At 35.1% G+C, this 72,089-nt stretch overlaps 1 protein-coding gene and 1 long non-coding RNA gene across 3 annotated transcripts; both read right to left on the bottom strand.

The window, feature by feature from the left end:
• Positions 1-9,235: 9,235 nt before the first annotated feature.
• On the bottom strand, positions 9,236-13,282 carry LOC107860856. The gene is made up of 2 exons (XR_001671629.2): positions 13,064-13,282; positions 9,236-9,462 (listed from the first exon to the last, which is right to left on the bottom strand). It is a non-coding gene; the product is annotated as an uncharacterized LOC107860856 (long non-coding RNA).
• An 18,121-nt stretch (positions 13,283-31,403) lies between these two features.
• On the bottom strand, positions 31,404-48,576 carry LOC107857594 (photosystem II stability/assembly factor HCF136, chloroplastic). 2 transcript variants are annotated; one of them, XM_016702413.2, is made up of 9 exons: positions 48,086-48,576; positions 46,075-46,310; positions 42,717-42,847; positions 41,961-42,093; positions 41,406-41,528; positions 33,188-33,262; positions 32,155-32,270; positions 31,719-31,803; positions 31,404-31,641 (listed from the first exon to the last, which is right to left on the bottom strand). In XM_016702413.2, the coding sequence occupies exons 1-8, from the start codon at positions 48,405-48,407 to the stop codon at positions 31,737-31,739; spliced, it is 1,203 nt and encodes a 400-aa protein (XP_016557899.2). In that variant the 5' UTR covers positions 48,408-48,576; the 3' UTR covers positions 31,404-31,641; positions 31,719-31,736. The 2 variants fall into 2 exon arrangements, with proteins under 2 accessions (XP_016557899.2, XP_047262431.1); XM_047406475.1 differs by lacking the exons at positions 31,404-31,641; positions 31,719-31,803; positions 32,155-32,270; ... (1 more) ...; positions 41,406-41,528; positions 41,961-42,093 and having other exon boundaries at positions 42,827-43,684; positions 48,086-48,572.
• Between the last annotated feature and the right edge of the window lie 23,513 nt (positions 48,577-72,089).

The raw sequence follows: 72,089 nt of genomic DNA, 5'->3' as shown, positions 1-72,089 counted from the left end.
CCAGTAGAGGACTGAAACTCTCTTAGGGTTCATCCTTCAATAGAGGACTGACACCCTAGTCCTTCAGGACATCAGTAGTGGATCCACACAGCTAGTGTTGGTGTTTGTGGCAAAGTACTTACACCCTTTTAATTGGGGTTACAGGTTGAACCCCATTTAGCTCAGATTGGGGTATGTCGATTAAATGTTAGATCCCATAATTTTAGATCAGTACCCCAATTACATCAGATTAGGTTAGCATGGACAAGTGTCCATATATCAGTTATTCAGATCATTTTAGTACATGTTTATACTTGGTCTTGCATTCGTTTTACTTGTTCATGCACTTATGTTTAGTACCTATATGTTCATCAGTTAGTTCGTATCCCGCACACCAGTACATTCAAAGTACCAACCGTATACTTTATTTTGTGCTATATTGATTTCATAATATAGGTTCGAACGCTAAGTTTCTAAATTACACGTAGTCCATTCCTGTATCGCCCAGCTGCAGCATTGGTGAATCCTCAGCCGTTGAGGACTATTCATATTTTTTACCATGATTTCTATTACCTTATTTCATGTTATTTCAATAGTCAGAGTTAGATGGGGACCTATCCCAATAACTCATCATGTTTAGAGACTTTCAGACAGTTAGGCAGTTAGTCATGATTTCTCTCTGATGTTTTCAGCTACCTTTGATATTGATATTGATTATTTAGTTTTTTTATTAAATAACTTCTACATCATATTTTTTTATTTTTATTCAGTACTTATGTATTGTGCCAATCCATGGGTTAGCTTGGGGTCACTCGTGGCCTTAAGCACTATGTTACGACTAGGGGGTAGTCTTGGGTCATGACAAACTTGGTATCATATCCTAAGGTTTTAAAGTGTCCTAGGGTGTCTGAAAGCTACGTTAAGTAAAGTCTTTTAAATGGATGTGAAACGTGTCAAACTTATGGGCGAGAGGCTACGAGATATTTTAGAAAAGTTTCCCTTCATTTAGTGTTCATGTCATGCCATGGAGCGTAAGCTCTATTAAACTCCCCCTTCTAACTCCTTCTCTACCATTTACAGAAAATGCCTCCGAGAAGGGCAAACAGAAGGAGAAATGGGGACCAGCCTGCACCACCTGTTCCTAAAAACCCTCTGGATGAGAAGGTCAATTACGTTGAATTAAGGGTTACCTTCATGGTACTACCCCAATCTATGGCTGCTTAGAATAATCATTAGGTTTTTGTCCCAGTTAATCTTGTAGTAATACGACAGCATCTAGAATTCAAGGCTTTACTCGGATAAATTCTCCAGTGTTCTCTAGATCCAAGTCTGAGGAGGATCCACAGAAATTCTTAGATTGTGTGCAGAAGGTAACAGATATTATAGGTGTCCCTTTTAGTGAGAGTGCTGACTTAGCTGCTTACCAATTGCAAAGGATTTCTTAGACTTAGTTTAGGCAGTGAAAGAAGGATAGAGGTGCCAATGCAGGGCCTGTAGAGTGGGATAAATTTGCTACTGCTTTCTTTGATAGGTTCTTCCAACTCGATTTGAGGGAGTCCATAGTGCAAGAGTTCATTAACTTGAAGAAGGTTAAAATAAGTGTGAAAGAGTACTCACTCAATTTTACCCAATTGGCGAGGTATGCTCCGACTATGGTGGCCAACTTTAGAGCCAGGATGAGTTTGTCTCTGGTGTTTCTGAGGATGTAGTCAAGGAGTGCAAAACCATTATGTTGATTAAGGAGATGGACCTTTCTAGACTAATGGTTCAAGCACAACAAATTGAGGAAGAATACCTCAAAGAAAAGAAAATAAGAGGACTAGAACTAGTAGCTTCAACTTTTCTTAGCAAAGGTTAGAAGACGATTGTCATTCCCAGTTCTGCCTAAATTCAGGTAGGACAATCAGGATAGAGCGTTAGGCTCTAAATCTCATTCTAGCGTGAACAACGACAGGACAAATCCAGTTTGCAGAGGTATGGTAAGAACCACCAGGGTGAGTGCAGGACAGGCAATGAAGTATGTTTTGGATGTGGCAAGTCAATACACAAGATTAGGGATTGTCCAGTGGTTGCCTAGAAGAAAAAGGAATTTTGCCAATATGCTCATTCTAACTTCTCATCAGCTCAATAGGTCGCGCGACTCAGTAGGGTGCCACCTCTAGTGCTATAAATAAGAAACGTTAGAATCGACTCAATTTCTTCAAGACTTGATAGGATCAGGAAAGTTCTCCCGATGTGGTTACTGGTTTGTTCAAGTCTTCCACCTTCATGTTTATGCATTGTTAAACCCCGGAGCTTTACTTTCTTTTAGGACTCCTTATATAGCCGTAGACATTGACGTCAGTACCGACATATTAGCAAAACCCTTCTCAGTGTCTACTCTAGTGGATAGTTCCATTATAGCCAGGCGAGTATACCAAAATTGCCCAATCACAATGTCCTAGAAAGTTTTCTTAGTAGATCTTAAAAAATCAGAGATGAATGATTTTGATGTCATTCTAGGCATGGATTGGCTTCATTCCTTTTATGCCTCAGTTGATGTAGAAACACAACCATCCAGCTCCAATTTCCTAATTAGCCAGTCATATAATAGAGGGGTAGTACCTCAGTGCTTATTGGTCAATTTGTCTCCTAACTTAAGGCAAAGAAGATGATCTACAAGAGTTGTATTTACCACCTTATCTAAGTTAATGACTCAAGTTTCAAAACTCCAAGTCTTGAGTCAGTTTAGTAGTAAATGAGTTTCCAGAAGTGTTCTCCGAAGATTTTCCCGGAATTCATCCCGAGCGGGAAATCGACTTCGGAATAGATCTCCTCCCAGATACCCAACCTATTTTAATTCTAACTTATAGGATGGATTCAACTGAGCTTAAGAAATTGAAAGAATAGTTGAAAGATCTCTTAGATAAGGATTTTATCAGGTTGAGTATTTCCCTATGGGGCACTCCAGTTCTCTTCGTGCGCAATAAAGATGGTTTCCTCAGAAGGTGCATCGACTATCGTCAGTTGAACAAAGTCACAATCAAGAATAAGTATCCTCTCCCCAGGATTAATGACTTGTTTGACCAAGTTTAGGGTGCAAATTATTTCTCTAAGATAGATCTCAAATCCTGCTATCGTCAACTCAGAGTTAGAGAATGTGAAATTTTGAAGACAACCTTCAAAACTTGGTATGGTCACCTCAAATTTGTAGTTTTGTCTTTTGGACTAACAAATACCCCTACAGCTTTTATGGACTTGATGAATGAGGTATTTAAGGAGTATTTGAACATGTTCATCATAGTCTTTGTAGATGACATCCTTGTCTATTCCCATAGTGAAGGGGAGCATGCAGACCATTTGAGGATTGCTTTGCAGACCCTTAAGGATAGCCAGTTATTCGCTAAGTTCAACAAATGTGAATTTTGGTTGAAATTAGTAGCTTTTCTCAGTCATATTATTTTCAGTGATGGAATTAGAGTTGACCCTCAAAGATTGAAGTCATAAGAAACTGGCCCAAACCCATCTCTCCATTAGATAATAGAATCTTCTTGGGTTCAGCCGATTACTACAGACGATTTATTAAAGGATTCTCTTCAATTACTTCTCCCATGTCCATACTGAATCAGAATAAAGTCAAGTTTCAGTGGTCAGATTCTTGCGAGAAGAGTTTTCAAGAGATGAAAACTCAACTCACTTCCACTCCAATATTGACTCTACCAGAGTGTTCAGATGGGTTTGTAGTTTATTATGATGCTTTCAAAGTTGGTCTTGGTTGTGTGTTGATACATTGAGGTAAGGTTATAGCCTATGCCTCTAGACAGCTCAAAACCCATGAGAAGAACTATCTGACTCATGATATTGAGTTGGTAGCTGTCATTTTTGCCTTGACGATTTAGAGACATTATCTTTATGGTATTCAAGTTGACCTGTTTATGGACCATAAGAGTTTACAATATGTATTCATGCAGACAGAGAAGGTGGCTTGAATTATTGAAAAATAATGATATGAGTGTGTTCTATCACCCAAGTAAGGCTAATATTATAGATGATGCCCTTAGTAAATTGTCTATTAGAAGTGTAGCCCATGTTGAGGATAATAAAAAAGAGTTAGTTCATGAAGTTCATCAGCTTGCCAGATTGGGTGTTAGGCTGGTTGATTCAGCCGAAGGTAGTACATGGGTTCAAAATAGTTTGGAATCTTCTTTAGTTTCTGAGGTAAAAGAAAATCAAGACAGAGATCATATTTTGGTTAAGTTGAAAGAAGTAGTTTGAGATCAAAAAATTTAGGTTTTCTCTCAATGGGGGGATGGTGTGCTTCATTGTCAAGGTAGATTATTTGTATCGAGTGTGGCTGATTTGGGACAACAAATGTTAGCATAGGCACATGGTTCATGGTATTCTATTCACCCATGAGCCACTAAGATGTACCGTGATTTGCGGGAAGTCTATTGGTGGATGGTATGAAAAAGGATATTGCAAAATTCATTGTTAAGTGTTTGAATTATCAGTAAGTCAAGGTTGAGCACCAGAAACCTAGTGGTATGTTTCAGGAGTTTAGCATTCCCACTTGGAAGTAGGAGGTGATGAATATTGATTTTGTTACAGGGTTACCCTGCACGTGTCGTCAGTATGATTCCATTTAGATCATTGTGGATAGAATGACCAAGTTAGCTCATTTCTTGCCAGTCCATACTTCATATTCAGCCAAGGACTATGCTAGACTCTATCTCAGGGAGTTAGTAAAGTTTCATGGAGTTTCGTTGACCATAATTTCAGATAGAAGTACCGAGTTTACCTCTTATTTTGGAAGGCTTTTCATAAGGGTCTTGGTACCCAAGTTTATCTCAGTATAGCTTTCCATCTACAGATCGATGGTCAAGCAGAATGGACCATTCAGACCTTAGAGGACATGTTGAGAGCTTGTGTTATTGACTTCAAGGGTAGTTGGGATGACCACTTTTCTTTGATTGAGTTTGCCTACAATAACATCTATCACTCCAGTATTCAGATAGCTCCGTTTGAGGCTCTCTATGGCAGGAGATATAGATCTCCTATTGGTTGGTTTGGGGTAGGTTAGGCTGCCTTGATAGGGCTAAATTCAGTGTATGAGGCGATGAAGAAAGTTCAGTTGATTCCAGAAAGGCTTAAGATAACCCAGAACCACCAGAAATTTTATGCAGGTGTGAGAAGGAGGGAGCTTGAATTTGATGTTGGTGACTTTGTGTATTTGAAAATTTCACCCATAAAAGAGATGAAGAGGTTTGGTAAGAGGGAAATCTCAGTCCCCGATTTGTTATCCCGTATAGGATTTTTGAGTCATTTTGGAAAGGTAGCCTACGAGTTAGAGTTCCCTGGAGATTTAGCATCAGTGCATTCAGTGTTTCATGTCTCCTTGCTAAAGAAATGCATTGGTGGACCCAGCTTCAGTTTTTTCTTTAGAGAGCGTTGGTGTGGAAGATATCCTCTCCTATGAGGAAATCCCAGCTGAAATCCTTGACTGTCAGATCCTTAGGTTGAGAAATAAAGAGGTTTTCTTGGTTAAGGTTCTATGAAGAAATCAGTCCATTGAGGGAGCTACTTGGAAAACAGAAGTTGATATGCGATCCAAGTACCTTTACCTCTCTTCTCTATGAATTCAGACTCAACTTGAGGCAATGGTTTCAATCATTAAATCTTTCATTTTCTATCTTAGCTATCCAACCACCCTTATGTCATAGCATGCATTCATGAGTCAGTTTAATCCATGCATCACATTTCAAATTTCAGACATTTTGTCATGATTCAGCACCTAAATGATCAATGTATGATCTTAGTCTTCTTAGTATCCCAACTCAGTTGGTTTCATTTGAGGATGAATGATACCAAGGGTAGATATTGTAATACTCTAAATTTTTCAAGTTCTAGACCTCTTAAAAGATAGGCCCGAAGTTAGCTTTCCAACACTTCAAGTCTCGCCTTAATCCGATGTCGTGAAAAAAAATTGTTGAAAGTTTCCCTAAGGACCTGATACACTGTCATCACTATGACTCACTAAAACGAGTTGTAACCACTCGTGATGAGTTATCATGAGTAAGCCATAGTAACTTCAATAAAAAACCCATAATTGTAGCTAGTGACCACAACTACTCCCTACGACCCGTAATCAGAGGCCACGAGTCGAATGGAGGGACTCGAAGTCACAATAGTGTGCTACCCAAGACCCGCTCCAGTGGTTACGAGTCCAGTATGCGACTCGTAATCGTATAGTGGACTCATAGCCTGACCAGTGAGTGATCCAGGAACCCAGCCTCAGACTATGACTCCACCTAATGACTCGTAGTCAATCCCAATGAGTCGTAAGATGGTGATTCATAGTCAAGACAGTGAAGGCTCCAGCCTCAGAGTTCTAGCCTACAACTCATACTACGACTCACAATCAGTCTTAGGATGAGTCGTAACGATTGCGAACCTAGTTTTCAACATGTTTTCCAAGGACTTTTAAGTCTTTTCCCACTCTCTTAAAATCCAAACCCATGTTGTTTTGGCTTCCCAATGGATGGTATAAAAGGCCTAAATCCCCAAATTCATGACATAATCCTCAATTCCACCCAAAGAAAAATCAAGAGATGGTTTTCTCTTCTCCCAAGGAACAATTAGGGTTCTTCAAGCTCAAGGATTTTTTTCCAAGAAATTCTCAAAGATCTTACATCAGGGATATTCATCAACGAGCTCCTTTCGCCCATTGAGTATTGAAGTTTTCCCTAATTCTCAAGTTAATCCCCTTTTTAATTTAGGGTTCCATCCAAAGTATAAATTCCATAATTTCCCGTGTAATTCTTGAATTCAACCATGAACAAGTGTTTCCTCATAAGTTCGAGCATTCTTCCGTACTCTAATCATGATAATTCGTTACATTGATGAAATTGTTGGATTCTTGGGTTTAAGTCATGAAATTTTCTATCATATCAGTATAATGAAATCATAATCACTTTCAAGGCAACTCAAAATCCAAAACCACTCAGATCACTCCTGAATGTTTCATAGACCATGTCAACCATCCTCATAACTCATAAATAACATGTAGCAACTATGGAGAAGGGAAAATGGTCAAACTATAAAATTATAAGCTTTTAGTTGGCATCAAATTGCCAAATTCATCACTCACACGAATCTTATTATCCTCCCCAAGAAAGAAAGTTTATAGAGTTTTACAAATCTCAAGACTATTAGTTCGAGTAATTTTGCCAACAAAATCCTGTTAGAGATGTTGCATGAAAAGCTGGTGGGACTTCGTTCTATCATCATCTCAAGGAATCAAACTAGTTGTGTAAAAGGCAGGGACATCATAGATAATGTTTTTTGAAACAAAAAATAATAAAAAAAATCAATAAGAGAAACAAATATCATAATGTGGTGGTTAAATTGGACATAGAAAAGACATGATAGGATTTTTTGGATTTTTCTTTCGAAGGTACTTGGACAGTTTGGATTCTCTGAAACTATTATTGGCATGGTACTGAGATTGGTCTCTAACAATTGGTACTCTATTTTAGTTAATGAGCAATCATATGGTTTTTTCAGTCATTTAGGGGAGTAAAATAGGAAAACTCTTTATCCCAACTCTATTCATCATTGTTGCAGATGTTCAAGCGAGAGGAACAAATAAAACACATAGGATGTATAGTTCAAGAGATATGATTTACCTAAATAAAGATCTAAGATAAATCATTTGTCTTATGTAGATGATAACATTCTTTAAATCCTCACGAGATAGGGCATCTGTTATTAAAATTATGTGAGATTTTAAGGAATATGAGGATGTTTCTAGGTAAATGATCAATAATAACAGCAGTTTCTTCTATCTCCATGAGAATACACCTTCAGCTATAGGAACTAGAATGAAAAGGCTCACTGGAGTAAGTAAAGGTGCTTTTCCTTTTATGTATCTGGGGTGCCTAGGTTTCTATGGTAGAAAAAGAAAATCTCATTTTGAGACATTATTGAAGTATGTCATAAAGAGTATAATGTCCTGCAGAATAAATTTCCTATCTTTTGGGGGAAGGTACATCTTTATCTCATATGTGTTGCAGTCCATAACCTATGTACCTCCTATCAGCAAAGGTCCTTCCAAAAAGGTTATAGAACAGCTCCACCAAATCGTTATAGAATAGCTCCACCAAAACTTTGCCAATTTTTTCTAGAGTAAAATAGGAGGAGTTAATGAAAAACATTTGGTGGCTTGGGATGAGATGTACTACCCTAAAAAAAGAAGGTGGGTTGGGATTTAGATCTTTACATGATGTTTTAAAAGATTTATTTGCCAAGCTATGATGGAACTTTAGAGTTTATACTTCTTCTTTATGAGGAAGAAGCAACATCTCGTCATGGAAAAAGGGTCAGGGGCCTCATATGTTTGGAGGGAAATGATAATAATTAGAGAAGAGGTAGAACATGAAATATAGTGGCAACTTAAAACAGTTAATTCACATTCTTGGTTTGACAATTGGGCAAAGCAAGGGACTTTATATTTTATGGAAGAGGACAACACTGGATAGGAGGAGATTGAAGTCAATGAATTCATTACTATTGGGGCATAGGATAGAGTAAAGCCATTAGGGAAAATATCAGTCAAAATGACTGACCATGTTATTGATAACTAAGGAAAATGATAGAGCATGGTGGATGGGGATCACTAAAGGCACTTTATCACTGAAGTCAGCATATAATATGATGAAGCAAAGGAAGGAGGAACGTAGCTAGCTTACAAACATCTAGATGAAAGAATTTTCTTTTAAGATCATTTTTTTCTTATGGAGAAATGATATTATTAAGACGGTGAAAATGCAAATTATATCTAGATGTTACTATTGTGACAACTACAATCACGAGAGGATGATACATTTATTTTTAATAGCTTCTATGGCCCAAAAGTATGGAGGCAATTTGCTTTTTGTGCAGGCATAAACATTCAAGGAATGCACCTACAACAAGTAATTTAAAATGGTGGGATATAACAACACCTTCAAAGTTAAAGTGTATTTTTGTGGCCATCCCAGTCATTCTCATATAACAGCTTTGGAAGAGAAGAAATGTGTCATACCTTATATTCCATTGAGATGGACAGGCACCCGGCGTACTAAAGACCTGAGAGAACCAACTTATAATTTGCACTTACCATGCATGCAACTATGATAGTCATGAAGCTTTAACAAATATATATAAGCAATAATAATAAAACACCAACATAGATAGGCCCAAACCACAATACATGACTTGGACGTTGGGTCCATAACTGTTACGAGACAAAATATATTTGAACTTCATTTATTAGTCTACAAAGCCTCTATTACATAGAAAATTTAGTCTATGTTGGGATAGGACCCGCCTTACAAAACTACTGTACAATACCAAAATACATATATCAAAAACTCAATAAAGCCTCGAATCAACTTGAAGCTCACCAAATATAGTTGAGTGTCCTGAGCTCCTACTGAGGAGGTCTACTAGATGGAGTGCCTGTACCTGTGGCATGAAACACAGTGTCCTCTATGACAGACAACAATATGAAATAATGTACTTAGTATGTAAGGCATCAAATGACCATAGGTAAGACTAGAGCTCAATGAATCATGTATCAATATATAACTTTATAAATAAGAATAAAAGACCACCTTTGTTTTCACTTGTGGGGTCACATATAATACATTCTTTTCTTTGCTTTTCTTTTTTTTTAATTTATAAACATTGTAAGGCATATGATACAAATGTCCAGTTGATCAGTAATAAAAGAGGATTACCCATGCTAGGTATTTTAACCTCTAGGATACGGTCCTAAAAAAATACACAAATTAGGATCAACCCATTCTAGGCTTTCCTTTCACCCCTAGGATACCACCTGTAATATATGGATTGAAATTGAACCATGATAGGTATTCGCCCCTGGGATACGACCCCATTAGATCATTCTTTTTATCTTTAAGGTTGTTATTTTGGTGATCATGACATTATTGAGTTTGAAACTTCGGACCAGTAGTAAAAGACATACAAACATGTACTGCATCACATACAAACATGTACTTGATGCAGTAACAATGATATAAGAAGCAACAATAATAGCAATATAACACTTAGAAGCTTAAATAACACAATAGACCTTGTTTACTGAAAGAAAAAAATCATAAAGCTTGTTATTGAAAACACCTTTTTCATACCACTACTTAGAAGAGTAAATGTGTGGATTTAGTCACAAACATATTTTGAAGTACTTTAACACACTAAGGGGTCGTTTGGTAGAGTGTATTGAAAAATATAATACATGCATTAGTTAATGTGTATTATTAACACCTTGTTTGGTACGTTTTTTCCTCTATGTATATATCTAATGCAAGCATTAGTTATACACTCTATTTTGTATTAAAGTGTGTATTAGAAATACACTCCATTTTCTATGTATTAGTAATACAAAGACTTTTAACACATGTATTAGCTTATAAAATGACCTTAATACCCTTCAATTTCTCTCTTAAAATATTCGCAATTTCTTTTCCCGCCATTTTAATTTTCAACATCAAAACATTTCACAATTTTTTTCCCACCATTTTAATTTACAACAATAGATAGTTGATTTAAATAACCGCAACATATTTTTTCTTTGCTTCGAGGGTCTTTAAAAAGATTAAAATAAATTCTTGAGACTATTCGTTAATTTTACATCTTGTATTTTATTTTTTTCGACTTTGTTAATCCGTCGGCGTAACATTCATGAGCAAAGATGAAGGTAATTAATCCAAAATCTCTATTTACTAGTTCAACAATACTAATTATATTTGGGATGACAAAAAAACTTTGCTGCAAAAAAAGTATATAAAGTCAAAGAAGGGTATTTTTGTAAACAAACACTTTTTTTATAGAAATTATATAAGATATATTATTTCTTATACATCAAACCAAAAAATGTATAAGAAATAATACAAGCATAACTAATACAAGCATTACTAATATACTATATTTTGCATTATTCTTATACACTCAACCAAACGACCCCTAAGGAGTGGGGACAAGGTTCTTAGCTACATCGGAAGTGGTACATTGTCATTACGTATCATTTTGCAAGAAGAGGACTTAAGAAGATTACTTTGTAACACAAGAGTTAGATTCATGTCAAAGAGTATAGGATCAAGAAGTATTATATAGCTTATTGTACAACTCCGACAGTATCCAAAATTAACCGTCTACCTTTCAGACATCAATCTATAGAGTAAGTAGTAAAGCTAGTATTAGTAGATAATCAACACATTTTGGCTATTTAACCTCATCAAAATAGTAGTTGAGCAGAAAGCCCATAATTTATTAAATCAAGGGTGTTCTTTTAACCCCTTCTCCTCCAATTACATCCATGTACCATAAAGATTCTTATAAGATCTCCCAAAATAACTTTGACGTTATTACACCCCCAAAACAATATACAAAGTGGAATTGGGTAGTGAGCATACACAAGATTTAGTTCGATGGTGTATCACTACACCCTCCTTCTATATTTCAATACAAACTACTCACACCTTTATCCAACACCAACCACGTAGTACCCAACATATACACATAAAATAGTCTCCAAAACATCCCCAAATATCCTTTATCATAGCAATCAAATATTAAACTTACCATCGCCGAGCCGGGGGTCTTTCGGAAACAGCCTTTCTACTTCATCAGAGGTAGAGGTATGGACTGCGTACATCTTACCCCCCCCAGACCCCACTAAGTGGGAATACACTGGGTTTGTTGTTGTTGTTGTTGTTGTACCATCGCTTGAGTTCTTAATAACAACACATCCATAATTCTTTACCCAAACTCATACATAAGGAGGACAAGAATAGAGAATTTACCTTACCTCAATTTTGCAACTTATCCTTTTAACTTGAACTCTTTAAGAACATGAACTTCCCTTCTCACTTAAATCAGAGAAGAATAGAAAAATCTTTTGATAACCAAGAAAAGTGAACAATTAACTTGTGGAAACATTTTGTCCTATACTTATACTTAAGCATGAATAAAATGTTTTCCTATTCTTCCATGAAAAAATTAAGTTAAAATCATAAAGAATTTTCACTTATTTTTGCTTACAAAGGTAAGGGTTTTTTTAAGAATCTAGACGAAATTTAAGGCTGTTGTTTTTGGCCTTGAGGGAAAGGGAAAAAGCGGAAGTTTTAACCTTGAATTTGTGTGTTAAAATGAATAAAAATGCTAGTTAATATTGGTCTAATATTGAGATTTTATTAGCCTTAAATAGATCTTCGATAACTGCCACTTTTAGCTTCATTTTCAGCCACAAATTGGTCAATTAGGTGATGCACCTTCTTGGTTATATCAAGTTGCTCAAATGTTATTAGAGGATTGGAGGATACTATGTGAGTTAGAAAAGATGATAGAGGCAATCAAAATCATAATGACACATATTTGAACAGAGATCAAACATACATTCAGGGGAGCAAATCAATTAGCAGACAGTCTGGCCAACCTTGCACTCAGTCAGGAAGAGGTACTAAGCTATTAGACATTTTATCAAATTCCTACCGGATGCAAGAGGATTCTAAATATGGAAAAATTTTAGATATCCTCATTAAGGACCGAAACAAGAAGAAGAATCACAAATATTGAACATGTAAACAGAACATCAATAAGTCTCGCAGCTATGCTATTTACCATAAAGGTTTAGGTCACTTCAAGTGCTATATAAATGTGAGAAATCAAGAGTTACGTAGCTTAAGCTATAGTAGCTTGCAGAAATGGTCACAAGTAAAAATAGAGGGCTTTGAAGTCAGATGAATCGCTAAAAACTCGTATCTAATGAGGAGCCATAAAAGAAGGAGGCTGGGAGCAACTTGGGGATTCCTACTTTTGCTTCAACTACACAGGAATAGGAGTATTAAAAGATTTCAACAAGATGAACTGACCCAAAAGGAACAAAGATACTTAAAACAGTTGTAACACCATGACATATGACTCTATTCCCCTCTTGGGTTCTTGAGAAGCTCGTATCCAAAGAAAAACACATATACAGAAATGCGGAGAGGAATCAAAAATGAATGTGGGGCAGTGTGATAAGAAATGAAAGAACAAAACCTACTTCTTTGAGCTGCAATACAAGTTTCATTTTCAATCTCCAAGGATCGGTTGGTTGATGATCTAATGAGGAGGAGGAGGAATCTTTTTATTGAAGAAAATCTTTTGTAGTGTCATCAACAACTTAAATGAGACAAAACCAAATTAGAAAACCCTATTTTTTAGGATGGATGTTTTTATTTGGTTTGGTCATTTTCGACCGGACTTTTCATTGGAATTTTTTTTCTTTTGTTACGGTACCTGTTTGGTCACGAAAACTAAAATTTTTTATAGTTAAAGTTAAAATTAGAGTTGAAGTTATGTTTGATCATATTTTTTTAAAAAAAAATTTCCTTTTGAAAAAAAAAAAATTTAATATGATTTTATGCCCCAACTTTTACAAACTATCAAAATCACCCAACTAAAATTTACCTACTAACGGAAAAAGAACACAATTAGCCATTTTTATAAAAATAATTACATATACATGGCCATATTTAATAAATTTCAATTATGATATATATAATATTTACATTAATAATCATTTTCTCATATTTAAAAATTTTAAATATAGATGCTATATAACAGATCACTGTTTCCTATTTTTTAGGTAACAAATATTATTTTTCAAATAAATTTATTTTTATAGAAATTTATATAATTTATTTTCTTTATTTTTTGTTCCTAAAAAATAGGAAATAATGAGTTGTTATTAAATTTTAAGGTGCCGCTAATTTATTTCTTTAATTTTGTTATACATGAAAGATTTTACTGTGTGTGAATAAATTATTTTATGTAAAACATACTTTGCATATTTATGGTATATTATATCATATACCATAAATATATAAATATGCATAGTATGTTTCTTTATACTTTGTATATTTATATATATGTGTATATGATATATACATGGTATAAACTCCATATATAACATACTTTGTATATTTATGTTATAAATATAATACTTTATATATTTATGGGTATAAATATAATACTTTGTGTATAAAGATACCAAGTATTATGGTATATAAAGGTAGCAGTTGCAGTTTGAGGTATAAATTTATTAAATTGGACATATTTTTTTATGAAAACTATGTATCCCCGATTTATATTTTTAGCATCTATATGGTATAAACTATTTATATTTGAATAGTATAATAAAGATGTACACAATATAATATACTTATAATCAAATTAAAAATGAGAATAATTTGTGGCAGTGGTAAACTAATCTGCTACAACTTTATTAATTCCGTAAATATAGAAAACGATTATCCATTATTAATTACACGACTATAATTCCTTAAACATCCGTATCACAACAGAAAAATTATTATTATATTATAGTAATTAGGATCATTAGCAGTAAAATAATGTCTTAAATAAATGAGAAAATTAAATAAGGGAGAAAAATATTGATGAGAGAGAAAAAGATATATATATATATATATATATATATATATATATATATATATATATATAGGATAGCATTAAGTTTGAAACTATAATTATTCTATTCTTTAAAACTGCTATATACGTAATATTGAAAAAGTAATGTTATAAGGAGAGTTTTATGTAAAATTTAAAAAATTGAGGTTATATGCAATAATAATAAAAGTTGGAATTGGACTTGGAAAATTGGAAAACACTAAAAACCTGTTTTTTCTTTTCAAAAAAAATTTTTGAAATTATTTTTCGAATTTTCATGGCCAAACACCACAATTTCCAACTCCGGAAAAGTTTTTTGAAAAAAAAAATAAAAATTCATTGCCAAACGGGCTCTTAGTCTACCCTCTCAAAGAGTAACATAGAATTTGAAGTTGAGTGTCTACATTATTTTGCTCCAAAATAGAAAACTATGTTGGGATAATTAATTACCTTTCTGCATAATAAAAAAAGATGCACGACAAAAAATTATTCAAAACAAAAAATATAAATTTTTAATATATTTAGAAATGATATAATGTACAACAATAATTATGGATTATAAAAATATTTTAGGAATAAATATATGGAATTAATTAGTTATTTTAACTATATATATAGGATATTTTTTAATTAATTAAATTCAACCATTAATTTTAAATTATGACATGTGTTCTCAATTCAATTCAAGTAAGAACTTAAAAAAAATGGAGAAGAGTCAAATTTGATGTAAATATTATATGCAGCTGATTTAAAGGAAACACAAGATTACTTACCTTAGTTAACTTCTTATGTAACTAGATTTATATCATTTAATCTCTGAATAGTGATATCAAGACATTCCTTCGACTACAACAAATAAACCAGGTGAATACTATCCTTATATTTATAAATTATAATCGTGAATATGGGCCAGACCAATTCAATCTGTAGTTTGATAGGGCTGAGTTAAGATTTTAGTAGTCCATTTAAGAAAGCTTTTTAACCCGAATCGAATAAGTACGCTCTGACTTGTACGGCTTGAGCAATGTGGATGGGTAGGCCCGCAAATAAATAATAATTAAAAATAAAATTAAAGTAGAGTATTGTAATAACAAGAGGAGTGCAAATTCAAAGTTTACTTAAACCATCACAAATATGTAAATATCAGTTATGCTCATGAAACAGGTAAATAATCAAAATATAAATAAGAATCACTATTTACTATTTTTGAATTTAGTCACTTTCACTCTCCCCAGCGGTAACTGTCTTCTCTTTTATACTACAGCCTTAGTCATTGTAGCTTAAATCTTTAGTATTCTCCTATTTTTAACTTGTGTCTTCTATTTAGACTGAATACCCTCATCCATTCTTACTAAAAAAAAACTGGAGGAAGCCTATTCTTATTCTCCAAAATTCAAAGTTTAACTCATTACTGTTGGAACTAAATTAGATTAATATTTTTATTTAACTAGCTGTATTGTTATTCATTAATTGTTTAAATTACTTATTAGTACCTATATTTAGTTCAAACAATATCATGTCAATTGTTATTCAGTTTCACATACCATAAGAATTTTTTTTTTTTTATGAATTCAAGATTTGATTAGCAAGTAGTTACATCATGTAATATTATCTTGTAAATAATTGTGTTATCAACATTTTAAAATTCAGATTAAAAATATTATAAAAATAATATTTAAAAAAAAATGGGTTGGCCCATCGAGGCCCGTAACCTATAGTAATGGATTGGGTTTGATGTTTTCTGGCCCATCATCTTTTTGGACCAGCTTGGCCTGACCTATCAAATTCTAAAGATCGTGTGAGCTAGGTCAGATGGGTTGAGCCCACGTGTATTGACAACTCTATTTGTAATCTTGCACAACATTCTTCTTAGCAAATAAGTATGGGTATTTGAATTGAGTTATCTAAAAATTACCTATATACACAAGTTAAAGTTACATAATTACATTAAATCCCAAATTAGTAAAGTATTTATACAAATCCTAAAATAATTACAAAAATTCTCTTATTTGGTAATTTCTTTCTCCTTAATATTATACATTCAAAAAAGGCTGTCTTTTTCTCCCTCTTTTTCTCTCCCATCACAAATTAATTTATCCTTCATTATTCAATCCCTTAATATTATACTTAGAGTTTACCATTGTAAGTTTTCAAACATTAATTGAACTTATTGTTTTCATTCATTAATTTTTGACTTTTTTTTTTGAATTTCACCAAATCAAAAAGTCATGGACTTATTTGAGAAAACAAAGGCAAAAAACATGACGACGAATTCTCAGAAGCTTTGAAAAATCTCAATTAGGTCATCATCATCATCAACAGAGCACAACAGGGTGGAACATGCCACGAAAAATAAATCTTGTGAACAGAGCATAACGGCGTTTATTCAAATGATTGAATCAATGAAATCGCTTACTCAATCTTCTGTAAGAATCTAAATCCTAATTATTTGATTATTTAATGTTTGTTTATATTATTCTATTTCTGAAAAGGAATAATCTTGCTCCGTTTTATATTTTTTTAATACTCTTTCAATGATTCTATTTTGTAATATCAAATTCTACCAATATTCTTGGATCTAACTTTATGTTTCAAAGATTCTATTTTATATGTTTCGGTATTTTATCTAACTTTATGTTTTTTTTTGTTGAAACAGACTAGCTTTGTGGTTGCAAAGATAACTGTAATTTGTACACCGAGGCTACTCAAAAGAATAAGTGATTTACTATGATGGAAAAAACTTACTTGTCATTGCGTCCAAAGATGTAGATTTTACACATTATACATTACTTTATTTAACATACTTATGTATAATGTAAGTTTTTGTATATATAGAAGAGGTTGTTTTTGTATTTAGTCGAATTATACAATTATAATCTATGAATTTTGTATAAGGTTACATTATACATTCTGACAAGTTTATAGATAAATAATGTATAATGTTAATATTTTATATGTATGGTGTAACATTATACGTTCTTGAAGTTTTTATTTGAAAGTATAAGATATAATATATTAGACATTACTAATGTATAATATAAGTCTAATGGTATATATTTTCAATATGTTACACATTGGAAGTTCTTATTACATTAGTTTTGTTTTATGTTATATTTTATAGTTAAAGTCTTATTTTTGTATAATTTTTCATTATATCATCTGTCAAGCTTATAGGTCATACATGTTTAAAATGAAAAATTTAGATGTGTAATATGACATTATATATTACTGCTGTTTACTTTTAAAATGTATAAGTTGCCATTATACTTATTCTAATGTATAATATAAGCCTAAATATATATATTTTAATATGTTATACATTAAAAGTCCTTATAAGATGCATTTTATGCTTTATGTGGTATTATACTATTAGAAAGTCTTATTTTTGTATAAATTTTCACTATACCTTCTGTCAAGATATATAGGTCATACATGTTTAAGGTGAAAAATTTAGATGTGTAGTATGACCTTATATATTACTGCAGTTTATTTTTTAAATGTATAAGTTGCCCTCATCCATGTGAAATTGTTGTGTATTTTACTTCAATTTTTTTACGAACTTCGTTAATATTCAATTCCAACGCGATCGTAGCAATCAATTTCAAAAAGTTAATACTTTTCAAAATAATAATTGCATCACTTTTATAGAATTGATAAATAATTTTCAACTCAAATTCTGAAATGAAGCAACAACATGAGGATGTTCATATTTTTTTTTTTTCGAGAATTGAAGAAAGACGAAGGCGTTTTTTTTTCTTTTAAAAAACGTCACTAAAAATGAGAAAAACTAATAGTGATGTTTAAGAGTTTTTTTTGAATTTAAATTTCAGTTATTTTATTTAATCATACTAAACATAATTATAGATAATTAATGGCTTTATTTAAGGGAATGAAAGATTTTATCTGATTATTCTTTTCATGAATGTAAGAGATTATATTTTATCATCTTACCTTAAATTTAAGATTAACTGTTTTATCATACATTCGAGCTATGTATGATGGACAGTCGAATGTATGAGTATATTTGCAAAATTCGAGAGAGAGAAAACTAAAAGGGATTTCATGTAATTAGTTTCAATAGGTAGGAGATTTATGTTGTTTACACTTGAGTTATTTTTAAGTATTTTTAACTTTTAAGCAGTTTTAAATAGCGAAATGTCAGTCCGTCAAGCTTATTTACATCTTAATTGATCAAACTTTCCCTAAATTACCCGAAATAGCCCATAATAAGCGAGATTGTTTATTTTGGGTAATTAAACACATTTATTATCCCTATTACACACATTTGGTTTCTTTCAATTTTGCCATACCTCATTTCTTGTGTTTCTTAGCTCTGTCTCTTCTCTTTAAGCTTTGGATTCATCTTTTAGAAATTTGTTAGCTCTGACCATCAGCATAGGTAAGTTTCTTCCTTCTTTGTTGATTCATCTAAGAATTTTGATCTGAGTAAAAAAGTCAAGTTTTTTCCTATCGATGGAAGTTGAATTTTTGATGGGTTATGTAATTTTGCTTAGTTGAGCTGAATTCGAAGTGGTTTTCTGAAAAATTTGCCAAATTCTAATTCTGTAAACACTGATAGTTCTCATTTTTTTTAAATGATACTTTCTTGCAATTGGGTCACTGATTGACCTTCATGTTGTGCAAACTCTAATGGTTTTCTTTTAAAGCAACCGAGCAACCACTCTTGCAAGTGAAGGCGATCAATAGTGGAAGAGAGAAAATAACAAAGGTGTCTTTAGGGGGTGTTGCTATTAAAAGAAAAAATTGAAATGAGTCAATAGTTTTGATAAATTTGCTCTTTAATCTTTGTAATGTTTTATAGTTGTCTTTCTTGGATATAAAGGATAAAAGGGGGAAGTATAAGTTGGTTAAAGTTATTTTTATTTTCAAATCTTGTAATTTGTTATGTATTGTGAGTTCATGAGCTTGGTTGAGGGTCAAGTTTAAAACCATTGAAAGAGAAAACAACCAAGGTTGAGAGGCGTGCTCTCCAAAATATTCAAACATGCAGACATTTTTTATTGTACATTAGTGATACATAAATTACTCCAAATCCATCGACAACATCCTAAATTTGGCACCATCTTTCACTTTAGTACCTCAAGTGGATGTTGTTCACTTTTGGCACCTCAAGTAGCATACTAATGTATCATTTTAACACTTTTTGCTGAGTCAACAAAAATCGTGTGCTACGCGCATTGAAAACGCGTTTGAGAGGCATTTTCATAATTTTTTCATCTTTCTTCTCTTTCTTCTTCACTCTTTCAACCCATTAATTTTTCACCATATTTTTTTTCCTTTTCTTAACATTACAGTACACTAATTGCCCATCCATTGATCGAATTAATAGAGAGAAACAACGTTAATTCCCTATAAGAATGGTTGATTTTAACAAAAATTAAGAATTTTCCTTTTGAGATTCCAAGTATGCAGAGAATTTTACTGAAAAGTTGTTGTTTAAGCTTGGTTGAGGTTCATCCATCCATTGACAATCTCAAAAAGCTTATTTCTCTGAACATGATGAACTGTAGAAATCTCAAGTTCTTACTAAGCAGTATTCAAATGGAATCTCTTAAGAGCTTCAATCTCTGTGGTTGTGAGAAATTAGAAGCTCTTCCAGAAATTAAGGGGGATATGGAATCACTGTCAGAGCTTCTTTTGGGATGTACTGCAATTTGAGAACTGTTATTATAAATTGGATGACTACTTGGCATCATCTTACTTGATTTGCATTTATGTGAAAATCTTGCAAGACTTCCAACCAGATTTAGCAAGATGAAAAAACTGAAAGTGTTGATAGAATCACTCAACTTTATCGACTTCAATATCTCGACATAACACACTGTCAAGAACTTAAGTAACTTCCCAAACTTTCTCAAAGTATAAAGATATTATGTTATTAATGGTGTACAAAAATGGAGGAGGAGGGAAGATTGGAGAAGATGACGGGGTGAGAGGTGGGGGAGGCCAAACAAGAAAGGTAGTTTGTTAGATTTTGAGGGGGGGGAGGGGGAGAGGAGGGGTTATGGAGAAGATAACTTTGGAGGGCGGGGGTGGGTGGGAGGTGGGGCTTAGATAATTTTATAATTATATAAGAAAATGCCACGTGTCAGCAATCAATTGGTTAGTTTGTCATGTATTTTTATCTTTATTTCTTCCTTTAATTTAATTTTGTATATACTAAGGAGTTGGATAATTTAAATGAGTTGGCACAATTTAATTGGTTAATTAATCCACATAAGCAGCAATTGTAGCCACGAGCATGAGTATTTACAACAATTTGTGCAAAAAGTGTCAAATGACACATTAGTATGCTACTTAAGGTGCCAAAAGTGAACAACGTCCACTTGAGGTGCCAAAGTGAAAGATGGTGCCAAGTTTAGGGGGCTATCGATGGGTTTGGCCTTTAACTTGACAAGGAATTTAAGAAAATAAAAAGACGTTGAATCTTTATCCTAAATTAAAATTATGTCAAATGTATCAAAATATCCTTTAATCTTGTGGTCTCAAACATGCTATGTGAAAAGTTGAAATTAAAATATTGCTAACAAAGAAAAAAAGTCATTCCTTTTTAAATGAATTAAAAAGAGAGTAGGGAAATTTTTTAAAATGGTCTCCAACTTGGCCCTCGGATCCTTAAGATCGTGGACTGATTTGGGGTGTGATTTCGTGTTCTTATTGTTAGTATCGTATCATTTGTTATTAGAGCATGTCTTGATTTTGTTCCTACAAGATCAAATCTTGGGCTAGCTCACTTGAAAAATAAAATTAAAATATGAAAATTTCAGAAAAAGAACAATCTGTCCATTTTGTGTTCTTGGCCAAAAATTGTATTTTTGTTGTGTCTTGGTCGATTTTTTTACTTGTCTTTGTTGTCTCTAAGTGTTTAGTTTTGTTCCTCACTAACACACTGATTCTATATCTTAATTGGAGCTTGTATTTTGATGTTGTTATTGTGAACATAAGTTTGGCCCATTGTTGTTGAACATTATTGTGGTAGGCATTGTTATTGAGAAACTTGATTGGCCGTGTGTTTAGTTTTTGTTGAAAGGAGTGTTGTTGTTGTTGTTATTCTTGGTGAATGTTTTTGTTGTTCTTGAAGTTCTTCACAACCTTCATCTCTTGTTAAAACCAAAGACACAACACTAAAGAGACTTGGCCGTTTGTTGTTGTGGATTGGAGTTGGCTGTTGGAATTGTTGTTGTTCTTGAAGATTTTTGTTATTGTTCTTGGTGTGGTTGTTGTTGTTCTTTAAGTTCTTCACCTTCCTTCATATATTGTTAGCATAAAGTGAATGATAGATCCTAAAAGGTGAAGAAAAAAGATGTAAGTAATTGTTAGTGTTGAAAGACCCCCAACCACCAAAAGACTTTACATTACTTCTCAACCACTTTCCCATGAAACAAGGGTCCATGTTTTAAGGAAAAGTACTACAAAAGTCAAGTCTTGAAATTTGAAACTTGAAAAATGACTCCAAGACTTATTCTTCCCTCCTTAAAACAAATTCCACCAATCCAAATTAAAATTTGTCCAGACTTGGACTTTGGAAAAAAATTTGTAGAAACCGTAACCAATACGTGGCTGCCATGCCATCAAGTTACTGTTCACCATCAAATTTTGGCTCAAATTTTAGATTTCGTAGTTTCCATTTGTTGTTTATTAGTTTCAATTTCGTTGGTTCCAATACTAATTGGCAAATTAGTACTTATCTGCTAGATTGTTAGTTAGTCTTTGTGTTAGTTCATTCGTGTTAAACGTTTGTTGTGTGCTTTTCTCTTTTGTGAATTTGTTGTATCTTGTTGGTTCAAGTTCGTAAACAAATTTTCTTTGAGTCAACTCAAACGAAAATCTATTCCGGACAAGAATAGACTCGACCCTCAATTACTCGCGAAGTACAAGCCGACTTTCAGCACTTGTGAAACCAAGTGTGAGGTAAAATTGAGAGTGAGAGTGTGGTGAGGCATTTTGAACTAAAAGTTTATTTTGTTGTTTGTTGTTGTCCTTCACTTTAGATACCATGGCTGCCACTAATCTTGATGCCATGTTTGATCGCATCAATGACGATATTGAAGAAATGAAATGGCACATGGAAAGGCTACGCCATTATTACCTAAAATTATCCCACAAAATCCAAATTTCCTTGTCCAAACACCTTGTGCCGAGAGCTTTCCGAATGAAGAGGTGGGATACCCCGACCCACACGAAGGTAAAGAAGAGATTGAAATATCTTTGGTACGTGATAGTGAACTTATAGAGAGCGAAGCACTTGCTAGTTCGAAATCTGTCCGTGAGATAGATCATGCTCTCTTTAGGTTTAATGTCTTATTTGAAGATGATATAAACACTCCAAATGAACCTAGTGGTGAAAATGATGGTATAGCTTGCCTTGAAGGTTATAGCCAATATGCTAACCCATTATGGTGTGACAACATTCCTCCTAAAGATGAAAATCTCTTCTTGGAAGATGAGAGTAACTTATGGGCAAGGAATGTGTAGTCTCGGAAATGAATACTCTTGGTAGCACTCTTGGTGTGTATGATGATCAATTTACTCTTAAATGTAGTTCACTACTTGAGCATGTAAATGGAGTGCTTACAAATTCTCAAGTTAGTGATGGTGTCTATATAATTGATCTTGATAATGCGCATGACTCTTTGAACATTTTGTGTGTTAAAAGCATTGCAATTAGTTTTGTTCATAGAGATCATGTGTATGAAAATGTTTTTGTGCGTTAATGTGGAAGTGACATTCTAGGGGAAGGAAGGGCTATCCTTGGCTTAGTCCCTTGGCTAAATTTTCTATTTGATCCCGGTACCATCTTAGGGTAGGAAAGGATGACTCTCGGCCTATTTTTCTTTTGTCTTGATGCTTCTCCGAGCCACTTCCTTTGTAGCAATTATACTAATCTTTTTATGATTAGAACAAAGGACTCGTGGCTATACTTTAATTTTTTCTCGCCTCAGCATGGCTTGTTGATGTGTTATTTTTGCTAACTAATCCCTCATGTCATGAGGATGTGTACTTGTTTGTCTTTTCTTGATTTGTAAGATACGGATTCAATGTCGAATCCTTTTCAAGAAGGGGAGGATGATACGAGTACGACCACAAGGATGGACGAGAATGAGTGTGCATTGAATCCGTCCAAGGAAGTGCACAAGTGAAGTGTAAAAGAGCGCCTAAATGCACTAAAAATATCCCCTAAGTTACACTTTATGGGCACCTCACCCTTGAGGGTTATTGTGCTCATTTTGTATTCTATTTTGTAATACACTATATATAGAACCTCTTAGGGTTTTTAGTCTTAGATTTTGATGAATATTATGATTGTATAATAGTTAAAACATTTCCTCTCTAAGGAGAGAAGACCACCAAACTGAAACTAGGGTGATACAAGTGTGGATTTCACTTGTGTTGCATTCAAGGCTTGGAAATGGAGGTGCTTGGAGAGATTAACGTCCCTCTTGTGTTCACGTAAGAGTGTCGGTGTTGTTATTACATGTATTAAGGGTCTTAGTGTTGGATCTACACTTAGGTTCTTGGTTATTGTAGTAATCTATGTCACACTACCTATCTTTATATTTTGTTGTTGTCATTTTGTTATTGTTGTGTAGTGGACTGTTTTGGGTCCTTTGTTGAATCTGAAAACTTGTGTTATTGTTGTTCATCTTGTTCATCACATTTTGTAGCTGTTTTGGTGTTAAATACACCGTTGTATCTTGTATTCTTCTTGTTGATAGGGTTTCCAACTTGCCCCTCGGATCCTTAAGATTGTAGACTGATTTGGGGTGTGATTTCGTGTTCCTCTTGTTTGTCTCATATCAGTATATATCATATGACTTATTTATACAATGTTATAACACATTACATAATGACTTATATAATGATATGAATTGTATAAACACTATATATAGATGTATATATATCTCTGATGCATAGATGTACATTATATATACATGATTATATACTATTTGTTATAAAACAAGAAAGAATAAAGAAGATGAATAGAGAGAATAGAGAGAGCAATTCTTATTTCTTTTGAGAGAAGAGTTACAGTGAAGGAAACCCTTCTATTTATAGGAAAAATTTATTCCTAGTCTGAGTAAAAGACAATTGCTTCAAATCCTAATAGATATCAAAGTAGATCTTGATAGACATTCACTACAATTGATATACATTAATATCATAACACTCCCCCTTGAATGTCTAACAATACGCATATAAGCTGCCTCATTAAAAACCTTACAAGGAAAACCCAATGGGACAAAACCTCGTAAGGAAAAAAGAGTACAATGCATATTAACTCCCCCTAATAAGAACATCCTTGAATCTTTGCATTCCGATCTTCTTGAAAGTTGTAGTTGGAAGAGAGTTGGTGAATAAATTAGCCACATTGTCACTTGAACGAATCTGTTGTACAGTAATATCACCATTCTTTTAGAGCTCATGTGTATAGAAGAGCTTTGGCAAAATGTGCTTCGTTCTATCTTCTTTTATGAATTCACCTTTCAGTTGTGCTATGCATGCTGCATCATCTTCATATAAAATTGTGGGTACTTTATCACATTTCAAGCCATATTTTTATCGAATGAGATGTATTATGGACCTCAACCACACACACTCTCGGCTTGCTTCATGAATAGCTATAATCTCAGTGTGATTCGATGAAGTGGCTACGATAGACTGCTTTGTTGATCTTCAAGATATGGTAGTACCCCCACATATGAATACATAGCCTGTTTGAGACCGAGCTTTATGCGAGTCAGATAAGTACCCAGCATCAGCATAACCAACAAGATCAGAAATGCAATCTTTAGAATAAAATAAGCCCATATCGGTAGTCCCCTTTATTTAGATACCTTAATATGTGTTTGATCCCATTTCAACGTCTCCTAGTAGGAGCAGAACTATATCTTGCTAGCAAATTTACTGAAAAGGCAATATCAGGCCTTGTAGTATTTGGAAAATACATTAGTGCACCAATTGCACTAAGATATGGTATTTCAGGACCAAGGAGTTCCTCATTCTTTTCTTAAGACCGAAATGGGTCCTTATTCACATCAAGTGATCGAACAACCATTAGAGTACTTAATGGATGTGCTCCATCTATATAGAATCGTTTCAACACCTTTTCTGTGTAGGCAGATTAATGGACAAAGGTACTGTTTGTCAAATGCTCAATTTGCAAATCAAGGCATAACTTTGTCTTTCCGAGATCTTTGATCTCAAATTCTTTCTTTAGGTAATCAATTGCCTTTTGAAGCTCTATTGGCGTTCCAATAAGGTTTATGTCGTCGACATAGACAACAAGTATAACAAACTCCGACGTTGTTTTCTTTATGAACACACATGGACAAATTTTATCATTCGTATAACCTTCTTTAGATAAATATTCACTAAGATGGTTATACCACATGCGTCCAGATTTCTTCAAACCATACAATGATTTTTGTAATCTAATGGAATATATTTTGGGAGGCTTTGAACTATATGCTTTCGGCATTTTAAATTCTTAGAGAATTTTCATGTATATCTCATTATCAAGTGATCCATATAGATAGGTTGTTACCACATCCATCAAATGTATTTCAAGTCTCTCATCGACAGTGAAACTAATAAGATAACGCAATGTTGTTGCGTCCATAACTGGTGAATATGTCTCATCATAATTGACACCAGACCGCTGTGAAAATCCTTATGCAACAAGGTGTGATTTATACCTTTATATTTCATTTTTCTCATTTCTTTTTTGCACAAAGACCCATTTATAGCCAACAGGCTTAACACCATTAGGTGTTTGAGTTATAGGTCCAAAAACTTCACGTTTGGCAAGTGAATTCAATTCAGATTGAATTGCTTCTTGCCATTTTGGCTAGTCATTTCTTTGTCGACATTGTATGACTGGTTGAGGTTCAAGATCCTTGCTATTTTGCATGATTTTTGTTGCAACATTGTATGCAAAGACATGATCCACTACTATTTCAGATCGATTCAAATTAGTTTCAACATCACTTGAATTTAGGGATAGTTCCTCATTTTCTTGAGTCTCAGGCTCATTGATTCCTTCAGGAATATCAACATTGCTCAAATCTTGAGCTTCCATATGAGGATCTTTCGTAGTGTCATCTTGACCATTTATTTTTCTTTTTCTAGGATTTCAATCCTTAGAACCTAATGGTCTGCCATGCTTCAAGCGTGCTTTAGGTTTATTAGCTATCACACTAGTGGATGGTCCTTTAGAGTCATCAATTCAAATTGGGACATTCTCTGCAGGAACATGTGATTTGGTGATCCTTTTCAAATCAGTAAATGCTTTCGAAATTTGATTTGCAATTTTCTGCAGATGAATAATCTTTTGTACTTCTTGGTCACAAATATAAGCACGTGGATCAAGATGAGATAGTGATGGATTTTTCCATAAAATTTATCTTTTGATGTCACTATCTACTCCCCCTAATTTTGAGAAAACTATCTCATCAAATCGATAATTTGCAAATTTAGCAGTGAACATATCTCCCGTTAATGGTTTGAGATAGCGAATAATGGAGGATAATTCAAACCCAACATAAATTTCTAACTTTCTTTGGGGGTCCATCTTGGTGCGGTTTGATTGTGCTATAGGCACATATACACCGCACTTAAAAATTCTCAAATGAGATATATTAGGCCCTTAACCCAAAACCAATTACAATGGAGAAAATTTATGATAATTTGTCGGTCTAAGACAAACAAGTGTTGCAGCATGCAAAATTGCATGACCCCAAATAGAAGTGGGAAACTTAGTTTTCATAAGCAGTGGTCTTGCTATCAGCTGCAGACGTTTAATTAATGACTCAGCAAGGCCATTTTGAGTGTGAACATGGGGTACAAGATGTTCCACTCTTATCCCAATCGATAAGTAATAGTCATTAAATGCTTGGGATGAAAATTCTGTAGCATTATCAAGGCGAATAGACTTCATTTGATTATCGAAAAATTGTACCCACAATCGTATTATTTGGCCAACAATTTTGCAAATGCTAAGTTACTAGATGACAAAAGACACACATGAGACCATCTAGAAGAAACATTTATTAGGACCATGAAGTATCTAAATGATCCACTAAGTGGGTGAATGGGTCCACAAATATCCTCATGTATGTGTTCCAAGAACGCGGGGGACTTAATCTCAACTTTTTTTGGCGATGGCCTCATAATCAACTTGCCTTGATAACAAGCATCGCATGAAAATTCACCATTCGAAAGAACCTTTAAGTTCTTTAATGGATGCCCATTTGAATTTTCTATGATTCATCTCATCATTATTGATCCTGGATGTCCTAAATGATCTTGCCAAAGCACGAAAGTATTGGAATGAGTAAACTTCTGGTTTACCATAGAATGTGCCTCAATTGCACAAATCTTTGTCCAATATAGGCCATACGATAAAGAAGGAAACTTGTCAATAATACATGTCTACCCAGAGACATTCTTGGTGATACCAAGATATTCAAGATTCATCTCATCAATTGTCTTGATATGATGACCATTTTCACAGATATCTTTAAAACTCATCAAGTTTCTTCAAGACTTAGGAGAAAACATAGCATTATTTGTGATGAGTTTATTTCCTTTGAGCAAGATTATAATGGCTTTTCCAAAGCCTTCAATCAAATTAGCACTACCAGAAATTGTAGTGACATTAATCTTGCCCATGTTTAGATGAGAGAAATGTTTCTTGTCTTTGAATATCGTATGTGTAGTGCTAGAATCAATCAAATGAACTATAATAATATAATTGAACTTAATCAATACTAATAAAAAACTAAAACTCATGCAAACAACTACTTTTACATGATTCTTATTCGCTAACTCTTATCAACAATAAAAAAAAATTAAAAATATTTATTCTTCCATGTTTACGGAACCACCACCAATCAAGTGATCAATCTTTCCTTCAGGGTGCTCGAAAAAGTCTGCTACATTTAAGCATGTGTGTCAACATTATTTTCAGAGAGAAAGTTATCCTCGGGATTCCTCTCTTTCTTCTTCAGCGATGCTTGATAAAGGTCCACTAAGTGCTTGAGAGCACGAAAGTCACGTAAATAGTGTCCTTTTCCACCACATCGGAAACAAGTAATTGTTTCACGTTTCTCATCTTTTCTCTTTTTATTTGATGAATGAGTAACACCCGGAACAGGGTTTATTTCTTGGTCATCATGACCACGACCACGACCACGACTACGTCAACGACCATGTCCACGTCTAGGGCCGCGACCTTTTTCACGCGTAGCATGGTGAACGTGCACATCATTCACTTCAAGAAATGGTGTAGATCCAGTAAGTCGGTTCTCATGATTTTTCATCAACAAATCATTATTTTATTCAGCCACGAGAATATGAGAACTTAGTTCAGTATACTTCTCGAAACCTTTTTCTCGATATTGGTGCTATAATAGCACATTCGAGGCATGAAAAGTGGAGAGCATCTTTTCCATCATATCATTATCATTGATCATCTCTCCGCATAGTATCAATTGAGAAGAAATTTTGAACATGGCAGAATTGTACTCATGAACAAACTTATAGTCTTGAAATCTTATATGCATTCACACATATCGTGCTTTCGGGAGGATGACTATTTTTAAGTGGTCAAATCTTTCTTTTAGGCTATTCCACAATACGAGTAGATCCTTAGTAGTAAGGTACTTAATTTTCAGAACTTCGTCAAGATGATGATGCAAGAAAATCATAGCCTTAGTACGATTTTGATTAGATGCTGTATTTTCATTCTTTATGGTGTTTCCAAGACCCATAGCATCTAGGTGGATTTCAGCATCCAACACCCATAAAATATAGTTCTTGCCCGAACTTTAAAGGGCAACGAACTCACACTTTGTAAGATTGTTAGCCATATGGAAAAAGGAAGAAATAAAAAAAATAATACCTTAGCCTTAACCTTCAAATTTGAGATGATAGAGTCTCGTGCTGATAACGTGTTATAAAACAAGAAAGAATAAAAAAGAAGAATAGAGAGAATAGAGAGAGTAATTCTTATTTCTTTTGAGAAATGATTTACAATGAAGGAAGCCCTTCTATTTATTGGGGAAATTTACTCTTAGTTTGAGTAAAAAACAGATGTTTCAAATCCTAATAGATATCAAAGTAAATCTTGATAGACATTCACTACAACTGATATACATTAATATCATAACACTATTTATATAATATGGATACATTGCATAACTATTTGTACATCATATATACATGTTTATACACTATTTATACAATATCGATACACATTTATACATTATTTGTACAATATCGATACATTATATATATACTACATAACTATTTATTCAATATCAACACATTACATGTACACTACATAACTAGATGGAATACATATATAGGCCCCTCAACTATTTGACTTTTTCCGTATAGGCACCTCAATTAAGACATGTACCTATTGAACCCTTTACTACTTCATAAAATGTATCAATTGAGCCAAATCTGCTGACGTGGCAAAAATTATAAAATGTATGTAATACACACGCCAGTGACGTGGCAAAGTGGCAAATCAAAGAATGACATGTGTTATTTTAATTTAAATTTAAATTAAAAAAAAAAAACTAATACACCCCACCCCAGCAGGTAGCAGCCCTTCTCTTCCAAACAATCCCCTCCCCTTCGTCGATTGAACAACCCCTCCCCTCCCCTCCTCCGTCGATTGAACACAGAAAGTAAAAAAAATAAAAAAATTTGTATCTTATTCTTCTTCTTCATATCTCTAAATGTTACATATGTACTAGTGCTAGAAGGAAAACTTCCCCATTAATGGAGAAGAAAATATGAAGAAGATGATGGTTTCTTTTTTAAAAAAAAAAAAAAAAAAATTTCTTCAATGTGTTTTTTAAAGAAGCCATTAATGAAGAAGAAGATATGAAGAAGAAGATGATGATTATTTATTTATTTTTTTAATTTCTTTATAATGTGTTTTTTTAATTGGTTAGGGTATTTTATGTTCAATTTTGTTGATTAATTATGATTTCTTACTCAACTTATATATGAATGATTTTTAAAGAAGTCATTAATGGAGAGAAGATATGGAGAAGAAGATGATGGTTATTTTTTTTTTTTTTTAATTTCTTTAATGTATTTTTTTTCATTGGTTGAAATTTTTTATGTTTAATTTTTTTAATTAATTATGGTTTCTCACTCTCCTAAAGGAGAGTGTATTACACATGTCACGCTATGTCAGTGTCACGTCAACGATTGGGCTCAATTGACACATTTTGTGAAGGAATAAAGAATTCAATAAGTACATGGCTTAATTGAGATATATATGCGAAAAAAGTCGAATAGTTAAAAGGCTTGTATATGTATTTAGCCACATAACTATTTGTACATCATATATACATGTTTATATAACATTCATACAATATTGATACATGATTTAACCAAAAAAAAATATTGATACATGAAAAAAAAAGTTATGCTGAAAAAGTTCGGAAAAAAACGACAAAAGTTTTTATTAATAAACAAAAACGCAACAAAAAACAGTTTTTGAAAAGGAATTACTGCTAAAAAAAGAAGAGAAAAAGAAAATAGTCATTTCATTTCAAGTAATAAACAAAACCTTGACTATTTTTGTTGTAAACTATTTTAACTTTTTTTTTTTTGAGGTATTTGGCAAAGATATGATATTTTAAGTACTTTACTTTAGACTTAAAAAATGAAAAAAGAAAAGCCAAAAGCCAAAAGCCAAAAATTAGTTACTACCAACTTTTGATTTTTAGCTTATAAAAGCTAATCCAAAGCATTATTTGGGAGAAAATCTAAACAAATGCAAAGCCAGGATACGTCTCATCTTCTCAAGGTTCAATTTGTTTGAAAAGTATAGTATTATGATAACATGGGAGAAAATCTAAACAAATGCAAAGCCAGGATACGTCTCATCTTCTCAAGGTTCAATTTGTTTGAAAAGTATAGTATTATGATAACACTATGTAAAATGTTATCTTCATGATAACGTGTGAGTTTTAATATATTTTCAGTAAATCTAAAACCTCAAAGTCCTATGAACACTTCCCTTCAATATGGTGATAATCAGCAAAGAATTGAAAAAGTGCCTATAAATTAAATTACAGCTTTTCAGTTTCAACTATTTGCTTCCAAAATTGCTCCTTCACTAACCTGCGCAAACATGACGACCATGAGATGAATAATATGATTCCTAAAGAAAATTGCTAGTGAGGTGAACCCCAATGTACCTTGTTTAATGATTGAATCTATCCAAGATACTTTAGTAAGACACCATCATTGCCCAGTACAAACCCCTGGTTGTCATTGATAAACCTGCATCACAAAGATTTGACTCAAAGCAAATCAGAACTTTCTCCTCAAATTTCATTGTGCCGTCTAACTTTAGTTTTCATGTGAAGTCAAATAACAGGAAATCAAGGCTGATGCTCTTATAATACAAGGAATGGGACAGTAGGGAGTTATCTATAGTAGTTTACTCACAGTAGCCTTAACACAGTTTCCTCATTATAGACAGCAAACTAAATATACCAGGTTAAAGAATGAAGATCGGCAAATATGGGATAGAAAACTATGAGGACCTCGCAGAATGGAGGAGGAAGGGGGTGGAATTCAAGAGGCTAGAAGAAAGTAGATTAAATCTTGAAGCTGAGCTTTGGAGCTTACTTCACCGAATAAAGATTTGCAGCAATATTATCAGCTGCTTTGTCCCGGATCCATGTCTTGCCACCATTGGTGGTCTTCAATAAAATCCCACTGCCACCAGCAGCCCAGGCCTCATCCTGAATAGTAAACACATTTGGGTTGTCCAATACATTAACATCAGAAAAATGATCAAATATAAAATGTAGGAACTAATTTAAGTCCCAACGTCCCTTGAAAATCTTTTCTCCTGGCTAGTCTGTATCTCACGATAACCAGTAACAAAATCAGGCAAGTCAATCAGAAATCATAATCTGACTTATTATTAAAATGATTCTGAAATTATTGGCTTTTCACTTAATGTAGTATCAGTTGGAATGGCAAATTAACCTTTGAATCTGATCCCTGTTGCAACAATAAATTTCAAGCCTAACTATCTCTTACAAAGTGCTATCCACATCATACCCTCCTTTGGCACTAATATCCTTCCTTGTCTTCAAGTTAAAACTTTATTTCCACATATTTTTTATACCCATAGAAGGGGAGCCTTGGAGTAACTAGTAAAGTTGCTGCCATGTGACTAGGAAGTCACGGGTTCAAACCTTGGAAATAGCCTTTGACAGAAATGCAAGGTAAGACTGCGTACAACACACACTTGTGGTGGGGCCTTTCCCCGGACCCTGCGCATAGCGGAAGCTTTAGTGCACCGGACAACCTTTTTTAATTTTTTATACTCATACATGTTTCTTAGCTTTTAGAACAAAAGTATGCTGACAGATACAATGATATACATGGTCATTACATGCATAACAACATCACTTAAAAAGTTAGTTCAGCTCGTGTAAGTGAGGGAATCATAATTACTAACAGCATCGTGCTCCAGAACCCTTCCCCAAACGAACAAGAGAAATAATAAAATTGGTGAATCAAGATATTTCAGGGGAATGGTGCTTTGTGGGCCAATTAAATGTCAGCATCATTAAGTGAAGCATCAGAATTCCCCCAAACTCACCCATGTAGTACACAATGTTTTGGTTCAAGACAACCATGTGTATACCTGTGAGCGGTAGCCAACATCAAGAATGCCAAAACCACGGCTTTGTACTGAAACTTCTTCAAAGTCCTCTGTTAACTGGAAATCAAGGATAAAAATGAGCATATCATTATTTAAAAAGCAAGAAGAAACCAGAATAGCTAAAGATAGCAAGTAAAAGGACTTATAACCTCGTCCACTCTATTCTCTACCATTATAAGACTTTGAGCCCTACTATTCATTTAACCCATTAGGCTACATTATTGGTTATGAAACTGGCATTTTACAAGTTTACAAGAACCGTCTCCATCTTGAATATGAATGACACTCAAAAATCTTTACTAAGTACATACTAAACCGAACAACTGAAAGAATCAAAAACCTTTTTTTGGAACTTGGTAACTTTGTATTATATCACACAGTACATGGGTTGTATTGAAACCTTATATACAATAGTACTCCTAAATCCACTACTCTATCTAAATTGAGTCTAGAACATCATTTATCGAAACAGTATCATTAGAGTATAGTTGATTACACCAAAAACATAAAATCAAAATGCAGTTGAGTTTAACTTTCTGCACACCATTCTCGATGCTCTCAAAACATCTAGAATTCCTCTCTTTCCATATAGCCCACCATATAGCACCCGGGACAATTCTCCATCTACCTCTGTCCTTTGCATGTATACCTGCTTCTTCACAACACCTTAAAGTCTCAGATATTTTCCTAGGCATTGTCCAAGAAATGCCTTTTAAGTCTTAAGAAAATTCTCCAAAGTTGTTGAGTGTACTTACAATGTAGAAATAGATGGTTAATAGTCTCTAAAGTTTCTCCATAGAGGAAACATCTAGAGCACAAGATTATCCCTTTCTTCATGACATTATCCTGTGTAAGAACTGCTTCTTTGGCCAATAGCCAGATGAAGCAAGACACTTTGTGAGGTATCCTACTTTTCTACATTTGCTTCCATGGCCAGCTTGGACCCTATTGAGTTGTTTGATTCATCATCTTGTAGGCTTTGTTGACTCTGAACATTCCCTTTTTATTTCCTATCCACCTTAGTACATCCTCCCCTGTCTGCAGTCCTTTGAATGAACCCACAATATTAAAAAATTCAGCTACTCTCATTACCTTCCAGTCATTTAGTTGCCTTCTGAAATTGAAATTCCACCCATGTGGTGTCCATAATTCTACTATAGTCCTCTGTTAAAATAATTCCAAATTGTAGATATCTGGAAAGAACACCTCCATCCTCCCTTCCTCATGCCAATTATCCTTCCAGAACCTAGCCTTGTTTCCATCTCTTACTTTAATCTTTGAGTTGTTTTTGAAAGAATCAAAAACCTAGTACCTGATATATGTAGAGGAACAAAAATCACTTCCATAATGAGATGGTTATCTATTGCTACTAATTTATTTCACTAAGATACCTGACCAGCCTAGTAAAAATGCAGTTAATTTGTAATTTTTAATAAAGATGTTACAAACTCTGAAGTCCCGCTCCAAGCAACTAGTTCAACGGAGATACCACGACAAGTTTGCTATCTGTGGAAAAGGAATAGCTTGCCCTGCTATCTGTGATATCTATACAGGTCCTCTAAATAGACATTACACGTTACATTTATTCGAATATGAGTAGGAATAGGAGTAGTTATAGAATCCTACTTGGAAAAGGACAGTAATGTAGTATCCTAATTGAAAATAGATTGGAATATAGTGTCTAGAAATAGGGTATCAGTGTAATCACGTAGATACAACAATTCACTATTAAATAATATGATTGAAACATGTCTCTGATACCATGTGACGAAATATAAGAGAAGAATATTATTGAATTGTTGTATCTACATAATTACAACATTATAGTCCTTTTCCAAATAGATTCTATAGCTACTCCTATTCCTACTCATATTCTTACACTCCCCCACAAGTTGGTGCATACAAGGCATATGTACCAAGCTTGTTATGGATGTAACTAATACGAGGATCAGTGAGGGCTTGGTGAAGATATCTGCAAGAAATCTGGTAACGTCTGTTTTGGATGTTGGGAGACCTCAGTCGAACCGAAAAATTGTAAACGTCAATGGAAAGATGATATGACGCTAGAAAATTGTCGAAAATTGGTATAAAATATATAGGTCATCTTGAAATCAAGAAATGAGAGGATCTTGAACAAGAAAGTCACCGAAAAACTAGCCCGAACATGCTCATGCACGGGATACTTAGATTTGACAGCTGAAAAATGATCAAAATATGTGGAAAAATTATATGGGTAGGAACGGGATGATGGAACTATCATACTAAAAAAGAGATTATATGAGTAGGGTGGAATGACAGTATACCCTACTGAAAATAGAGAAATTATATGGGTGGAATTGGAATGATGGCACGACCCTGTGCAAATCAGATCCGGAGTCATTGGAAAAACACATGGAACTACATAAATCAAATCTGAGGAGACATCGGAAGGACGCACGGTGCTATGCAACTCAGATATGAGAAAGTAGTCCGAAAAGATGCACGGTACTATGCAAATTGAATAAGAGAAATAGTCCGACGAGATGTATGGTGCTACGCAAATCAGATATGAGAAAGTACTATGCAAATCAGATATGAGAAAATAGTTAATGAAAAGAAGTACGGTGCTACATAAATCAGATATGAGAAGCCACTGGAAAGAAGCATGGTGGCCCAAATTTTGCTAACATAATCATTGGTCAAACGGGCGGCATATATGGGTCATAGCCACCCGTCAACAACGAAAGCTCTTTGATTTTCGATCATAGAAGCTCTGATACCAGGTGAGTGATAAAGAAATGGACCTTGGGCCAAATCAACCTCAAAAGCTAGTTCAAAAGGCGAGGATTACCCAATTCCATATAAGCAAACCACTAGTCCATTCCCCAACCAATGTGAGACTTTTACCCACTCTAACACCACCCCTCACGCCTAGGCCCAACTGGTACTGGCGCGTGGACCGGGAGCCCAAAACGGGAATGAACCTAACTTTGATACCATGATAAAGAAATGAACTTTGGGCCTAACTCAACCTTAAAAGCTAGCTCAAGAGGTGAGGATTACCCAATTCCATATAAGCAAACCACTAGTCCATTCCCCAACCAATGTGAGACTTTTACCCACTCTAATAATTTCTTGACACGGTATCAGAGCCTTCTCTTGGCTGTCTTGTTTCATAGAGTTCATTTGTGGTTTCTTTCAGTCTTTTTGAAAAATTTTGATTTTTGTTGATTGTTCCTCGACAATTAACACCTTGGATTTCGATCTTGGTCATTTTGGTTATTCTTTTTGAGTTAGTGTTTCTAGTTTTCATAAATATGACTTCATATCAGTTTGAATCATTCAGTGTTCGTTTCATTGGAAAGAATTTCTTGTCATGGGAGTTTCAGTTTCAGTTATTTGTCACAGCAAAAGAACTATGGGGCCATATAGATGGAGCCGATCCTGCTCCTACTGATCCTACAAAGTTAGGTGAATGGAAGATTAAAGATGCTTGGGTGATGACATGGCTTTTAGGGTCAATTGACCCTCTTATTGTTCTTAATCTCAGGCCTTACAATACAGCTAAAGCCATGTGGGATTATTTACAAAGGGTTTACAAACAAGATAATAGTGCCCGACGCTATCACTTAGAGTACGAAATTGCTAATTACTCTCAAGAAGATCTTTCTGTTCAGGATTATTTTTCTGGATTTCAGAACTTATGGGCTGAATTTACAGATATTATTTATGCCAAAATACCGGCTGAATCTCTCTCTGTAGTTCAACAAGTTCATGAGCAAAGCAAGAGAGATCAATTTTTTATGAAGTTACGCTTTGAGTTTGAGACTCTTCGCTCCCACTTGATGAATCGTGACCCGTCTCCCTCCTTGGATGTTTGTTTAAGGGAATTACTTCGGGAAGAGCAGTGTTTTGTCACACAAAATGCTTTCAAACAAGTTGATATTGTTGTTGCATTTGCTGCCCAAGGTAAAGAAAAGGGTAGGGATATGATTAGAACTCAATGCTACAGTTGCAAGGGATATGGTCATATTGCTAGCAATTATGGCAGGAAGTTTTGTAATTATTGCAAACAACAAGGACACATTATCATAGAGTGTCTCACACGCCCTCAAAACCGTAAGGTTAATGCTTTTCAAGCTGGGACAAATAGTTTCACTACTGAGAACTCATCTTCGGGACAAGTTCTTACTCCTGAAATGGTAAGACAAATGATCATGTCATTTTTTTCAGCTTTAGGGCTACAAAGTAATGATCTTGCATCTAATTTTTGGCTTGTTGATTCTGGAGCTTCCAATCATAAAACCAACTCATCTAGTATGCTAAAAAATGTTCGTAAGTATCATGGTCCATCACAAATTCAAGTTGCCAATGGCAGTAATTTACCCATTACCAAGATTGGGGATATTACTAAAACTTTCAATAATATTTTTGTGTCACCAAAGCTCTCCACTAGTCTTACTTCAGTTGGACAATTGGAAGATAACAATTGTGATGTGAATTTTTCTCATAATGGTTGTCTTGTGCAAGATCAGGTGTCGGGGACGATAATTGCGAAGGGACCTAAAGTTGGACGATTGTTTCCAATACACTTTTCCATTCCTCGTGTTCTATCATTTGCTTGTACTTCTACACCTAGTAAGACTGAGGTATGGCATAAGAGCTTAGGACATCCAAATTCTATTGTGTTATCTCATTTATCAAATTCGGGTTTATTGGGTAACAAAAATCAATTTTCCACTGCTTCCTTTAATTGTTCCATTTGTAAATTAGGCAAGAGTAAAATTGTTCCTTTTTCTAATTTTGGTAGTCGTGCTACAAAGTATTTTTGATGTCATTCATAGTGATGTTTGGGGTATTTCACCAATTGTTTCTCATGCTCATTTCAAGTACTTTGTGACATTTATAGATGGTTATAGTCAATTTACGTGGGTATATTTTCTTCATTACAAATTTGAGGTATTTTCCATATTCAAGACATTTTTGACCTATATTGAGACTCAATTTTCTAATTGCATCAAATTATTGAGATCTGATTCTGGTGGAGAATATATGTCTTATGAGTTCAAAAATTTTTTGCTTGAAAAAGGAATTGTCTCACAACGCTCTTGTCCATATACACCACAACAAAATGGGGTTGCTGAACGTAAAAATCGTCATCTTTTAGATGTCACTCATACTTTATTGATTGAGTCCTCTGTTCCATCAAAGTAATAGGTGGAAGCTTTGTCTACTGCTGTTTACTCAATTAATAGACTACCATCAAAAGTCTTAAATCTTGAATCTCCATATTTTCGTCTTTATCACAAAAATCCAAGCTATGATAATTTTCATACATTTGGTTGTATTTGTTTTGTGCATCTTCCTCCTTCTCAGCGTAATAAACTTTCCGCAAAATCTACTAAATGCGTTTTTATGGGTTATAGTACTTCACAGAAAGGTTTTCTCTGTTATGATCCATGTTCTAATAAATTTCATGTTTCTAGAAATGTTGTTTTATTTAAGAATCGGTATTTTTTTCTTACTCATGTTGAGTCATCTCCTGCTTCTCTTCTTCTTCCTACTTTTGAGGATTTGTCATCTTCTTCTAAGAGGTTCAAACCTGGATTTGTGTACGAATGTCGGCGACCAACTTTACCCCCTCCTGATATTGATCTGCCACCTGAAACTGCTACACAACTAGAATCTGAGAATTCTTCAAGGCCTGCTCCTCTTGAGCCCACTCGGCGATCTACGAGAGTATCTCGTCCTCCTAATTGGTATGGCTTTTCATCTACTTTATCTACCATTTCTGTTCCAAGTTGTTACTCACAAGCTTCTAAGCATGAATGTTGGTAGAAGACAATGGAGGAAGAACTTTTGGCTCTTAAAGAAAATGACACATGGGATATTGTTTCATGTCCTTCAAATGTCTATCCAACTGGATGTAAATGGGTTTATTCAATTAAACTTCATTCTAATGGAACTCTTGATCGGTACAAAGCTTGGCTGGTTGTTCTTGGTAATAAGCAGGAGTATGGTAAGAACTATGAAGAGACTTTTGCACCGGTAGCAAAAATGACGACGGTGCGAACTATTATTGCCATTGCTGCTTCACAAAACTGGACGCTTCATCAAATGGATGTCAAGAATGCTTTTCTTCATGGTGATCTCAAAGAGGATATTTATATGAAACCTCCACCAGGTTTGTTCTCATTACCTACATCAGATGTATGCAAGTTAAAGCGGTCTCTGTATGGATTAAAACAAGCTCCCAGAGCTTGGTTTGACAAATTTCGGTCTACTTTGCTACAATTCTCTTTTGAGCAGAGCAACTATGACTCATCTTTGTTTCTTCGGAAAACATCCACAGGTTGTGTTTTTCTTTTGGTATATGTTGATGACATTATTATTACAGGAACTGATTCTTCACTAATCACTAGCCTGCAACAGCAATTTAAGGATTCTTTTCATATGAAAGATCTTGGTACTCTTACATATTTCTTGGGTTTGAAAGTTCATCGTGATTCATCCGGTGTGTTTCTAAATCAACACAAATATACCCAAGATTTGATTTCTTTGGCAGGTCTTCAGGATTCCTCCTCTGTGGATACTCCATTAGAATTGAATGTAAAGTATCGCCAGGAGGAAGGCGATCTTCTTCCTGATCCAACTATATTTGGGCAATTAGTTGGGAGCTTAAATTACCTTACTATTACCAGGCCTGATATCTCTTTTGCAGTTCAATAAGTTAGTCAGTTCATGCAAGCTCCCTGTCATCTTCATTTGGTGGCTGTCCATCGTATCATTAGATACCTCCAAGGAACATCTAATCGTGGATTATTATTTCATAGTGGTTCGCCTATTCGTCTTAATGCTTTTAATGATTCTGATTGAGCGGGATGTTCTGGCACTCATCGTTCGGTTCCAGGTTGGTGCATGTTTCTTGGAGAGTCTTTGATATCTTGGAAGAGTAAGAAGCAAGACCGCGTGTCAAAATCTTCAACAAAGGCTGAATATCGAGCAATGTCTACTGCTTGCTCCGAGATTGTGTGGCTTTGTGGACTACTTGCTGAGATTGGATTTCCTCAATCTAATCCTACTCCTCTCAATGCTGACAATACAAGTGCTATTCAGATTGCTACTAATCCGGTTTATCATGAGCGGACCAAACACATCGAAGTAGACTGTCATTATATACGAGAAGCTATAGATAAAGGTGTCATTACTCTTCCGCACGTGTCCAGTGATCTTCAAATAGCTGATGCATTTACAAAATCAATGGCACGACGACGACATCAGTTTCTCGTCGGCAAATTGATGCTTCTTGATCTACCAGCATCAATTTGAGGGAGGATGTTAGCATGATGTAAATATTGTATATTAATGTAATCATATATTGTTGTATATTGGTGTGATTATATAGATTTGATTTAGTAGTTACAGAGAATAATAGTGACTTTGTAAGAGCAGATTTGGTAGGATAGAATAGCAGATTTAGAGGGATAGAAAAACTGATCTTTAGGGATAGGAAAACGGATCTTTAGGGATGTAATCATTGAATATTTTCTATTTAATGACAAGACTCTCAATATTGAGAGGCATTCAGCAGAAAATTGACAGTGAGAAATACTGGATGATGTTATTGAACTGTTGTAGCTGATTACACTGAGACCCTATTTATAGACACTACATTGCAATCCGTTTCTAAATAGGACATTGCATTATAGTCCTTTTCTAAGTAGGATTCTATAGCTACTCATATTCTAACAACATTCATGTTAACTTGGAAATACCTTCAAGTAATTTGATAAAAATAAGAAAAAGCTAGAATCAAGAATCATTCATTTCATAGTAGTGTAAGATAATGAGTTGTTTCATTATTTTAAAATGAGAAGAAATTAGAAAATGTAGGTAATGTACAATATTTGATACCAAACTAAACTTACTAGAAATCATAAGACCCTAAATATAACCGTTCTACAGAAATCCGACATCTTCAAAAAGGATTCTATCTAAGGATGTTGATTTCTTCAACTGAGACATCAAGGCAATTGAGCATGCAAATAAATGTGTAAAAGATATGCTACATTTTATCCTGTGAACAATAAAAAAATATTTCAAGCTAGTTTCGATTTACATACTATTTGTTTCTTTTCTTTTCTTCTTGTTAATGCTGTATTTTATACTTGTATTCCCAGATAGTCTGTGGCAGCTGAAAGTTTGATCATAATTTACTAACCCCTGTGCCCTTGCTAAGGTATAGCCCTCCACCACGCACAAGTAGCCAAAGACCACCATCAGCCCTCCAGCCCATGCTTTGGATTCTTCTAGCGACGGCTCTGTTATGTGGTTGCCAGTATGCCTGTAATGTATTATGCATAAAACTACACATACAAATATACAATTACTAATTTTAAAGTAAAACGAAAAGAAATTTTAGTGCAACAATTGATGCTAAATAAGGCAATTTTTTTTTTCTTTTGATAAAGGTAACAAGCTTGTATATCAATCTTCAGCACTAAGGTTGGGACCCCAAAAATTTACATCATAGAGCTACATACAACAGAGTTGGCTCAGAATTCAGAAAAGAAAAAAAGAAAAACCATCTCTAGGTCCTATTTCATCTTACAAGGATCCTAAGAAGTCTATAATGACTACAGGATCATCTATATACTCAGAACTGCACCAATAGGAAAAAGTGATATTACAGTTCGTTTTAATCTTATGCAACATAAGGCAATTAAACTTCTTAATTAACACGAACATGAAAAAAGTAGTGTTAAAGAAATATTACCTGCCCTGGCTCCCAGGTCAGGTAGAAGTTGCCACGGCTTGAAACTGCTACATAACGTCCATCAGGAGACCGATTAACAGTACTGAAAGTGCCTGTATAGTAACTGGCACCACTAATGCCACTAGAAACTGTTCTGCAATTTCATTAAGGATGGTTGTCATTTCTCCATATAAAGAAGAAACAAAAATAAGCTTTGCAAGTAAATTAATCATGAACACTGATCTTAACAACTTTTAGCCACCACCTATGACCAAAGACAGCATCAAAATAAATTGATTAGGTGCTAAAGCCAAGAACATAGAACTTTGTCTCAAAATGTAGGGTTTAACTCGTCAAAAACAATTTGGCTAGCATCATCTTGTTTAGCAAACTGTCCATAGTTAAAGCATCACTAGTAAACTATCAGTAGTTAAGCAATTTTCCTAAAAAGTAGAAAGCAAAACTCGAGAGCAGAGCACATTCAGTGATTCAAGAGTGACCCAGGAAGTATATTTTACCAAGTAAATATTACCTAAACAAAAAGTGGAAAACCAGCCTTTTCAGTTACTGAGTTTTTGGATTTTCTTTTTCTTTTCACTAATGAAACTCAAAACCAAAATATATCTGTTCATTGAGTTTCTCTCAATACACTGTAGAAGAAGCACACCAACCTCAAAACAAGATTTGACACTGCAGCCTTATGCATCATAGCTAACCAGCAAAGCATGTCAACAAAAAGCATTTCATACTTCTGAAGTACACCTTTTCGGAGATTACCTATTAAGGGTAGCGGAGACAGTTTCTTGAATAGCAGCTCTCCAGTTGTATCCCTTGTTTGATGTAACATATATTGCACCTTCGTCTGTTACCATTTCTGCACTTTTTTCTTCAGTTGCCTTGATATAAACCTGTACATTAAGATGAGTTCTTTCCTTAAGATTAGTAGCAAGAACAAATAGAAGAAAGATAGTCAGATTGTGTGCCTGGTATATAGGTAGAGTTAAATTGCCACAGTTGAAACAAAGGTATAGACGAACAAGAATTAATTACCAAAGAAGAAAGGGGACATAGGAGCAAGAATGCTGAACAATCAACGTAACATGAAGACCAATACATATTGATATATTCTCTTTCTTTAAGCTCAATGTCAAATTAACATAAGCAGAAAGCAGAGATTTCACTGCAATCACTATTGATATAGTTGCTATCTTGCTTAACAGCTAATGTATCAGATCCTAAAGGGAAAGCTTTTATATTTATTGGGAGTTGCAGCTAGCAATGCGGTTCCTGGACTTGTATTTCCCCAATATTTCATCTGTTGTTGGAACACGGCATTGATTGTCTGACCGCTTAATATCCCCATAAACAGCCATCTCAATCTTGTCAAGGTCTTTGTCGCTGAAGTTGATGTCACAAGAATATCCTTTCAAATGTCTTGTGCCAACTGCAACCTTGTCTGCTTTAGATCTATTCACCCTTGTTTGAAGAATTTGACAGTTATCTGACACTGAATCACCACCTTTAGAGAAGGGAACAACATGATCATACTCAAAGCAGAGGCAACCTTGGCAGCTGTGGAATCGCTTGCCAACAATATTGTCAGCTGCATCTTTTCTCCACCTCTCGGGATCTCGACCTGGAACCTTCTCGGCTTTGGACCAGCATTTCTCTCTAGCCTCCAAGTCAAAACTTCTAGGCCTTCTGTTCTTGTTTCCTCTTGTAAAACCACCGTTACTAATGCTGAGCTGATGCAAAATTGAAGATTATCTCATTCTTGCTTCTTGATTTCCATTCTCCCAGCCCAGGGGAGGGAGTAGAGAGGAAGGAATGACAGTTCTCTATTTTGATGAACAAGCAAGTTTAAAATGGATCCTATATTTTGCTGTATTAATTCAATTTTGCAACCTTGTTTTGTATTTCAATAAATGCTTAACTAAAAAGAAGATTTAGAGATCAGTGTGGAGGGTAGTTACGTTAGCAAATAAGAATGTCTTCTGTGGCATGTTACAATTTTGATGTTAGAAGTGAAGATAGGACTGTTCTAGTTTTTGGAATTTTATTCAGAATCATTTAAAGACAAACCACAGAAATTGGAATGATGTCAACACCTGCCCTTTCCAAATCCAACAGGTTTGGGATAATAGTGACCTTGGAACAAAGCATCGCACCTCAGTTTCGGTGTTTCCTTCAAGGAAATCGCACAAAATATGCTTGAGATCTTACCAAACAGAATTTTCAAGCAACAATTGACTGTTATGAAGCAAAGTGATGGTATGTTGCCACAGTTGAAGTGCTAGCAACCAATGCTTAAGCAACGTGCAGAGGAAGGGGTGGGGAAGGAGGGAGGATAAAAAGATGGAAATGTTCATATAAAATTAAAGGATATATGGTGAAGATGAATGCATACTGTAATCAACTTTGGCTTCTAAGTCATTTCATTAAGAGTAACCATTAAACTTGCTAAATTAGGAAGCAACCAGATGGCAAAGAGGCATTAGCACGTTCTAATTCAACATTTTCACCCAATTGAGCACGTCTAGCATATTTTCTCACAGCTATAATTGAAGTTGTTGAGTTCACCACTATAGATATCAATAGTTACACCTACTTGTTCAACACTATACTTGATTCTGCCCTTCTAAAAGGAACCAGGGGCGGCTCAAGAAAGTTTGTGGCCTAAAGCCAAAATTAATTTAAGGCCTCAAAAAATTTTAAAAGAAAATTAATTTAATTTATTTTTAAGTTGATTCTTTTAGCTTTTGGGTGACTAATTTTTCTTGTAGTGAGTTCTTCTAATAATAATTCTTTTTTCAATTGATAATATAATTAATCATGAGATAATAAATTCTGACAAATAATTACAAACAAACTATACTATAGAATAGAAAAATTTAAAAATAACATTTTTTTTTGATGAAAAATTAGATAAGATTTAAGAAGTTGAAAACTTAATATCAAAATTAACATTTCATCTCTTCAATATAATTGTTGTAATACTTGAAATGTGTGAAAAACTCAAAAGAACACGCAATTATCCTATTCAACTGCATTCTTCAGCTCTTACTGCTTAATCAATTCTTGAACGCGGAGAAAACAAAGAAAGGGAAAGAGTTGCAGCACATATGAATAAAGTTAAAAGAAATTTTAAAAGAAGCCTTTGAACAGATGAAAGTTCAAGAGTTGTAAACAAGTACTAAATGACCTAAAAGCAAGAGATATGTACGTTGAACCTTTTTCTTTCATATCTCAAAACTCAAACAGTCGCGTCAATCACTCTCAAGTCTCAAGAAAATCTTCCTTTTTTTAGGTACTTTACTTTTTTACTTTTGAAGTACTCAATATTTTTTAAAATGAAAAATAATCTACTGCACCTATATTCTTTCTTTAGAAGTTAACTACAATATTACCCAAAATTGGAGGCCCCCAAAAGTTTTGGACCTAAAGAAACCACTTGAGCTGCTTTACGATCCCTGAAAGAAACATTGGCTCTAACGATTCCATAGCCAACGAAATGTTTTCAAAAGAGTAGGCATACGACGTCCAAAAAGTGCCTGCCCTTCTTTATCTCTAACTTTGACTTTTTGTAACCTGCTTGCATTATTAGATTAAGTTTACATCCTGCAATGTAGTTATTTCTTAACTGAGCATATACGAGTTACTACACGAAAGATATTGGTGATTATCAACAACTCCAAATGGCTAGTAATTGTCATATATGCTACCAGAAATATACTTGCTGGCCATGCTTTACATAGAAGAGTATGGATGAAAAATCCGGTCATTGGACAATATTTATACAAATTACTTCGAGAAAAATTTGTGCAAAACAAAAAAGTGTAGATAGTCATACTTTTTGTAGAAGTTTCTTGAGTGTCACAAAAAGTGCTTTTAAAAAGTGTGCCTCGAGAAAGTTTTCTATCAAAGTTTGTAAGATAGAAATTTTTTAGAAAAACTTAACCAACCAAAATATTACTAAAAAGCACTAAATCATATGTGCACAATGACTCATTCTAACAAAGTTTTCTTCCTATAGTTTTGAACATCTGAGGTATCAGTTTACCCAGAAAGTATAATGGGCTGTAACACGCAAGCTTAAATTTCGAGACCATGAAGAATTCTAGAATATTATGCTCACCATGTCACCAGGAAGTTGAGAACTCAAAGGTATCCGCTCCCAGTTTTCACCAGCATCGGAAGTGTACAATAGGATTGCTGGTTTTCCAATAATCCACCCTTCCTTGCCTTTAAAACTGATAGAATTAAACCTATAATTGAAATCTTCCTCTTCAGCAGAGGCTATGGATCTTGGTACCCAAGTGCTTCCTCCATCCTTTGTTTCCAAAATAGTTTGTCTAGTACCCAATAGAAAACCTGCCGGCCATTGTTCCATCAATAAGCACAAATCATAAGCTCAATGAGCAAAACACACGGATGTGCAGTAAACCAATGTCTTCAAAGCATGATTTTCCATCATTATTCAACTAAATTAAGGAAAAAAAATCTTAAATATAAGGCATAACATCACGAAGTTGTGCTTGATGATATCTTATCACTATTGAGCAAATTAAGTACAAACCTCAAACTCAATGCACAGCACCATAAGGCTATCAACAATACTTAGATGATTTGCTGTTTGACTGGACTAGTACAATTCGCAAACATAATGCATTAGATCCCAAGGCTGTTGAGTATTCTTCTATCTTCAAAAGGATGATATAAACTTCAGTGTTCCTCTATCCTAAGAAGAGTTACTTCAACTCGCGCGATCAGTTAGCTAAATTAAGCACAATTCTTTAAACATACACCCACAGTACTCTAGTGTTAGAACATACATGGGTCAAAATTAATGCGACTTATAAAGAAGGTCTCTCTTCCAGTTGTTGTTCTAAAATACAATATGCTTCATAAGAATTTGAGTAACACTTATTTATCTTCAAAGAAAAATATCTCAGCCCATCATTCTTTAACAAATAAAGCAAAATTCTTAAGTTCATCACGACACCATATGCTGTGAAGTATAAATATCTTTTCTCTAATTTGTGCAAGCTTGCTTCTTTGCTTAATTAAGCACAATTCGACAATCGATGCATCATTCAAAAGGCATGATTGTACTCTTATCTTCAAGAATAATTACATTAGATTCAGCTTAGTCATCCCTTTATTGTTTGACTCAAGGGTGCATATGTTGGGAAAAATAGTGCCAGTGTTTTCAGTGACAATGAACAGTGGAACCAAGGGAAATTAAAATTTTCCTTAAATGGGGAAAAAAATACTTTTATCACCTATTAATGGAGTGATTTCCCTCCACAAATATCCCAATGGTTATTACATATGATTTGCTTCAATTAATCCTTAGACATTATTGTGAACCTTTAGGTAAAAAGCATCACCAAAACACAACGGTTGTACCCTTTACGACGCTTGTATGAGTCCTATGTTAGGCTGACCCAACCCAAAGACACTCATAACATGGGTTATAATGTCTGATTAGGATCACGTTTGCACATATTTTTCCCAAAAGGCAGACACCACTAAGTGGATCCCCATATTTTCTTGTCAACTTCTAACATTGGACTTTGATCACATACCCAACAATCTCCCTCCAAACAGAGTACTAGATGGTCCATTCATGGGTTTATCTGGAATTCACTGCACATCACCCACATCATCTAAGTATTTATGGCCACCAACGCCCACATGCTTCTTCTGGTGTGCTTCTCCAAATTACAAGAAAGACTGAACGGACTATTGACTGTTAAAGTTAGTAAACCGGTCGTTCAATGTCAATACTCCATTGGACTTGTCAGATCTTCATGGGGGACAATATTCTGTCATCTTCACACTCATCAAGTTGAACGATCGGCTCTGATTCCAATATGTTGGGTTAAATATAGTGTAATAACACGTACATTTTTTTCCAAAAGAAGAGATTATTAAGATTTCTCCTACACATTATATGAAGTTATCTTTTTCATCAACTTCCAAATCCCTTATGTCGTTAACCAACCCAACATCCTAGTTGTTTATGCAACTAAACATTGAAAAATATTTTCAGGTAAAACATGTTGAGGTTTCCTCCATACCAGACAAAATCTAATCAATTAGCACAATGCTTATACTTAATATATAGTCATATCATTGCATACCGTGATTGGGGTCGTCAGGAACGAAGGCAATGTCGAGAAGGACAACACCAGGGTCAATAGGAAGAAAAACTCTTTCCCATTCAGAGAGAGGGACGTCGTCAGCTTTAGCAGGGAGAGGAGAGAGGCCTACTCCGAGCAATGGTGGGAGGACAATGGCAGCAGCAGTGTCAGCAATTAACTGTCTGCGGTTAATACTAGCTGCTCTGCAGGGAGCCAAATTACGAGGTGGAAAGTTGTGGGGAAGAAGAAGACGGGGAGTAGTAGTTGTAGGCTTGATAGGAGTGAAAATGGAGTTTGAGAAATCAGTAAGAGATGATGCCATTGTATGGTGCACCACTTTCCTTACTCGTGTATGTGATCTTATCCCAATGGGAAGAGAGAGAGAGCGACAGTTGCCTTCGCGGGATGTTTGTTTGAAGATACCTACCTCATCAAAATACTACGAGTGGTCATAAATTCGTTATCCATAGGACCCACCTAGTTCTGAAGAACACACTCGTTCTTCTACACACCTATATATATACCTACAAGATAGATGTACGTGGCCCGTATAAAAATAATAATATTTCAATTTAAAAAATTTAAATTTGTATCATATCCTTTTACTGCATAATAAATAAAATCTAATGATATGTTAATATGTATTATTGACAAAATTTTCATTGATGTTAATTTTGTCGAACATCTATAGTGGTAAAAAAAAAATAAAGAGTAATCTAATTGATTTTCTGATTCATGGTAATGACATTTGTAGTTTTAAAACACTTCTTTTTTCTTTATAAAAAAAAAGTAATTTTTACGACGGTATCTTAATTATATAGTATTGATTAATAAGATTTTTTTGATTTTGTAAGAATTTGTTTATTTTAGATTTTTTTTAAAAGAAGAAACTATTAATATCGCCATGATTATATAGAACATAATTATTCAAATTAAGTATAAAATTTAAAAATTAAAAAAATGATATAAATCGAAGGAAGTAAAGAGCAAAAATATTCATGAAATTTTGCTATTTCTTTATCCCAATTTAAGTGTGTTACTTTTTTTTAACAATTTGTTTCAAAAAGAGAGTGTTTTTATATTTAATAAGTTTTTAAATTCAACATTCTACATGATAAGTTTAAGACTATAAAATTTAAAACTTCATACCCCATATATCTCATATTAGTTATTCATATAAAAAATAATAGTTAAATTGCTTGTCAATTTACAACACACCTGTGATTTTCTTTTTTAAAGCATACACAAGTTTATAAAATTTTAAAAAATTTCTTAGGGACAAAATTAGTGAAACTATCCTTCTTAGTTATGATTTCTTAATGACATATGAAGGAGAAATTAGACAACCAATATGAGACGGAGGAAGTATATCTCTAAGAGGTCGTTTGGCCATAAAAAATATTCACTTTTTCCAAAAAAATCACAAGATTCAAAAAAACTCCTTTTATTTCTTTATCTTTTTATCCAATCATACTAAAATGCTTAAATTGAAATGGAACGAGTTACAATGTCAAGATACACCAATTATAAAGACTCATAAGAAATAGATTAAAGAAAAAAAATTAAGTGCCAAAAAAAAAGAAGCAAAAGATTAAAAAAATTGGGTGCAAGAGAGGAAAAAAAAAAAACCAAGTAAAAACTAAAGCCACATGAAGCACCCTAAGAGGATCAAAGTTTTGTGAGGACTATCAAAACTTTTGATTAATTTATCAAAAATTGTATATTATAATGAAAACTTCTAAGAGAATTTACCGATTACTCAAACAATTAAAAACACAGATAAATTCAATAAATAGTGTAGTTTATCATATTATTATAAGTGTAAAGGCCCAAGTGGCAAGAAAGAAAGTGTATGAAAAAAACTATCAACTACATATAACAATTTTAGATAGGAAAAAGTAATTTTATCAACAACATGTCACAATTTTAGAGGGATAAATGTAATTTTACTAACTACACGTCACAATTTTTAGATGAAAAAAGTAATTTATCAACCACATATCACAATTTTAGATGATTTTAAGAAAATTAAAATTAACATAATCTTATATACTACATGTTATAATTTTAGAGAAGAAAAATAATTTACCAACACGTCTCAATTTTTGTGAGACCCTATAAAATTTTAATGACTTTAGTTTTGACCCTCCCGCATGTGTAATGCCAATTTTGTATTGAATTATGTCTAGAGATTTAAAAGGGTGTTTTGGAAAAGTTTTGAATTTTTCGAAAGAAGTTTGGGGTCATTTTGGGACCCCGAGGCAGTAAACCTCCGTGATAAGGTCGTGTCACAGAGGTTAATCTCTGCAATATTAGTGCGGCATGGAGGCTAACCTCCGTGATATTAGTGTGCCACACTTCTATTTTATATTCCTCCAGTTTTTTATTTTTTTCACTTAGGGTGAAGGGCTTTTGGTTTTTTTATCCATTGTACGACCTTTAAACATAAAATAACCTCATTTCCTTCAGCCTTAAAAGATCAAATCATCCGCTTTCTCTTTTAAACTCAAAATCCAAGAACATTCAAGGGTTTTACAAAGAATTCATCATTTGGTCTCCAAACTTCGAATTGACTTTAATTTCTTGTGTATTTCAGGCATGTTTCTCTTTCCCTAACTCTAATTTTACCTTGTGTCATTAATTGAATGAATTTCATGTGATTTAAATCGTGAGTTTTGAAATTGGGTTAAGAAATTTTGGTTGAGTTATCAGTATATATAGTAGCGTACTAGACTACATCTACAGACTTATCGTGATGCCCGCGGACCAATTTACGATGTCTCGCCGCGTGCGAAGGGAGGAGAGAGCCCTTCTTTGACTCTATTTACCCAAGCTTGCTTCTTTTTTTATTCTCTCAGGTTCAGTATACTGATTGAATTACTTGTCCAGTATTTTAAATTGATTATTTATGCTTTAAATTAATGTTTTTGGGACTGAATTGGTACAATATTTAAATAATTAGAATGGAGGACATAAGTTTCCCCAAATTAGATGAACTTTGGCTTGGAATTGACAATAACCTTAATCCACTTTATAATCTTAGTTTTAAATATGAAAAATTACATGGTTTAACTTGTTTTGAACCTATTACATTAAGGGATAAATGGATATGAATATGTTTTTAGATGGCCTTGGTAGCCTTGGTTTTGGACTTTAAATGGAACCTGGGAGTCTAATTTGGTTATGTGGATTTGGTTGGCATGATTAATTTAACTTGCAAGTATATTGGTATGATGATACCAAGTGGTAAATGCCTTAATGAATGACTCTTGGGTTACTGGTTGGTTTTATGTGCAAATATGTATGTATTGGGATGGCTATTGCCTTGTTGGCTTAAGTTTTCCCTTAATTTTTTCTCAATTTATGCAGCTAACACGCACTGGGCCCTTTTCCATAGGTGCTTTTAGGAAGGATCAAGCTGCAAATTTCAGGTTAAATCTTTAAACTCTCATGTTCATGACCCTTTATCCTATCCCGACATACTATATATATGTATAGATGAATGTGTGTATGTGGCTTTGACTGATTTTGGACATGGCATTATCTTATCATTGTTCCTGAGTTACATGTAAGTGATTATCCCACTGACCATCCTAAGATGCTACATTATTTCATGATTAGGGTCCGAAGAGTTTTCTATTGCTCTTGTACAATGTTAGGTGGTTGAGCACGACTATTAAGTTATTATGAAATGGTCAGCCCTCATTCCTTCGTAAGACCTTATCATTTTGTCATTCTTTTTTTATCGACTTAGTACTATTGGATTCTTTTCTTTTTTCATAATCGAGGGCATGCCCCAACTTAGATATTATTTTAGTTTTAAAGGCTGTCATGGACAAGTGTGGGTTGGATTATTGGTTTTGACTCTTAGTACTTTCAGTCGACTTATTTATCTTTTATTACTATCCTGGTTTGGCTTTTGCTTTATTGTTATTATTGTGGCTTTGATGTTAGGTTAAGGGGGATGGTATCTGATCCATGGTGGGCTTTAGATATCCATCATGGCCAGCTCTTGGTTCGGATCATGACAAGCTTGGTATCAGAGCCAGGTTTAGGTTCGTTGGATGTCCATAAATCAGTGTCGATTAGAGTCTTTTTTATGCGTGTGTAGCATGCCACACTTATAAAGAGGAGGCTACAAGGCATTTAGGAATATTTTTCTTTTTTGTGTTTTATTTCGGGCTATAAGTCTAGTGTCATGAAACTTCTCTAACTCCTGGATTTCTCATATTTCATATCATGTCTCCCTAAAAATTTGATGTTTGTAGAAACTCTGTTGGAACCTCTGTTCCACCTGAGTAGAATGTGGAGGGGATTCACCCTATTTATGGAGTACAAACCCAGTCTAGGGTCCCTCCTCCTGACTATGCTGCTCCGCTTGGGGTTTCGCCAGTCCCTACTAGTCCTTTTTGGGTTGGTGATACTTATGCCTAGTCACCTTAGGAAAATATCTCTAAAATGGAGTTTCATCAGTGTATTCATATGCTTACTAAGTTAGTGGCATCGCAGTCTCGCCAGTTTGACCATGTTGGTTTTGTGGCTCATTCATCTGAGGTCACTCGGGTTGGCTAGTTTATGAGATTGAATCCCCCAATCTTTTTAGGCTCTAAGGTTAAGGAGGATCCTTAGGGGTTTATTGATGAGATAGAGAAAATTTGTAGGGTGATGCATGCTACTGATGTAGAAGATGTGGTGTTTATTGCGTATCAATTAAAAGATGTAACTTATCAGTGCTATGAGGAGTGAAAAGTAATGAGGGGTGATATTGAACAGGCAGTGTGGATGAATTTTCATGAGTTTTTCTTGATCACTTCTTTTCTCATGAGTTGATAGAAGTTAAGGCTGAAGAGTTTGTGAACTTGAAGCAAGGAAAGATGAGTGTGAAGCAGTATGCTCTGAAATTTTAGCAATAGGCCCGTTATGCTCCTGAATTAGTGTCTAATATAAGGTCCCGAATGAAGAAGTTTTCTTTTGGTTTGTCCCACGATCTGGTTCTAGAGTGTAAGGTTGCTATGTTGAATAATGATATGGACATCTTCAGGCTGGTGGTTTATATGTAGAAGGTTGAGGATGAGAAAAAGAAGTAGGCAGAGATGGAAAAGAGGCAGAATAAGAAGTTTAGGTATTCCAAGCAGGGTAAACATCAGCAGAACAGTGGGCGGATGGTAGACAGTGGAATAAGAAGAAGAATTAGGGAAATTCGTATTAGATGGCTAGTGCTCCTTATCTTAAGCCTTCAGGTGATCGTCGTTTTCAGGCTAGCACTGGTCCTAATGCACATGGTGCCCAGTCTTAGGTTAGTGGAGCTCAGTCAGCCCTACTTTATCCTCCTTGTTATTTTTGTGGGCAGCTTCATCGTGGTTATTATGAGGAGGGGGGAACTTGCATTTCAATTATGATCAGCCTGGTCATCTGCAGAGAAATTATCCTATAACTAAGGTTGCCACTGGAGCTAATAAGGTTTTAGTTGCCACTTCTTCATCTTCTGCCCCTAAAGGCGCTACTTCTGTATCTGCACTGGCTGGAATAGTCTCTATGCTCTTGCTTCTCGCCAGGACTCTGAGGCATCCGCCAATGTTGTTACTAGTATTTTACAACTCTTCTCTCATGATATTTATTATTTGCTTGATCTCGGTTCAACCCTGTCTTATGTAACCCCGTATATAGCTGCGTACTTTTTTTTTTATCCTGAAAGTATTTATGAGCCTTTTTCAATTTTTACTCTGGTGGGTGATTCTATTATTACTAGAAAAATCTATAGAGGATGTGAGGTGTCTATCTTTCATAGAGAGATATTAGTAGATAGAATTAGATATGGTGAATTTTGATGTTATCCTGGGGATGGATTAACTTCATTCGTGCTATGCTTCTCTTGATTGTACGACCCGAAGGAACAATTTTCAATTTTCTAAAAAACTAGTATAAAAATTGGAGGGAAGTTCCTTAGTATCCAAAGGGAGGTTTATTTCCTATCTTAGATCTTAGAAATTGATTTCAAAAGCGTGCCTATATCACCTAGTTTGGGTTAGGGATTTTGACTCTGAAAGTCCTTTCTTGCAATTTATCCTTGTGGTTAATGAATTTCCTAAAGTGTTTCCCGATGATCTTCCTGGAATTTCTCTCGATAGGAAAATAGATTTTGGGATTGATATTCTATCGGATACCCGTCCTATTTCCATTCCTCCTTATAGAATGGATCCGGCTGAAATAAATAAACTTAAGGAGCAATTGAAAGATCTTCTTGATAAAGGCTTTATTTGTCCTAGTATTTCTCCGTGGACTGCTTTAGTGCTTTTCGTGCAAAAAAAAGATGGGTCTCTTTGGATGTGTACACACTATCGTCTTTTAAATAAGGTAACAGTGAAAAATAAGTATCCTCTTTCTAGGATTGATGATTTTTTTTATCAGCTTCAAGGTGCTAGATGTTTCTCTAAAATTGATCTTTCTTTGGGCTATCACCAGTTGAAAATTAGGGAGGTTGATATTGCAAAGACTACTTTTCGAACCTGGTATGGCCATTATGAGTTTTTGGTTATGTCATTTGGATTGACTAATTCTCTAACTGCTTTCATGGATCTTATGAATCGGGTGTTTAGACAGTTTATGAATTTATTTGTTATCATTTTTATTTATGACAATTTGGTGTACTCTAAAAGTGAGGAGGATCATGCCAATCACCTCCGAAGTGTGTTGTAGACTCTTAAGGACCAAAATTTGTATGCAAAGTTTTCTAAGTATGAATTTTGTTTAAGTGTTTGACCTTTCTTGGGCATGTTATTTCTATTGTGAGGATTTAGGTGGATCTATAGAAGGTTAAGGTAGTTAATAAGTGGCCTAAAACCATGAATCTAACCGACATTAGGAGCTTCCTGGGCTTGGCTGGGTATTATAGGAGGTTTGTGAAAAGTTTCTCTTCTATTGCTGCTCCACTGACAAGATTGACTTTGAAAAAGGTTAGTTCTTTCGGTTCGATGCTTGTGAAGGTAGTTTTGAGAAGCTGAAGGACAACTTAACTTTTGTGCCAGTTTTGACACTGCCCGAGGTACTGATGGTGCTGTCTTATTTTGTGATACGTCCCGTGTAGGACTGGATTGTATCCTGATGCAACATAGTAAGATTATAGCCTATTCTTCTTAGCAGCTTAAGGTTCATGAGAGGAATTATCCAACTCACGATTTAGATTTGATAGCTATGGTCTTTGCCTTAAAGATCTGGCATTATTATCTGTATGGAGTGCATGTAGACATCTATTCAAATCATAAGAGCTTGCAGTATGTGTTTACGTAGAAGGAATTGAATCTCAGGCAGAGGCGGTGGCTCGAGCTGCTTAAGGATTATGACATGGGCCTTCACTACCATCTAGGTAGACCTAATGTAGTTGTTGATTCTCTTAGTAGGTTGTTCATGAGAGCTTATCTCAAGTGGAAGAGGAGAAGAGAGGGTTGGTGAAGGATATTCACAGGTTAACCAACTTGGGAGTTCATCTTTTAGGCTCTGAAGATTGGGGAGTGATTGTACAAGAAGTGGTTAAAACATTTCTTGGTGCTGAGCTGAAAGAGAAGTAGGTTTTGGGTCCCATACTTATGTTAATTAAGGATGATGTGGGTCAACAAAATTTTATGGCTTTCGAGATTGGGGGAGATAAAATCTTGAGGTATTAAGGTGGTTGTATGTTCCTAATGTTGATAGGCTGAGGGAAAGGATTTTGACTGAGGCTCATGCGTCCAGATATACAATTTATTTGGGTTCATCAAAGAAGTATCATAACTTGAAAGAAATCTATTGGTGAAATAAAATGAAGAAAGATATGGCGAACTTTGTGGTTGAATGTATGGTTTGTCAGCAAGTTAAAATTAAATATTTAAGGCATGGTGGCATGTTTCAAGAAATAGAGTTGCCCATGTGGAAATGGGAGATGATTAATATGGATTTAATTACGAGTCTTCGCATCCTCACAATCAGTATGATTCTATTTGGGTCATTATGGATAGAATGACTAAGTCTGCTTACTTCTTGTCTGTGAGAACTAACTACTCAGGAGAGGATTCCGCTAAGTTGTTCATTTAGAAGATTGTGAAGGTTCATGGCATTCTAGTGTTTATCATTCAGATCAAGGTACACAATTTTCTTCTCACATTTGGCGTTCGTTTAAAAAAGATTTGGATACTCAAGTGAACCTTAGCACACTTTTCACCCTCAAATGGATGGACAGGCGGAGAGTACTATTCATACATTGGAGGATATGCTAAGGGCTTATGTGATTGATTTTAAAGGTAGTTGGGTTGACCATTTTCCTCTTATCGAGTTTGCTTATAATAATAGTTATCATTCTAGTCTCTAAATGGCTCTGTTTGAGGCTCCTTATGGTAGGAGGTGTAGGTCTTCTATTGGGTGGTTTGGGGTAGGTAAAATAAGGTTGTTTGGTCCTGACTTGGTTCACCAAGCCATGGAGAAGGTGATTAGAGAAAGACTTAAGACTGCTCAAAGTCGCCAAAAGTCTTATGTGGGTGTGAGGCGAAGGGAGTTGGAGTTTGAAGTAAATGATTAGGTTTTCTTGAAATTATCTTCTATGAAAGGAGTCATGAGGTTTGGGAAGAAGGGAAAGGGAAATCTTAGTCCCCGTTACATTAGTCCGTATCAGATTGTGAGGAGAATTGGGAATGTTTCTTATGAGTTGGAATTGCCTACGAGTTTGACTTTTAATATCCTATTTTCCATGTGTCTATGCTGAAAAAATGTGTGGGTGAGCCTTTTTTGATCGTACCTATTGAGGAGGTTGATGTGACAGATTTATTGTCTTATGAGAAAGCCCGATTAAGATATTGGAAAACAAGTTTATAGGTTGAGAACAAAGGACGTAGCTTCGGTAAATATTCTTTTGAGTAATCAAAAGGTGGAAGAAGCTACATGGAAAGCTGAAGAAGATATGAAAGATAAGTACTCGTTCTTGTTTCCCTGGTTGGATGAAAGTGCTTAAGGTATGGGTTTCGTTTCTCTCTAGTCGCATTTTGAATTTGTCATTTGATTTTGATGCATTCTTGCTATTATCATGCTAAAAATATCCTAACTTCTCATTTGGTGATGAATGATCCTAAGGAGGTGATAATGTGAGACCTCATAAGGTAGAGCCATCTTTGATGTTTAACAAGCTTTACTAATTCTATCATACCTAGTTTTGTTAATAGATTTGATTCAGAGATCCTCCCAATTAGCACCTTTTGATTTCTCAAAAACCTGTTTCGCACTTCTTTAGACACATTCTTTCCTTTTTTCTCTAGTTTTCCCTTTTTAGAAACACTGATAAGTTCTTCTTCAGTGATTTTCTTCTTTTTAGGACCAGGTTCTTTAGAAGTCTGCTACTTCTCAGTTGAATTTCTAGACTTCTCTCCAGAGTGTCTTGTTATCTTACTGATATCTTGTTCTTTATGACCAAACACGCTCTTTATTGGGTTATTTGATAGCAAAATAAGATTTTCAGCAACTCAAGCATCATCCGTCAATATACTACCAAAAAGTTTATGAAACTTCAGGGATGAATCTTCATCAACGAGTTAAGTGAAGAAGGAGTTTGGGTTTGGAAGGGTAGGAGAAGAAAGGTGTTTTTCAAGAAGGTTTGAGAGAGGATTTTTATCTATACTAAGTTCAGAGTCCTTTGAGAGACACGAGAATGACAAATTAGCAACCATTCAAAAATCCTTGTAACAAGAGGGCTATTTGTGGCTAGATTTTTCTTTTGACAAGAGAGGGTTTAGGTACAACAAGATTTAAGAAAATGAATAAGCACAAGGAAGGACTTTTTGAAAGAATGAGATATGAAAAATTTCAATTTTAGGATGAGTCATCTTTCCTTTTAGGATAAGATAAATTTCTGATATAGAGAGAGAGATGACGCAAATTTTTTTGATGAAACAAAAAAAGCAATTTTATGATACTAACCTGAGAGATATGACCAGGTCCCTCTCTTTCTTGAGTGAATCCTTAAATTTGTATCTGTCTCAACTGTTTTCTTCCAAAGTTATTCTCATGCATGTATACCTACAAATGTATGATACTAAGTTAGAACAACAAGTACATACTTTATCAAGGATACCTGTCTTCTGATCATAGCCAATTTTAGGGAGAACAACTTATTCATCTAGTACTTTAGGTTATGTTGATCAACCCCAGCCTCAACTTGTTCTTCGCAAATAGTTCTTTATGAAAAGTCTTAGTAAAGATGTCTGCTATCTGATCTTCTGTCTCACAAAACTTCATGCAAATAACTCCCTTCTCAATATTGTCTCTCAGAAAATGATGTTGTACATCAATATGCTTGGTCCTCTTATGCTGCACTAGATTCTTAGCCAGTTTTAGAGCACTTGTGTTGTTACACATAGAGGGATAGTGTCTGAGACAATCCTAAAATCCTTCAATTGCTGTTTGATCCATAGATGTTGCCACATATCAGCTTCAGCAGTAGATAAAGCAACTAAGTTCTACTTCTTAAAATCCCAAGAGATTGAGGAAGAACCCAAAATATGAGCCATTCCTGAGGTGTTTTTTTCTATCTACCAAGTATCTAGTATAATTAGCGTCAGCATAGCCTATCGGATCAAAATTGTTCCAGATAGATAGTACAGGACCAGGTCCCTTGTCCTTTTTAAATACCTGAGAATTCTTTTTGTAGCTTGCAAATGAGACTCATTCTGGCAAACTTGAAATCTGGAACATATTCCCACACTGAATACAATATCTGACTTGCTTGTAGTGAGATATATGAGGATATAATAATCCTTCTATACATGGTCTCATTAGCTGAGGGACTGAATTTATCATTCAACTAGAGTTTCAATTGGCTTGGCATCTTCCATATTGTATTTCTTCAGTAGCTCTTTGATGTATTTCTCTTGACAAATCATTGTTCCTTGAGAAGTTTGCTTGATCTGCAGACCTAGGAAGAAACTCAATTTACCCATTATGTTCATTTCAAATTCACTCCCCATTAGCTTTGCAAACTCTTCGTATAGTGATTCAGAAGTAGCTCCAAAGATTATGTCATCAACATAAATCTGAACAATTAGTAAGTTGCTACCTCTAGACTTTAGAAAGAGAGTATTGTTAATTTTTCCCTTTTTAAATCCATTTTCCAGAAGAAACATTGAAAGTCTCTCATACCAAGCCCTTGGTGCTTGCTTAAGACCATAGATAGATTTGTCCAATTTAAGAACATGATGAGAAAAATCTGTATCTTCAAAGTCTGTAGGTTGCTTCACATAAACTTTTTCCTTCAAATTTTCATTCAGATTAGCACTTTTGACATCATTTGGAGGAGTTTGAACTGCATGTATGCAACAAATGTAATAAGAATTCCGAGAGACTCTATCCTTGTTATCAGGGCAAATGTCTCATCATAGTCAATTCCTTTCTCATAGTAATAACCTTGAACAACCAGTCTTGCTTTATAACTGTTGATAGATCCATGCTCATCCAACTTGTTTCTATACACCCATTTGGTCCCAATAATTGTTCTGTTAACAGCTCTGGGCACCAGGTGCCAGACTTTACTTCTTTCAAATTGTTGAAGCTCTTCCTGTATTGAATTGATCCAGTCAGTATCTTTCAGAGCTTTTTTTCGCATTTTTAGGCTCAATTTGGGACAAGAATGCCATGAAATTTTGTCACGACCCAAATCAGGGTCTGGCCAAAATGGATATCTCAAGTACCACATGGACCAGGAATCACCCCCTGCACCTAACCAAACCAAATACAACACTCTCCAATGTTAGGTGAATCCTAAACATATAGTAAAGATAGCGTGCAACATGCTTAAAGAAATTCACAACAAGTTTATAACCAACAACCATCGATCGGCCAAAGCAACCGGCCAACACCACCCTAGTCCACAATAATACTAATAAAGCATCTACCAAAACTGAATATCAATAACGTGTTGGTACATGCCCACCACTATAGCCAAAACAAGTCTAAACAGTCTAAGACATGAGAGACCCAAACATGAAATGTAGACTTCCGATGTATGGAAGCTCACCACTTCAATGTCAACTCATGAACTGATCCCAAATCCTAATCACTGAGCAGTAGAATTAGAAGTATGACCAGTTTCTGCATCACATAGGGATATAACGTCTGAATATGGTTAGCGGAGTGAACACTAGCATATAACTCAGGGATAATGATAAAAGAAGGGCATGATCATAGTTCAAAATCATTCAAAACTGATATACATAATCAAATGCATATACATATATACTTCACATGCCTGGATAGGGAACAAGGCTTAACATGCACTCTAAAACGTTAACCTGGATTATGTAGCTTAACCTTCATAACATACAAGGCACCTACGGTCTATATGGTCCCAGCTTTCCCCAAGCTGGTAGGGCCCCAGTGCATGTGGTCGCACAAACCAGAGGGTATACATATGCATTATAGGAGGACTCGAACCTCCCTACATATCAAGGTAACACGAGCACCAAATCTTTTAATACAATATGGGGAAATCGAACCTCCCAATCATATGATAATAATATTAAGGGGGACTCGAAGCTCTCTGGTCATTTTGACCCCCTGCATCGGCAACTGCGATTTTCTGTATCGGTTACTCGAACCTCTACTTTCACGACTCAACTACACAACTCTCTTTTAAGCCCAATTTAAAACAAGTATCACACATTCCCCTTCATTGAACTATATTTCACATTAAGGAATACATTATTGGTATCGTCATACCAACTACACTTGCAAGGTAACAACAACATGCCAAAACCATTACATTACTCTGGGAAATTCACAACCTCCTTGGTTCAATTTTGCAGTAGCTTGTGAAATCACAAAACCCACAAGATTCAATTTAAAATCAATATGCAGTACTTCAAGAACAATTCAAATTCCCACATTTCTCATAACTAAAACTAATTTCACAATATGGGGTTGGGGTCTAACCACTTCAAAACTCACAAGTTTGGGAAAATCATAATTCCCTAGTTCATTCACCACACCCATGCACCCATATGTTCAAAATCATGTATAAAGCATGAATAATCATAAGTAAATAAGGGGAAAACAAAGTTTAACAACAAACATTCAAAACCCTCAATCCATGTTTCAAAACTAACATAAATATCTCATGAAAAATAATTTAAAACATATGTTTTTAATAAATTAACAATGAGGGAAGAGTAACATGCTTGAAATACCAAATTTCACAAAAAGAAATAAACCATTGAGCCCTTGGATGACCTACTTCTTGGAAACCCTAAGTATGGCTGCTTAAGAGAATTTAAGAGAGCTTTGAAAGTGTTTAAGTTAACAATACTAATGGGGGTTATCAATAGGGTTTTTAAGTCATGGGTTACAATTGGGGTAGAGGGGAAATGTCCAAAGTGCCTTCAATAAAAACACTAAAATTATCGCAAGTGACGACGGGTCACCATACGACTTGTATAGAATCATTACAACTCACCACAAGGAGTCGTAGTCAAGTCAAAACCACTAAAGCCCCATACTACTCTAGTTACGATTCATACCACCAACTTGTAGCCACTTCTCCTCGTCAAGACAACAACAATTTAGGATAGCACACTGGACACTCAACGATTGGGACTTAATGACTCGTCATGAGTCTTTACGACTCATGGACTCAAGTAGTAATAAAGATAGTGTCTTAGGCCAAACTTACTGGATACCTTATAACTTAGTCCTTATGAACCGTAAGAAGTCTTGACGACTAGTTGAGAGTCACTCGTACTCATAGCAGAATACTAAGCCACTTGTTCTGATTATGTTACGACCGAGTCCTTACGACCCGTCAAAAATCCCTATGACTCGTCAAGGGAGTTGTAGTCACAGTAGTGACGATAAAATTTTAAAAATTTTCAAGGACAAAAAACCTAGGGCATTACATACTCCCCCCTTAGGATCATTCTTCCTCGAATGATAGGACAAGGCATTTATTAGAACGATTTGAATCCAAACACCACCATACTTACCTTTAACAAAGATACCTAAGAAATCAAAATTTCCTTTAACAAAGTTAGAAATCAAAGATGTTAAGGAATACTCATACCTCAAGCATTATTATCAGAATGGGAAACAAGTACAGATACTTGGACTTCATGTCCTCCCCAGCTTCCCATGTAGCTCCCTCAACCTTTTGGTTCCTCCAAAGAACCTTTACTGAAGCCATATCCTTTGTCCACAACCGATGGACTTGCCGATCTAAAATCTCAACTGGACTTCCTTGTAGGACAATAATCCAAAATACCCAGCTCATCCAAGGAACAACTGTCAAAGGATCACCCACACACTGTCTCAACATTGATACATGAAACACCAAATGAATGGAGCACAAACTAGGAGAAAACTCCAATTCGTATGCAACATTACTAACCCTCTTTAAAACCAAGTATGAACCAATATAACACGAATTTAGCTTCCCTTTCTTACCAAACCACATCACCCCTTTCATGATAGATACCTTCAGAAATACCCAATCTCCAACACTGAACTCTAACTCCTTTTGCCTCACATTCGCGTAGGACTTTTTGTGACTTTTGGAAGCCTTAAGTCTATCCCACATCCCTTCACCTTCTCTATGACTTACTGAACCAAATCAGGACCAAATAACTTATTTTAACCAACCTCAAACCACCCAATAGGAGACCTACACCTCATACTATATAAGGCTTTAAACGAAGCTTGCTAGAGTGATAACTATTATTGTAAGCAAATTCTATGAGAGGCAAGTGGTCAACCCATCTACCACCATAATCAAATACACAATCCCAAAGAATATCTTTTAAGACCTAAATTGTCCTTTCCACTTGACCATCCATTTACGGGTGAAAAGTGGTACTAAGGGTCACTTAGTCCCCAAACGTCACTGGAATGACCTCTAAAAGTGAGATGAGAACTGAGTACCTAGATCAGATAAGATGGAAACTGGAGTACCATGCAACTTCATGATCTCCTCAATGAATAACTTGGCATAATCCTCAGAAGAGAAATTAGTCCTCATGGGCAAGAAGTGAGCAGACTTAGTCATCCTATCCATGATGACCCAAATCAAATCAAATTATTGGTCAGACCGTGGAAGGACGGTACCAAAACTCATATTAATTATCTCCCATTTCCACAGTAGCAACTCAATTTCTTGAGTCAACACACTAGGCCTCAAGTGTTCCTCCTTCACTTGTTGACATACCATGCACTTAGCCACAAAATTGGCCACATACCGCTTCATATTATTCAACCAATAAATCTCCTTAAGATCATGATACATTTTCATCAAACCAGGATGAATAGTATAATACGACTCATAGGCTTCATAAAAAATTCTACCTCGCAACCCATCAACATCGAGAACACATAATCTACCTTTGTTCCACAGGATACCATCACCACCAATCTCAAAAACCATTACCTTCTGCCTACCTACGTCATTCTTGATTTGTATCAAGATAGGATCCAGCATCTGCTTTTCTTTTACTTCAACACCAAGAGATGGCTTCGTTACCTCTTGAACAATAACACCACTTTTTTTAGAGTCCAAAAGATAAACTCCAAGATTATCCAAATGGTGAATATCCTTCACCAAATCCCGCTATCATCATCCACATAAGATAAGTTTCCCATAGATAACCTACTAAGAGCATCAACAACCACGTTAGCTTTACCTGGATGATAGTGAAGACTCATATCATAGTTCTTGAATAACTCAAGCCATCTTCTTTGCCTGAGATTTATCTCCTTCTAAGTGAACACGTATTGCAGGCTCTTATGATTAGAATAAATATCAACATGTACCTTATACAAATAATGTCACTAGATCTCAAATGCAAACACCACCACTAATAGTTCTAAATTATAAGTTGGATAATTCTTCTCATGAACTTTTAATTGCCTAGAAGCATAAGCAACCACCTTGCCATGCTGCATTAATACACAACCCAGTCCCACCCGGGATGCATTATAATAAATAACAAAACCATCTGTGCCCTCAGGTAGAGTCAAAATCGGAGATGAAGTCAAATTATCCTTTAGATTCTTGAAACTATTCTCACAAGCATAAGACCACAAGAACTTTACCTTTTTCTAAGTCAACTTAGTAAATAGGGCATCAATAGAAGAGAAAAGTCTCCACAAACCTTTTATAATAGCCTGCTAAACCCAAGAAGCTCTGAATGTCAGATGGAGTTATGAGTCTAGGCCACGTCTTAACCATCATAACTTTATGTGGATCTACCATGATCCCTTCTCTAGAAATAAAATGACCTAGATAGGTCATAACATTCAACCAGAACTCACACTTAGAAAAATTTGCATACAACTACTACTCTTTAAGGGTCTACAACACAAGGTAGAGGAGATCGACATGATCTGCCTCACTCTTTGAATATACCAAAATATCATCGATAAAGACAACTATGAACAAATCCAAGAACTAATGAAAAACCCAATTCATGAGATCCATAAATGCATTTGGGGCATTGGTCAAACCAAAGAACATCATCAAAAACTCAAAATGACCATACAGAGTTTGAAAAATAGTCTTAGGGATATCTACCTTCCTAATCTTTAACTGATGGTAACCTAACCAAAGATTAATCTTAGAAAAAACTTAACACCCTGGAGTTGATCAAATAGGTCATTAATCCTTAGAAGGGGATACTTATTCTTAATGGTCACTTTATTAAATTGGCGGTAATCAATACACATCCAAAGGGACCCATCCTTCTTACGCACGAAAAAACTAGATTACCCTATAGAGGCACACTAGGGCGGATAAAAACCTTGTTAAGAAAATTTTTCAATCGTTTCTTGAGTTCTTTCAATTCAACTGAAGCCATTCTATAAAGAGGGATAAAAATAGGACAAGTGTTTGGAAGAAGATCAATCACAAAATCAATTTCCCTATTGGGAGTAACAACAGGAAGATCAACAGAGAACATATCGGGAAATTCATAGACCACAAGACAGCCTACAAAGAAGGACCTTCTAGAATCTTTAACATGCGCTAACTGATAGAGGCACTCTTTAGAAACTAATTTTCGGGCTCTAAGATACTAAATGAACCTTCCTTGAGGCACTAGGGAACTACTTTCCCACTCAATTACTAGCTTATTTGGGAAATGGAAACTAACCCTTTAGGTCTGACAATCAAGAGATGCATAGCACGAATACAACTAATCCATCCCTATAATCATATCAAAGTCTAGCATGTCCAACTCTATCAGATCTACCAAAGTTTCTCTACCATACATTGATATCATACAACCCCTATAGACCCTTTTAGCCACAATAGAATCACCACTTAGGTGGACACAGATAATGGGTCCAAAATATATTCAGAATCAAAACCAAAATGGATAGCCACATAAAGGGTCACAATAAAAAGAGTAGACTTTGGATCAAGTACACAATATACATCACGAGAAAGAGTTTGTGAATTCCAGTAACAATATTGGGGCATCTCAGAATCTTTGCGAGCGGTAAGAGCATACAGATGGTTTCAACTAGTGCCGGAGCCAGAAGCAGAAATAACACCCTTTGGTACAAGAGTGGATGAGGTAGCAACAAGAATCTTATTTGCTCCAGAAGAAAATTTAGAAGGACAATCCCTCTGCATATGACCTATCTGACCACACTTAAAGCACTTGTTCCTCCCTTCTTCACAAAAATCATAATGCACCTGACCACAAAATCTATAAGAAGGATATGACAGAGCTGTCTGAGCCTCACTAGCTTGAGGCTGGGCTCCTGGTTTTCTAAACCTACTATCATATTAAGAACGACGATCACCTGATAACTTATGATAAGGAGCACTAGCCGTAGAATAGGAACCAGAATTGTTTCACTTCTTCTTAGACCATTTTTCACCATTTCTACCACTTTTGTTTTGGCCTCACTAGCTTGAGGCTGGGTTCCTGGTGCTCTAAACCTACTATCATATTAAGAACAACGATTAGCTGATAACTTAGGATAAGGAGCACTAGCTGTAGAATAGGAACCAGAATTGTTTCACTTCTTCTTAGACCATTTTTCACCATTTCTACCACTTTGCTTTTGGCCTCCACCCTAATCCAAATACCAAAACTTCTTACTCTGCCTTTCACTCATCTCCGCTGCTTCTTCTTTTCTTCTTCTACTTATTGCATATACGCTATAAGTCTAGAGATGTTCATATCTTTGTTCGACAAGGTGACCTTTCTCTCCGAGATAAACTAATGGGATAATCCAGAGGTAAACTTTCTTATTCTAGCCCTCATGCTAGACGCCAACTTAGGAGCATAACACAATAGCTGATGAAACTTCAGGGCATACTCTTTTATGGACATCCTGCCTTGCTTCAGATTCACAAGTTCCTTGGCATTTTTCTTTCTCAACTCTTGAGGAAAGAAGCAATTGGTAACACCTAAGCTACACTTTCACTCTAAAGATTATACAGTCACTACTAAATATAGTAACCCAACAAAGGTTAGGAACGAATCCCAAGGGAATATGTGAAATCGTGGCTATCAGTTGTTGTAATTAACGAACAGAACTGGAAAAGTAAATGGGGGTTTTAAGTATCAATATCAAACTAGTAGCTAATATCAACTTCGGTTATAATCGGTCGTAGGTGAACACTAGGATTGTGTTCCCCCTAGCTTTTCAACTCCGTAGGCTTATCATACTTTATTGAACCATCCTGATACCTTGCATGTAGAATCTAATAAGTTATGTACCATCTATATTTTTTTGGATGAGCAAATAGATTTTACCCTTTTCCTTTTGAGTCTCAGGATGTCACCTTACTAACCCTTATCTTAATCCCAGTTAACTATTACCTTTTAAGTCTCTAGTTATTAGATAAAATCTAACCATCTTACTTAGATAATACCTAGTAGCATGGACCGACAGCTAAATTTCAAATTACTATTATAGTTATCTTTTCCTAGTCACTACTCCTCTTTTGGAGTAAGTAGCAATAATCTAGGTGGAATCCTAACATTTGCAACCGCTAAGATATCTATTAAAGTGAAGATAATACAATGCATGCATGGGTACCGGTTCAGAACAACAATAACACTTCCCTTAATTTGTTAATTAGCTAGGGTTTCCATAACCCCAGTTAAGGGTTTTTAGCTGCTCATTCTTGTGAAGTAATCAACAACATTCATGAAACCAAAATCAATACAAGAGAATTCCAAGACTAAAATCAAATTTCAGAACCAAAATATGTTTGTAAGTATCAAGTGTGCATAACTTTTACTAAAAACACATAAGTGGTATTTATAGTACATGCGGGAACCCTAAAATTAAAGCTCGAACAAAAAAGACAAAAAAGAGTCGGTGACCACATGTGGCATCCACATGCGGACTGGCCTTGGGTGCATATGGCATATACAGCCTGAGGTTGAGCGCATGTGACCACCACATAAGCTCAGACAAAAAATCCTGTAGCTTAGCTCTTGAGAGTGTGGGTTTCTCACACATGTGGTCCGTATGTGCTACATGTGGTTTGCATGTTGACATAGGTAGGTACCGAAAGTTCTTTTTCAGCTCTTTCACACTCTAGATCATCAATTCCACTATGGATCATCAAGTCCAACACTTACCTTAGTCTCATACAGACCACATGTGCTACATGTGGTCCATATGTGCTACATAGGTAAGTGCCATGCCTTCCAATACTTGTAACCAAGATTTAAATTTTCAACTTTCAACATATGCTTTGGTCATGTACAATCCAAAAAGTATCACAAATGCCCAAGATTGATCAAATAAGTAGCCAAAAACACTATTTTTCATTCTTTTCACAAACGTAAAATCTAAAACCTAGTTTACTGTAAAACATACCCAAAATGCATCACATCTAACAAAACAACCAAAGAAACTTGCATATTTTCATAGATTTAAGCATCGAAAGTTTTATATTTCTATCGTACATCAACGATCAAGGAAGGTACTAGAGAAATCATCCCATAAACCGAACTCAGTATCATCACCCTAGACTGATCTCACTCCTCATACCATTAGTATGCTACATCCTTTAATTGATAAGCTCCGATCTCTACACCCTCCACATCAGTGGCCTGCATCACAAAAAAGATCTTTTCTATCTCATCACTAAGGTTTTGAGAATCTTCTTCAACTTTAGAACCAGTGAGAGTAGGAGGACTCAACCTCATAAATTGGCAAACTCTAGTGGCCTCGAAAGATGGAGAAATAGAAGCAACACGCTCAGTTTGGGAGGCCACCAACTGGGTAAGCAAATTAATCGAGTGGCAAAACTCAGCATTAGACACATCCGCTTGAGGTGCTTATGGAGTGATAGGGGGAACTGATGGAGCTCCATCAGGGCAATTAGAAGCAGCGACCCTAGACTGGGTCTGAATTCCTGAAGTAGGATGAGCTTTTTCCATATTATCCTCAGATGGGATAGAAGAGTTCCCACGGATATCAGATCTTCTTAGAGGCATGATCTAAAAGACAAACAAATCAGAATTAGAGGAGATTCAAGAACTTAGACTCTATATCTCAAAATAGAATAACAAGAAAGGAAAACATTCTTAAATGCTTCGTAGACTCACCTTTATAAGTGTGGCGTGCTACACATCCACAAACGAGACTCTACTTGACAAGACTTTGCTGGACACCCAATGACACCAAACCTAAGCTCTAATACTATCTTTGTCATGATCCAAACTAGGGCTTAGCTGTCACTGGTATCTCAAGTCCCAAGTATACCGGAGATCACCGCCTGCACCTAACCAAACCAAACATAACACTCCGCAATGTTATGAATTCTAAAAATATAACAAGATAACATACAATAAGCTTAAGAAAATTCACAACAAGTCTATAACTAACAACCATCGATCGGCTAAAGCAACCAGCCAACACCACCTAAGTTCACAGTAATCCAAACAAAGCCTCTACCAAAACTAAATATCAATAACGTGTTGAGGGATAAAAAACAAGTCTAAACAGTCTGATACATAAGATACCAAAACATGAAATATTGACTTTCGATGTATGGAAGCTTACCACTTTAATGTTAACTATCCAGTTGATCCTGAATCCAAATCACTGAGTAGGAAAAGTAGAAGTATGACCATCTCCTGCATCGTATGGGGATATAATGTTCGAAGATGGTTAGTAAAGTGAATGCTAACATGTAACTTAGGTATTAGGATAATATAATGTCATGATCATAGTTCAAGATCATTCAAAATCAATGCACATAATCAAATGCATATACGTATATACTTCACATGTCGAGATTAGGAAACAAGTCTTAACATGTACTTTAACATCTTAACCTAGATTGTGTATCTCAACTGTCATAACATATAAGGCACCCATGAGCTATATGGGTCAAGCTATCCCCTAACTGGTAGGGCCTCAGTGCGTGTGGTCGCACGAACCAGAGGGTACATATATGCACTATGGGGGACTCAAACCTTGATACACCCAAATTACACCTCTCTTTTAAGAATGTAAGCGGTCAATTGTCAAAAATATAACCCAACTAAGTTGGGGTCAAATCCCATAGAGAATACGGTGTCAATGCAAGTTATTCATGATGTAACCAACTAATAGTTAATGATTTCCGATAAATGGGAGAGTTTTGAGAGTAAGTGAAAAGTATGAAATACTTCAAGTAATAATTTTCTATTTTTGTTTTAATGTTTCAAGTATAATATGATAGAAAACCAGGGTTATGGTTACCAAGATGCTTTAACAGATCGGATTGTAAATTGCTTTAGAGTTCCAATTGACATTTTAATTGCAAGATGAGTTGAATCCTATTATTTACCCATCTATCTCTCTACCTCAACGGATAGTGCATCTATTAATTCTCTCAAACTTAAGGGATGTGTTCACTATTCAACTATATTCTCATGTAAGTAAATCCAGCTAAGGCATTTACCATTAAACTAAAGATTAACATCTTTCGAGTCTATGTAAACTCTTTCTTTTCTCAACATACACTTTTCTCTCGGATAAGTGATGTTTGTGGGCTTATCCTTTAGGTTACAATCAAGAGAAGTTGTTACATTGCTTGACAAGAACCTCCCTTTCGGGCAAGTGATTGCTTCATTAAAGTAACCTAACAATACTTTCCTCTCGGACAAGTGATGTTCTAGTGTTGACTCTTCTAGTTCACAACCATGGATTTAATCTTTCAAGTCTACAGTTAAGAGAAGCGTTACATTGCTTGACAAGCACCTCCCTCTCGGGCAAGTGATTGCTTCATTGAAGTAACCTAACAACACTTTCCTATCGAATAAGTGATGTTCTAGTGCTGACTCTTCTAAGTCACAATCAAGAAAGATTATTAAAGTACAGAAAGGTTTATACAATATCAATTACTTATGAAACTTAAGTAGATTCACAAATCAAACTAGTTATTCATGTCATGGCTCCCATAACCCTAGCTATGGGAGATTAGCCTAACATTTCCATAAAAGAAACACAAGATATCATTATGTTGTTTATAAAATGTTCAAGAGTTACTTACAATAAGCGCAATAATGTATCCTTAAATCTTTAATACAGATGGAATGCTTAAACTCCAAAAGCTAGTGGTTCCTTCCCACCATGAGCTAAGTTACAATGAACTAAAAACTAGATAAAATTGAGTTCCAAGATAGAGCACTAGATCTGGAAAATATAGATCTCAGATCTAGCCTACAAAGTAAAGTCAAAGGTAGGTGGGAAAATGAAGAAAAATACTAAGCTAGGATGGAGGATAAGACTAAAAAATGTCTAAGATGGATCATATACTAAAATAAACCCTAACACTTTGTATTTATAGGACTACAGAACTCAGGGTTTCCAGTGATGATGACTTCTGCTTCTCAACGATGGTGAATTCTGACGGTCTATCATATATCTGACGGTCCATCGTATGCAACCGTTGCATGATTTTAGTGGCTTGATCTACTGCTTCTACACAACGGTGAGTCTCGACGGTCTGTCGCATGAGTGATGGTCCATCGATTCTATCGTCACAAATGAATTTATCTTATTTTTGCCCATTTTGTTAAGTAATTCAGCCCACTTGGATTTTGTCCTGAAAACACTAAAATACACTGTCAAATACAATATTACTTGCTTGAACACATGTATTTATCTTACAAAAATGGCCTAAGATATTCCATCAGAAGCTGAAACATCAACACCCTCAACTTAAGATAATTGGTTGTCCTTAAGCAACTCACACCAGCTCTGTAAATACAAAAAACACAATGATAGGTATTTAATCATTCATGTCAACACAGCCATGCAATTATTCATCCGTCCCATTTGGCTAAATGCTTTAACACACAAGGATCTATAGCTGGCATCCACTATTATTCAACATATTTATAGCCACAAATACCTATCCAAAGAAATCAGTAGTCTAAGGATAACTTGCATGCTCTCACATCTAATGAAGTCCACCTCTCATTAGATATACATAATTTGTGGATGAACCTAAGACTCTTACCCTCAGAATAGAAGTTGCAAATATAACGCACACCTATAAGCTTGCCCATATCATCTAATGTTTCTTTATAACTGACTCGCCAAGGTCAAGTATGACTTATTAGGTTCACAAATAAGGTTTTGGGCTTGGTAAATATAGTTCTTTAGGACTACATGGCTAGATTCACTCTCTTTTACCCTTTTAGGTAGCTATTCACCAAGACTAAAACTCCATTTATGTGTGTCATTTTAGCATCATCCCAGGAGCCAAATCACCTTTTTTTTATATAAGTACCCATATCAACAACTTATACTGATGCAGTCAGTTGAGGTGCATATTATCTACTTAGATATCTAACTAGACTAGGGCCGAATGCTTACTCACAATTTGATTTGGATCAACCTCCTATATTGTCGATACTCAGTAGTAGCCACCCTCAACTTAGGTTATTTGCCTAAGTTTAAGTACACAATGTTCGATATTGGACCAGGATCAATGCTAATTGGTAACACATATTTGAGAGTGAATCCAAATTTATTTTGGGTA

Source organism: Capsicum annuum, chromosome 2 (genome assembly GCF_002878395.1).
Source record: "Capsicum annuum cultivar UCD-10X-F1 chromosome 2, UCD10Xv1.1, whole genome shotgun sequence".
Taxonomy (NCBI): Eukaryota; Viridiplantae; Streptophyta; class Magnoliopsida; order Solanales; family Solanaceae; genus Capsicum; species Capsicum annuum.
Note: the sequence above shows the minus strand (reverse complement) of the source record. Positions and strands in the feature narration are given on the sequence as shown.

What these genes read in the sequence shown, in the direction of transcription:
- LOC107857594 (XM_016702413.2), bottom strand. Translation starts at nt 48,407, where the DNA reads ATGGCATCATCTCTTACTGATTTCTCAAACTCCATTTTCACTCCTATC. An exon ending in GTCTCCGCTACCCTTAATAG is followed by an intron (nt 42,094 to 42,716) that starts GTAATCTCCGAA and finishes ATGAAATTGCAG; the next exon opens with AACAGTTTCTAGTGGCATTA. An exon ending in TGACCTGGGAGCCAGGGCAG is followed by an intron (nt 41,529 to 41,960) that starts GTAATATTTCTT and finishes AATACATTACAG; the next exon opens with GCATACTGGCAACCACATAA.